The 72,089-nt window shown below is 37.0% G+C and overlaps 2 protein-coding genes and 1 non-coding gene across 3 annotated transcripts; 2 read left to right on the top strand and 1 right to left on the bottom strand.

The window, feature by feature from the left end:
- Window positions 1–14,096: 14,096 nt before the first annotated feature.
- LOC113182143 (equatorin-like) lies at window positions 14,097–28,427 on the top strand. Its single transcript, XM_026387919.1, has 7 exons — window positions 14,097–14,103; window positions 14,339–14,533; window positions 17,914–18,000; window positions 20,476–20,520; window positions 21,468–21,527; window positions 23,798–23,951; window positions 28,136–28,427. Exons 1-7 carry the CDS (start codon window positions 14,097–14,099, stop codon window positions 28,425–28,427), a joined length of 840 nt encoding a protein of 279 aa, XP_026243704.1.
- Window positions 28,428–61,680: 33,253 nt separating this feature from the next.
- On the top strand, window positions 61,681–71,723 carry LOC113182144 (equatorin-like). Its single transcript, XM_026387920.2, has 6 exons — window positions 61,681–61,774; window positions 63,285–63,371; window positions 66,578–66,622; window positions 67,582–67,641; window positions 70,400–70,553; window positions 71,462–71,723. Exons 1-6 carry the CDS (start codon window positions 61,681–61,683, stop codon window positions 71,721–71,723), a joined length of 702 nt encoding a protein of 233 aa, XP_026243705.2.
- LOC113182170 (U6 spliceosomal RNA) lies at window positions 62,988–63,094 on the bottom strand. The gene has a single exon (XR_003300685.1). It is a non-coding gene; the product is annotated as a U6 spliceosomal RNA (small nuclear RNA).
- Window positions 71,724–72,089: the final 366 nt, after the last annotated feature.

The following is a 72,089-nucleotide window of genomic DNA, read 5'->3' as shown; positions in this document are numbered from 1 at the left end:
TCAGGGAATAAGACTGGAAAGGCCTTGTTTATGGGCAGCAGTGTGTGTGAAGGATTGGCTCCCCTGTTCCATGAGGCTCAAGAGATTCAGACTTCTGACTGAGCTCAGCAACTGTCAGGCCCTGGGGCTATGTTGATCTCATCTCTCTGACACCATTCAACTAAGTCTCAAAGGCTGACTAGACCTAAACTCCAGCCACAGAACTCCTCTCACAGAACTCTGTAACAGCCCCACCCCGGGAGTGCATAGATCTGGTCTGCGCAGACAAAATTCCATCCTACCTCACCATCATCCCATCCTACCTCATACTGATGATAAAGGAAACTGAAACTTATTTCAACCACCTTCAGCCTTGGGCCACTACACTGGGCATCCTGGTGAGCAACACAAAAAGAAGTGGTTACCATTTCCCTAAACTGCCCCCACTCCTTAGTACATAGCCCAAGAGGAAATTGGGAAGAAAGACAATTGGACATAGATTATGACAATCTATTCTCCTGTACTATTTTTGACCACCTCGGTGGAAATGATTCCTTCATTCATTAAGAATCTTTTTCTCTCTCGGTGTGTGTGTGTGTGTGTGTGTGTGTGTGTGTGTATGTGTGTGTGTGTGTGTGTTTTCTTGCTGTGCTGATTGGTTCATGGATATATACATACTTTTCCTTTTTTCTCATGAATAGCATTTTTTAATGATGTTATTTTTCCTTGCCTTGTTGTTTGAGAGTTAGGGTTTTTAGTGTGTTTGTATTTTGGGTTGTTTGATTTGGTTTTTATTTATTTATTTCTCTTGTCTCACTCTCTTCTCCTGCCAATAGCCAGATTTCCTTGTTCTCTCTTTCTCTCTCCCTTTTCTTTGTTTTTCCTATTTTTTTCCTCCTTTCTTAAAACTATCACCTAATACCTCTCTCTTCTGCAGTCTCTGTACACTTTTTGAAATTATAAACTCCTATCACATTTTATTTTCTTTTAATTAACTGCATTTTTACCATCTTTTGGAACTGATGCATTTATATAACTCCTGCCCCCATCATTCATACTGCTGCAATTATTGCTGCTGTAGATGACAGCATTGACACCTGTTGTTGACTTTAATGTAGGATCCAGTTTATGGTTACTTATTATTTTTGCTGTTGGCAATTGTTGAACCTAAACTTCTGTTTTGTTTTTTTTTTTTTTTTTGTGGTAATTAGCATTGTAGATGCCATAGTAGGAGCCAGGTATTTACTTTAATACTATATATTGTTTGCATTGTTTGTTGCTATTGTTTGGTTCCCCCTACTATGAGGTCCCCTACAGAGACAGGACAAGTTCAAAGGGTACTGACTCTGTTGTTGAGCTCAACTTAACCAAAATATAGCATACCTTGCTCCACAAAGTAGTGACACTCAATCTTTAGCTATACTGTAATACAAAGAATAGAAAAGAGAAAAACACAAATTAACAACCGGGCCCCAAATAGAAATGGTTAGAGGTGGGGTCTCAGGTTCTACCCATGGCATCCACTGTTTTAGCAAAAACAGAGAGAATTAACACAAAGGGGATCTCAATCTAGATCACTCTAAGACATATTGGCAAATGAAGACTCTGCCCTAAACAGGCCCATACGTGAGTGGAAGAGAAATCCCTCTCCCAACAGATGCATGAAACTCAACACAGGGATACAAAACATGAAAAAAACAAGGTAACATGACACCTCCTAAAGTTCATAATTCACCAGCCACTGACCCAAAAGATGTTGAAGTGGATGAAATAACAGATAAATAATTCAAAAGAATGATTATAAAATTGACCAATGAATTTCCAATAGAACAGAAAAAAAAAAACAATTGAACGAATTAAGGAGTCACTACAGGATATGAATGAGAAATTCAATAAGGAGATAGAAATACTGAAAAAGAATCAAACAAAAATCATGGAAATTAAAGATAATAAATCAAATAAATATTTAGTTGAAAGTCTCTCTAATAGAGTACATCATGCTATAGACAGAATCTTAGAGCTAAAATACAAACTGGTCAGTCTTGAAAAGTCAGACTTTAAAGAAAACATGTAACCATGACAAGAATATAAAAGAACTCTGGGACAATATTAATAGACCAAATTTGACCAGCATTGCAGTTGAAGAGGGTTGGGAGAATCAGGTTAATGAAATCGATAACTTTCTCAGGGAAATATTATCAGAAAAACTTCCAAACTGTGAGAATGAGATGGATATCCAGATACAGGAAGCATTCAGAACACCATTGACAAAAACCTCTTTATGTCATATTATAATTAAAATGCAAACATACAAAACACAGTTAGAATTTTAGAAGTCTCAAGAGAAAAACATCAAGTCATAGTTAGAGGCAAGCTAATCAGAATCACTTCTAATTTCTTAGCACAAACTCTAAAAGTAAGGAGAGCTTAGAATGATGTGTTCCAAATCCTCAAAGGAAATAACTCAACCAACCATGCTATATCCTGCAATGATATTCTTAAAAATTGAATAAGAAATAAAAACCTTCCAAGATAAGCAGAAACCAAAATACTTCATGACTACTAAAACAGGACTACAGAACTTAAAGAAATACTCAACACAAAAGAAATAAAACAAATTCAAGAGCTCAGAAATGACAAATCTCATTTGACGAGGAGCTAAGAAAATGAGAAACGGGACCAAATTAAACATCAATAAATCAAAATGGCAGAAATTAATAAACATCTCTCTATAATAACATCTCATCTCTCCAATTAAAAGACATAAATTCTCAGGATGAATAAAAAAACAAGTCCCAACTATATGTCGTTTGCAAGAACTGTACCTTATAGGCAAAGGTCGCCAGAGGCTGAAACTGAAAGTATAGAAATTGATATACCACATGAATGGAGCTCTAAAACAAACAAAAGTAGCTACTCTCATATCTGACAAAGCACACTCAACTCATAATTTACCAGAAGAGACAAAGAATTTCACCTCATACTCATAAAGAGAACAATCCAATAAGAAGATAGAGCAATAACAAATATTTATGACCCAAATGTGGGTGTAACTAATTACATAAAAGAGATACTACTCAAGTGGAGTCTCAGGTAGACTCCAGTATTATAATAATACTGGGTGACTTCAACACAGTTCTCTTACCATTAGATAGGTCCTCCAGACATAAACTCAGTAAGACTCTTTGGATGGACCTGAAAAATTTGTAATTATAAATCGAATGGATTTAACAGACATCTATAGAATATTTCATTGAACTATAGCCAAATACACTTTTTTCTAAGTAGCTCATGAACCTTCTCCAAAACAGACCATGTTTTAGGCCGCAAAGCAACCTTAGCCAATACACACAAAAAAGGCATAATTCCTTGCATCTTATCAGATCACAATGGAATAAAATCAGAAATCAACACAACAAAACCCTACAGAAATTATATAAACATATGGAGATTAAACAATACACTTTTAAATGATTAGTGACAGAAGAAATCAATAGAGAAATTTAAAAATTCTTAGATTTAAATGAGGATAGTGATACAACATACAAGAACTTCTGGGACACTTTGAAGGCAGTTCCAAGAGGAAAGTTTAGAGGTATGAGTGCTTACATAAGGAAATCAGAAAGATCCCAAATAAATAACATGGTGATGAATTTCAAGGCCCTTGAAAGAGAAGAACAAACCAATTCAGTAGAAAGAAGGATATAATTAAGATCAGAGCCCAAATCAATGAGCTTGAGAATAAAAAACAATACAAAAAATTAATGACATGAAGACTTGTGTCTTTGAAAAGATAAATAAGATTGATAAGTTCTTGGCCAAACTAACCACAATACAAAAGATAGAATACACAAATTAATAAAATTAGATATGAAAAAAGAGAAATCCCTACAGACATCAAAGAAATTCAGTGGACCAATAGGGACTATTTTGAAAACTTACACTCTAATAAATTGGAAAACCTAGAAGAAATTGATACATTTCTATGAAAATACAGTCTTCAAACTGAATCAAGAAGACATAAAAAAATAGACCAATACTTGTAATGAGATAAAAGCAGTAACAGTCTTTCAACAAAGAAAAGGCCAGGAGTGGATGAATTCTCAGATGAATTCTATCAAACCTTTGAAAGAACTAATGCCAAAACTCTTCAAATTATTCTATGAAATAAAAATGGATGGAACATTTCCCAATTTGTTCTCTGAAGCCAGAATCACACAGCAAAACCAGAAAAGGACATCTCAAGGAAAGAAAACTACAGACCAATATTCCTGATGAGTAGATGCAAAAATATAAAATATCAGCAAATTGTTTTCAACCATATATTAAGAATAGTGTATATCACAATCAAGTTGGTTTTATTCCAAAAATGCAAGGATGGTTCAACATACACAAATCAATAAATGTGATTTATTACATAAACAGAATTAAAGACAAAAATCACTTAATCATCTAATACATGAAAGGAGGCCTTTGACAAAATTCAGCACCCAATCATGATAAAAACACTGAAGAGACTAGGGATAGAAAGAACCTACCTTAACATCATAAAGGCTATATGTGAAAAAACCCAAAGCCAATCTCATAGCAGATGGGGAAAAACTGAAAGCATTTACTTTAAAATCTGGAACAAGGCAAGGATGTCCACTTTTACCACTCTGTTGAATATAATGCTAGAAATTCTAGCTAGAGCAATTAGGCAAGAGAAGAAAATAAAAGTGTATGAAAATAGGGAAAGAAGAAGTCAAATTATACTATTTGTAGATGATATACCTATACCTAGAAAATCCAAAAAACTCCACCAAAAGATTGCTAGAACTTAGAAACAAACTTAGCAACGTAGCAGGTTATAAAATCAACATACAAAAATCAATACCTTTTCTATATACCAACAATGAATCTATTGAGAAAGAAATCAGGAAGACAATTCCATTCACAAGAGCCTAAAAAAAATAAAAACGAGGAATAATCTAACCAAGGAGGAGAAATATCTCTTATAATAAAAACAAACAATGAATCTGTTGAGAAGTAAATCAGGAAAACAATTCCATTCACAATAGCCTAAAAAATAAAAATAAAAACTGAATAATCTAATCAAAGAGGAGAAATGTCTCTTACAATAAAAACTATAGAACACTGAAGAAAAAAATTGAAGAACTCAGAAGATGAAAAGATCTCAGTAGAAAGAAGGATAGACAGAATTAATATTGTTCAAGAATAGGCAGAATTAATATTGTAAAAATGGCCATGCTACCAAAAGCAATATACATATTCAATTAAATCCCTATCAAAATAACAATGACATTCTTCACAGAACCAGAAGAAAATAGTCCTAAAATTCATCTGGAAGAATAAAAGATCAGAATAGCCACAGCAATTCCAAGCCCCCCAAAAAAGTGATGCTGGAAGTATCATAACACCTGACATCAAATTATACTAAAGAGCTACTGTAACAAAAAACTGCATGGTACAGCATAAAAACATACACATAGACCAATGGTGCAGAATAAAAAAAACAAACCCATATAACTACAGTCTGATCCTTGACAAAAATGCCAATGTACATTGGAGAAAACCAGCCTTTTAAACAAATGGTGCTGGGAATGTAAAAGAATTAAACTAGACCCTATTTGTCACCTTGCACAAAGATCAGACTAAAAATGGATCAAAGACCTAGGAATAAGACCAGAAACTATGCAACTTCTAGAAGAAAACATAGGGTCAACACTTCATTATATAGGCACAGGCAATGACTTTCTCAATAGGACCCATACAGCTCGGGAAATAATGCCAAAAGTTAATAAGTGGGATAGCATAAAATTAAGAAAGCTTCTGCACAGCAAAGGAAACAATCAGGAATGTGAAGAATGGGAGAAAATTTTTGCTAGCTACTTTTTATTAATATAAAAAAATAAAGAACTCAAAAAATCTTTAAACCCAAAATCTAATTAATAAATGGGCAAAAGAAGAAATACAAATGCCAACAAATGCATGAAAAAAAAGTTCAATATCATTAACAATTAGGGTAATGTAAATCAAAACTACAGTGAAACTTCATCTCACACCAGTCAGAATGATAGTCTTCAAGAATACAAATAATAATAAATGCTGGAGAGGATGTAGAGAAAATGAATTCTTTTACACTGTTGATGGGATTGTGAGTTAGTATAGCCAGTATGGAAAAAAATATGGCATTTCCTCAAAAGCCTAGGCAAGAAAGACAATGTGATGCAGCTAAATATTGATGCAGCTAAATATTTATCCTGCAGAATTAAAATCATCTTGGGGCTGGGGTTGTGGCTCAGCTGTGGAGCGCTCGCCTAGCACATATGAGGCCCTGGGTTCTATCCTCAGCACCACATAAAAATAAAATAAAGACATGTGTCCAACTACAACTGAAAAATAATAAATATTTGAAAAAAAATTTTAAAAAGAATCATCTTACTACAGGGATACATGTATATCCATGTTTATAGCAGCAAAATTCACAATAGCCAAACTAAGGAATCATCCTAGGTGTCCATGGATGATAAAGAAAATGTGATGTGATGTGTGTGTGTGTGTGTGTGTGTGTGTGTGTGTGTGTGTGTGTACACACTGGAGTTCTATTCAACAATAAAGAAAAATGAAATCATGCTATCTGCAGGAAAATGGATGAAACTTAAGATCATTATGTTAAGCAAAATAAGCCAAATTCAGAAGGCCAAAGGTCATATTTTTCTCTCTTATGTGAAAGTTAGAGACGAAAAAGGAAAAGAAAGTTGAGGGAGATGTGGGAATCTCAAAAAAATCAAAAGGAGACCAATAGAGGAAAGGGTCCAAGAAGTGGGAGGTGGGAGAACCAGGGGAAATTCTGGGGAGTGATATTGGTCAAATCATATTGTTATATTGTGTATATGTATTAATATGTCACAACAAATCCCAGCATTATGTACAACTATAATGTACCATTAAAAAATGTGGGGAAAAAAAAGAAGAAAGGACTTGGAACAGAGCAGATGAGTATGCTAAGTGCCTTATCAGGAATTAGAAAGGCATTTTAGGGGAAAGAAAGGCTCAGAATTTATTTACTGAGGATTAATTTGGTGCCAAGCACTGTGCTTGACTCTGGATGTATTATGTCTCATCCCATCTTTGTAACATTTATGGAGGGAAGTATTGGTGACAGTTCACTAGTCTGTGAAAGTAGAATCTGGGTACTGATTGCATCCTGGAACAGTGGTAGCTCACGCAGGGGAAATCCCTGTCCTCATGTAGAGCTATGCATCATGCATTTTATTTAGAGTATATAAACTAATTCTCGTCACAATCCTAGGAAGCAGGTCCTGTTACTATTTCCATTTTACAGGTGAGGATATTGAGGGTTCGGGGTAAGAGTCTTACCCAAGGTCATATAGCTGGTTAGTGGTGGAGCTGGGATACATACCCTAACAGTTTATCTCCAGAGCTTCTTAATCACTGTGTTATACATACATACATACATACACACACACACACACACACACACACACACACACACACACACAGATTATTCTTCCTTTCAGCTTGTTTGCTTGTTAAGCTGATGACACAGCTTCTTACACCATGAAGATCATAAAATAAATTACCCCTCAAAAGCCCACAAAGCTTGGGAAGCAAAGATGAGGAAATTTCACAAGGTGTAGTGAATCCCTCCTTCACAGTATAAAAAAAAAAGGTGAGCCTGATAAAAAAGTTACTGAAACTTAAAATCATTGAGGGAGAGGAACATGTGGGCTCATTGCTCCTGTTGCAGAGGTTGGTAACCAAGCAAGCCAGGAGGGAAGCTCAGCCCCTACACGCTCTATACAGTCAAGAGTCCAGGGGAGCTCTTGCCCCTTTGGTCCCTATCAGAAGGGTTCATGTCACCCAAGGGCCCCACAAAACAGTCTTGTTCCTAGCTAGACTATTGCCTTCCAGGGAAGACTATTAGATATTGAGGAGAGAAAGTAAAGATTTTTCTCCTCAGATCTGGTTGTGCAAATATTCAAAACTGGAAAACGTGGAAAAATCCAACCTGACTCAGTTAACATTTTCACCCCTGCTGTGGCTGAGGACTCTTCCAAGGCTCTTAGTCAGTTATAGTAATCTATCGGCAAATGCTAGAATTCCACAGGTTTCACAATTTTTATGGTCAAATAAGCTTGTAATATTTTTCGCAAAACATTAGGAAAAGATTTCCTACTAGAGAACTTTTGAAACTTTGGAGGCTCTCACATGCACCATTACTGTCTAATAGAAGCATACATGTCAAGAGAAGTGTTTTCCAAACTAGCTAATTGTGGAAGCTTTTTACTACAGTTGATGGAACACACTTTGGGAATACCATTGTTATGGTTTAAAGTAAGGTGTTCCCCAAAACTCATGTGTCAGACAATGCAACAGGGTTTAGAGGTAAAATTATTAGATTGTGACAGCCTTAACCTAATCAGTATATTGATCACTGATAGGGATTAACTAGGTGGTAGCTATAGGCAGGTAGGGTGTAGCTGTGGGTCATTGGGGGTGTGCCTTTAGAGTATATATTTTGTACCTGGCAAGTGGAGTCTCTCTCTCTGCTTCCTGGTGGCCATGTCCAGAGCCACTACCTTCCCCTGCCACACTTTCACCATGATATTCTGCCACACCTTTGACCCAGAGCAGTAGAGCCAGCCATCTGTGAACTGAGAAACTCTGAAAGCATGAGACCCAAAATGAACTTTTCCTCCTCTGAAATTGTTCTTATTAGGTCTTTTGGTCACAGCAGTACAAAGGCTGACTTAAATAATAATCTTCATTGGATTTCTGTAGAATCAGGAATAATGAATCTTACCCTCATGTATGGATGGATCCCAAATGATATTCTTTGTTTTTAAAAAATATTTGTTTATAAACAGTCAAATTCCATATAGTAACCATAATAATTATATGAATTTTTCTCAAGATGCAGTGAGAGGGCTGGCTACCTGTCTCAAAATCCCAGGGGTGCTAGTTAAAGAGGTAGGTTTTTGGAGGGAACGATAGCCAGCGTCTCTTTGCAGGATTCTTTCTTCCCATGGGAATCCAAGCCATCCCAAAACTTACAATCTCAGATAATTAGCAAATAACAAAGCACAAATACTCAAAAATATATTTACAGGAAATGAAGCCCCTTATATATCTAGTCCACATGGGTTCTGGAAGTAGACAAAAGGAAAATGGCTCTGGTGGTTTATTTAAGGGGGTCCATCAAAGACAGGGATAAGGTTTCAAGGAGGAGTCTTGCTTTATGATGTCTTGCAGTCAGCAGGTTGACTGACATCTTGGCAGATCATACCCATCTCAGGTGCAGTGTGGGATCTTTGGCAGACCTTGAAGGAGAAGTTCACCTGCATCAGGTGGTCAATCCCTGTGGGGGTTGCCACAGGAAGTTCCCAATGCCACTTATCCCCTCAGGAGGCTACTGTGACAGTCCACACACAGCCCACAGGTGGCTGGTGATAGCAGGTTGCTGGGCCTTGCTCAAGAATTACTAAATCAGAATCCAGAGAGTGAGATTTAGAAATTTGCATTTATTAGAGCACCTAATGCACTCCCTTGACTTTGACCACTGTAGGCCTTATTTATATCCATCTTTGAGTGCCACTGTATCAGTTCTGTATGGCTAAGTAATAAGTCATGATAGATTTATTGGCCTAAAACAATACAGATTTAGTATCTCATAGCTTTTGGAATTGAGGAATCTGGCCATGATGTAGGTGTACCCTGTTTCAGGATCTCTTACAGGGGCTACAATGAAGGTATCATCTGGGAAAGGATTCATTTCTAAACCCATGTAGCTGTTGGCAGGATTCCGAGGGCTATTGGACTGAGAGCCTCAGCTGCTTATTAGCTAATGGCTCTGGGGAACACTCTTTGTCTTGCCACATGGATCTGCCCAAATGGCAGTTTACTTGACCAAAGTCAGCAAAGGGGATAATCCATTTATAAAATGCAAGTTATGATCTGGTTTGATGCAGTCATAAAAGTGGCATCCCATCACTGTTGCCATGCTCTAGTGGTTAGAAGCAAGTTACATGTTTCACTCATGCTTACAAAGAGGAAATTATCACAAAAGCAAGAGTAACTAGGAGAGGATCATGAGGGGCCATCTTGGAATCTGTTTTTAGAGTCAGTGGATGGTTGCAGGGCTGTTAGCCGCTAAGTATCATCTCCAGGTGATTTAGGCAACATGAGAATGGTTTCAGAATGAGAGAAATACTGTTACTGCTTTGTATTCTAGTTTCAAGCAGGGATTCAATATTCTAATTTAGCATACATAATAAAAGATGAGAATCCAGAAGGCACTATAAATTCCTGACAATGCGACAAAGAAAGAAAAGAGATGACATTCTATTCAAAAGAGGCTCCTTGGATTTTACTAAAATATTTTTGGTCTTTGAAAATAAAATCCTGTATGATATGTAACTTGACCATTTTGATGAAACAGAGTTCATTAGTAGTTTTATAAAATTATAAGGTTGAAGCGCTAATCATTTATTTAGTCACTTATTCTATTTTATGCAGTGTGTGAACTTATTATTTGGATTTAAGGAAAATAATATTCAAAGTAATGTTTTAAGCAAGGCCTTGTGGTTTATGTTCATGGGCCACAACAACTAATTAAGATCTTGTAGAATTTATCTGCATTTAATGAACTTCGTTCAAGGTAAGGATGACTAAGTCAACATTCTTTGAAAATATGTTTTGAAGTATTCTGTAACATTGTTTTATTTCTGAAATTGTGTATGTCTTCAACTTCATTGCCTATTCTACTGACATGCTCTGCTTCTTAATAAAAGGGTATATAAGCTGAGTGTGATGGCACACACCTGTAATGTCTGCTACTATGGAGGCTGAGGCAGGAGGATTGCAACTTTAAGCTATCCTCAACAATTTAGTGAGAACCTGTCTCAAAACTCAAAACTTTTAAAACAGCTGGATATGTAGATCAGTGGTACAGCACCCCTGAATTCAATCCTCAGTATACATATATTTTTTAAAAAAGGATATGTGAAAATCTTACTACTCCTAATCATTACATACATGGAAAGTTTAGTAAGTAAATTCAACCCCAAAAAAATGAAAATCTGGCCACTCTTAGTCCATATGTACTTGGCAAATTCAGATAAGTTCAACCCAATAGATATTCAACCCAATAGATATTTAAAGAATCCACTTTCTGTGAAATTTAATTTTCCAAATTTCCAGTTTAGCAAATTCAGAGTCAGAGAAAATAATTAGTTCATGATCGTATGGATAAAAGTAATGGAGCTGAACTCAAATATAAGCCATCTTACTCTGAGCCCTATGATCTTGTAGAAGAAGATACAAAAATAAGAGGGGGTTTATAATACAGATGTGTTCAAGAAATAAGAAATCATACATAAAATAAATCAAGTCATAGGTAATATAATCCAATAACATTCTTGGCACTAACAATGCAGGCTTCTTAAGGTTTTTGTTAAAGAATTAAAATATTATTTAATATAAAGAAAATGAACACACTCCTGTAAAGGGAAGTTTCTAACATATTGACTATCTACTTTTATTGAAAAACTAATTACAGCCCAAAATTATAACCTTCAGGGAGGAAACATTCAATTTTTGTTTCCAAAATCTCTTCCCAGTAAGTAAATACATTTCTATATTGTATTAGTAGGTTAGAGCGGCCAGAGCAAAGTTCCACAAACTGAGTGTCTTAACCAGCACCAATGTATCATCTCATGGTTTGGGAGGCCTGAAGTCCTAGATCAAGTGTCTGCAGGTGGGTTTCTCCTGAAGACTGAGAGGCAGCACCTGTCCCAGGCCTCTCCCACCTTCTGGTGGCTTGCTGGCCATCTGGCTTTCCTTGGCTTCTGCTGCATCCCCTCGTCTCTGTCTTTATTTTATCTTCACATGACGTTCTCATTCTCTTTGTGTGTCCTTCTGTGCAAATCACACCCTGTTCATAAGAACACCACTTATGTTATTTTAGGGCCCCATACTACTGCAGGATGATCTCATCTTAACAAATTGTATCTGCAGCAACCACATCTCCAAGCATGGCCACATTTTGAAGTATGGGGGTTTGAGCTTCAACACAGGAATTTGGGAGCATACTATTGAGACATTTCAGAAGGAGGACGAATCAATGCACAGAGGAAAATTAGAATCCATATTCAAATTAACTGAAAGAGTTTCATGAAATCTAACATTATTTTTTTTTAGAGAGAGAGAGAGAGAAAGTGAGAGAGAGAGAGAGAATTTTTTAATATTTATTTTTTAGTTCTCGGTGGACACAACATCTTTGTTTTGTATGTGGTGCTGAGGATCAAACCCGGGCCGCACGCCTGCCAGGCGAGCGCGCTACCGCTCGAGCCATATCCCCAGCCCAAACGTTATTTTTAAAATAAGTCTAGCACAGTTGGGCTCTACCAAGGCAATTACCTGTGGAGAGCATTTGTCATATCAGCAAATAAAAATAACTGTCCTGGGACTAGAAGAGGACTCAGCAGAGAGAGGAATATATGGTGAAACGAGAAAATTCTCTTTTGTGTTCAAAAATGCAAAGCTGACTTTTGGCACTTGAGCGCTTCCTGAACTAAGCACTCATTGACCAAGCACTTGCACATCCTTGACAGATTTGGGGCACACAGTGGTTGACATGTCTCTGGCTAGCTCTGTCTCCTGGGTATCATCAGGTCCAGCTGGTGGTTCCATGAGATGCCACTCCTCCTCCTGTGAAATTCGGTGCTTTACCAGGCTTCCTCATGGCTGTGTCCTCCAAAGCCCTGTGGTGGTTTGTAGTCCCATGGGGTATGCTTGCTTTAGGTTTCTCTCTTATGTTGCAGACTGTTAGAAAGATACCAAAGGAAAGGCCTCCAAAGGTCTGCCAGCTCTTTATTCATTCACATTCTTTCCCCTCTCCCAGCTTTCACTTGACAATGAGCTAAAGGTTCCAAAAGAAAACCAGTGCTATACATGGATCCACTTGCCTTTGGTTGACTAAGGCTCCCGTGCTGAGGCTTGCTAGCCTGACATCTTTTCCCTTTGACAAGTCCTCTCTGCTTGTTCCTCGTCTTAGGCAATTGAACTCTGCTGAGTCCATTTCTCTAGGTCATGTTCAGGATAGAACCAAAGGTTGGACTTAATTTGTGAGCTTTCTCTGCACTGGAAAACTTTCAAGTCCTTTCACAGTCATCCTGCATTTTCCTGATGCTTGTGGTATTTTGATTATCACTGTCTCTTAGAGTTGAGAGGCTATGATGAACTATAGGTGAGCTTTTAATATCATGAAGAAAAATTGAGTTCATTTGCTTTCCTGTCTTTATGGCTTATTACTTGAGATAGTATATGAATAATCTATGGTAATATTATATCAATAATCCATGAAATATTACTATTTATTCCTGAGTACTCTTATGACCACTTAAATTTTATATTCATTTCTCAATCTGTATTGAGTCCAAGTAAAACATGGACTTTGTGAATAGAAATACATGAAACAAAACAAAGATATTTTATATAGGATCTAGGTTTAAGAATCCCCAAATGAGAGTTCCTTAAAATTTTCCCCAAGAATTATAGTTAAACAATCCGTAAACCAGAACTTGCAGGGCATTTGGATTGAATCTTGCTTTCTCTGACTAGTTTTTAGCACATATTTTGATTGCACTTACCCCAAAGAACATATTGTAATTGTATGAAAACCAAAATGGTCGCTTTTAGTTTTACTACATAGAATATCAATGATTCTTTAAAACCCAGAAACCAATAATTAACATTATTTCTTGAAACCATTATTTTATTAACTTTCAGAGAAACTCTCATAATGGTTTATTTGGAAAAAATATACTAAAACCCATTTTAGTGCCAAAGATGAAATAGTATGGAGATGGAGTCACAAAGCTCTGGGGAACGCTCCCCAGCATTCTGACTCCCACGGGCAGTGATATCATAATGTCCTACTTAGTCTTAAGACCTCCTGTGACACAGGAAGGAAGATCTGAGGAGAAGTCACAGATCGCTGGATAAATCACAACAATTTCCCAATGAGTTTTATATTTTTTATTTTTTTATCTGGGTTTTTTCCCTCAGGGATTAGCAACCTAAAATCGAACATGGAAGGTGAGTAGACCTTTCAAATATTACAGAATGGTAAATGTGAAGGATGACCCTTGACCATGGAACACTGGTATGTGGCAGCTTTGTACAGGATGGTGTAAAGTTTATTGGGGGACATGGCATTACTTAGATTTTAAATCACTTACTCAAATTGTTTATGAAACATTGAGGTGGAAAGCAGAAAGTTGCAAAGGAAAGCAACATATTTCTGATCCATGGCGTTTTGTATGTTTTTTAGAGCTTCCTGAAGTGAATTCTTCTGATGGAGATTATTATTATAAAGAAGATGAAAATATGGATAATAATATTTCCATAAGTGATGAAGGAAACAATGCTGAAAGTATTCCTTTTATACAACATGAAGAAGAAATACATATGGATACTACTCCTGCTAATGAGAAAACTGGCAATTATTACAAAGATATAAAACAATGTAAGACTTTTAAGTTAATAGCATTGTATAAAAAAAAGCTGCAACAACAATAGATTTTAACACCTTTGATTTACATTAACTCTCCTTTCTAAATGCCCATAATCTTTTGGTTGCCTACTTCTTAAATTCTGATTTACCATATAACTTTTCAGCATCTAAAATGAAATCCTTATTTTCCTACAGTTTATTTCCTGAGATGTTGAAACTTTAGCAGGGTTCTCCTGGAGATTATTCTAATGACTGTGGTTCATCACAGCATTGTGGCTACTTACCTCATTTGATGGTTAGTTAAGCAAAATGTATCCAAAGAGGTGTGTTGGTTCCATTAGGCTTGTAAAACAAAGTACCACAGTGAGTACTCATAGGCTCAAAACAGTGGAAATCTCTTCTCTCACAGTTCTGGAAGCTGGAAGTCCAAAATCCAAATATTAGTGGATCAAGTAAAGGCTCTCCCCAAAGCCATGAGGGGGAGGATCCTTCCTTTCTTCCAGCTTCTGCAGCCCAGGTGTGCCTTGGCTTGTGGCAGGAAGTCTCTCTTCAGTCTCTGCCTTACCCTCTTCACAGGGTGTTCTTCCTGTGCCTCTGTGTCCACACTTCCTCCTCCTTGTAAGGACATCAGCCACCTGAGTAAGAGCTCACGCCACTGCAGTTGTCTTCATCTTAATTACATCTGCAACAAAGCTGTTTCCAAATAAGGCCCCATTGTGAGGTACCAGGAGTTAAGACTTCAACATAAGCTTTTTTCGGAGGGGCTGGGAAGGGTGGACACAATTCAACCTATAAACAACATTACTCTAGATGTTTGAAAGTTCCATTGAAATTCAGTTTTATAACTCACTATTCCTTTATATGGATTTCCTTTCCGAAATTTGTTACAAGGTGTACTATTCTAAAAAGTAAAAAGTTCATAAGAAATTATTACTAAAACTAAAGACTAAGATCAAATTTAATTATTATGGGATCCTTATTAACATTAACCAAAGAACAACAGAAAAAATAATGAAAAGATATATATATGTGTGTGTGTGTGTGTGTGTGTGTGTGTGTGTGTGTATACATTCCAGTGCTTTCGAAATTATAATCAATAAGTTGTATTATTGTTTTCTCTTTTATTAATCAGTATCCCTCTTCTGTAGGTGAAAATACATCCCTAATCACAGAGGTGTGATAGCAGGAACAGAGGCAGGAGTAGTTCTAGGTGACCTCTGGAACACCTCTGCATATAGATATGCAGAACAGAAAAGTTCAAATACATCCTCTTCAGGATGTACCTCTTTCTGTACCAAACAGGATCTATAAATCAATTTGACAATTGGCAACTAATTGACAATTACTTTGATTTTAAAAACTCTGAAATTTTATACATAATATACACAAAACACAAATGAGCTTATACAAAGTACTTTTTTATTTTAATAAGTTTTGGCTCTTTTAACATCTACCTCATTATTTTTAATGGATACACAGTATTCAATAAAATGATGTTCATTAATATATCAATTATCTCATTAGAGAACACTTAGATTATGTTCAATTCCCCCTAATATTCTTGATTATATTTCTCTTTGGCTAAAAGCTATATACTGAAATTGTTGAATATAAATGTCTTATCTTTTAAAATATTGGTATTTATCCCAAATTGCTCTGCAAAAAATTATTCACCAGTTTACATCCCCCAAATTCTCCACAATGAATAGCAACAATTATAATATGTGAGTGTGACAAATATATTTTCTTTGCTTTTGTAATTTGCACTCTAATTATTTGTGTGATTGGTATTTTCCTTAATCCTTAGTGGGTATTTTTAATTTACACATCTGTGACTTAACCTGTTAGTATTTTGTCCATTTTTCTTAGTATCGATTTTCATTGATTTGCAAGGGCTTTTTCTATATATAGTATATTAATCTTGTTTCTATGATAAAAGTATTAACAATTTTCTCCCAGTCTACTGCTTATCTTCAAAATTGAGTATCATAGAGAAAATTTTGAGTTTTATAAAATCAATTCTGTTAATTCCCTTATAATTCCTGCATTTTCTGTCTTGCTTAGACAGGCTTTATCCAATCCAAGATGTTATATTTTCCTAACTTTTTATAATAATTTCCAACTTTTGTTTTTAACTTAAATCTAATGATTTTTTAATATGGCATAATATATGTTAAGACATACTTTTCAAAGAGAAGAGCTGATTATCTAACACTGATTCTCTCCTTATGTGAGTCTCATATTTAATATGATCCCATTGTCATGTGAAATTGGGTCCATTGTTGCTCTATTTATTGTTCTTTATCTGAATTCTCTGCACGAAAATACCAAAGTATTTCAATTTTTTAATTTTTCTAACTCATAATATGAATGTTGGCCTGTGATTTTTTCCCCATAGATCCACCTCAGAAATTTTATAACAAATTATGTATGTTAATGGTACTATCTTTTTCATGTTATGTGCTTAAAGAAATTAATACATTATGTAAATATTAAACATGCACATGTATTTATGTGCGCTCAAAATTTTCTGTCATCCATGATATTTTGGAAAGAAGAAACACATGTTTATATATGTTCAGTTTGCAATTTTGCCCTAAATTATTTTTACCCCTTGGTTGAGTGAATATGTTCATTAGCTTTGAACTGTAACCAACCTGACAATGACACTTAGGATAGCATTCTTTATGTTCATGGGTAAATGGAAGTATATGTGGGAGACCTTATTTGTTGTTGATCCACTTGGTTTTTAAGCTGAAGTGTTTCATAGTCTCACAGAAGATACAAATGAATGTTTCTTCCTTGTTTTTTGAAAAATCAGTACAAACAATGATTATATTGCACGTGTACAAATTTATTTTGGCATCTCTTCTGTACCAACATATTTTTTTCCAAGAATTTCCTCAATAATTGTTTCTTAAAGACATTCAGCTTAAGCATACTAGTTTGGCTTTTTTTCACATGAATTTTCTGTTTGACCCTGGCCCACTTTCATTTTGTTTTTGTTTTTTGCAATTCTTGGGATTGAACGCAGGGCCTTGTAAATGTGAAGCAGGTGCTCTATCACTGAGCTAATTTTCCATTCCTGTTTGATTTATGTTGAAACACGATCTCATTAAGTAGCACATGTTGACCTCAAAATGTAATTCTCACACCTCAGTCTCCCAAGTAGCTGGGATTCCTGCAGTGTATTACTGTGCCTTGTGTATTCCTCCCCTCATCCATCCTTCCTTCCTTTCTTACTATCTTTCTTGAAGATGAAAAATGACTCAAATATTTTATAATTTTTTAAAATTAGTGAATGTGTTTTAAAGAAAAAATTCCTGTGAGAAAAAATTTAATGAATAAGTGACTTATCTGTTTGCTGAAGACTTTTGATTTTATGTTTTCAGACGTGTTCACCACAAAAAATCCAAATGGTACAGAATCTGAAATAAATGTCACAGCAACAACCGGTCTGAGATTTGCTGTAAAGCACCGTAAGTCCTGAAAGGCACTGTTGAACATGTGAAAGCTCTTAAAGCACCACAAGACACTGGTGTGTAGGAAAGAAGTCTTTGTTCCTAAACAGACTAAAATTCTCCCTCTAAAGTAGATGCTATGATGCAGGGATCCAGTTCCTTCTGGGTTATCCTTTAGGTTTTTCTCATTCTTCCTCCCACTCTATATCCTTGAGGCTCAGGTCCATTGCCCTGAAAATTTCAAAAGGCAGAGATGCTCTTACAATTCTAAACCTCATATTTTGGGTCTGCAGGGAAAGGCAAATCAAATAAATGAATTGAGGATTCTAGGAAATGATGCAACTTTCTTCAACCTACATTTTTGCTCCTTTCTACTTTGTAGACCTTCAAAACCCTTCAACAGAGAGGAGAGAAGGATCCTGGCTATGGCAGTTTCAACACTGGGAAAACCCAGACTGAAAAATGCCCAATTATAATTAGGCATTGGCAATCATGGAATATTTCTGAGTAATTCCAAATTCTTTGTGAGACAGTGACATATCTGAGGCAAACATTAATTAGATACTCCCTTATAGGAATCTGGCTTGTGCATAGCAAACATCTTGAAGTATGTGGGATAAGAACCAGATACCCAGCTCTCAAGCAGTGCAGGTACCTCACAACTTCAGGATGTGTGCTACTGAGAGCCACAGGCAACAAGAAAAAGCTATCCAAAACTAAATTGTATCCCCACAATCCAGGCCCCCAAGGGACTGTCACAAAAGTTGGATAGGGATAAGGAATTCCTGCAGTGTTCAAGGGGATTGTGACAGAGGAGACACTCTGTCATGGGAGGGATGCCCTAGAGGAGAGTCCCTGGAGGCAATGGAGATCTCCCTGATAACTTTGAAGATCACTGGCTGAAATAGAGTCCCTAATGCTGGCAGAGAAAGGGAATGAGCTGGTGCCACCAGATGCTCCTCTCCCAAGAAGAAAATGATTGTCTAGCAGAGTTTAAAGATTCCTTACCATTCATTTGAGTCTCCCCTGAGTCAGCATCAACTCTAGTAATGGGTTTCCCTTTCCATCCTTCCTTGTCAGCAGGATACCTGAAAGGGGTTTGTGGGCTCAGTCTAGATTCATTCTGCCTCTCTGTTCAACTCCCCACTCCTGGGAAGGTCTGAACTCCATATGGAACTTGCACTGGCTCCTGCATTCAGCAGTTAACTAGGATTGCCAACTACATGGGGGAAATGGGCCTCCAGTCTCAATTGTTCCCACACCTGTCTCAGTGATGTACCTCCAGACAGACACATTATAGACTGAGATGGGTGCTGAATGAGGCCTGCCGATCCAATGTGCAATCCCAAATCCTTACATTCCAAACTGTTTCCAATTGACAAGGACACTCTTGGTGCCTCCTCTTCATGTCATCACATTGAACAACAACCAGGCTGCTCTGGACTGCAGCTGTTATTTTAAGGTTGTGCCTTGACCTTTGAAACCAAGTGTCTTAGCCAGTGATCTCCCAGACCTCCAGAGGAGCCTGGCCCCCTGTGCCTTGCTTTTTCTCTCTCTCAAGTTATAGGCATGTTAACCTCGCCTCAGACAGCCCATCATCCCCAAATCTTATTCTTCAGTGCCTGGTCCTTTCTCCTCTGTAAGTCATTTCAGGAAAACTTCATCTTTCTCTTCCATCTCTTCTCTCTCCTTGTCTGTGTTGTATTTTTCCTTCAAAATATGCTTAATATCGTAGTTGTTTATCCAATATTTTCATATATTGATAATTCTTTATCTCTCTTCCTAGGTAAAATTGCCAGGATAACAACTGAAGAAAAACACTTTCGTCGCAAAAGGCCAAGTATTAAAACTACTATATTGTATTCATATCTGGATCATGTCATATAATTTAAAATTATAATATTCACCACTCTGAGCATTATGTAAAGGAATAGCATGCTTAAAGAATTTATACTACTACATTTTAAAGTCACTATAAAATCTTTTAAGTGGTAAATGTCTTGAGTCAAATTTCAGATGTTTCTCGCAAGGAGTAGGTACTGGGATTTTTATAAATTTTATTTTCAAAAAGTGTTATGTTTGTATCTACATAAATTACATACTGCTAAATGAATGTATATTTATATTGTATAAAAGAAAACATTTACCAACTTAAAATATTTACATATATATCTGAGTTTTTATTTATATACATATCAATGTATTAGATATATTTAAATGTAACTTAATAATAATGTAAAAATCTACCTGCTTGAGGAATAATATATATATGATAGAGTCAATGATACAGGCTTCCTAAATTATTAAAGGAAAAGGGATTGTGAGTGAAAGTTTACAAAATCAACACCACCACTTTACTTTTCTGCCAAGATTATTGTTCCTTAAGAAATATTTGTAAAATCATAACAATACAGGATAGGTCTACTCTAAAGTCTTGAACTAGGTGTCTAATTTAAGACAATGTATTCTTACTTATCATTTTTTTCCCTACAGAAACAACTCCAAATGTTCCAGATTTTTGGACAATGTTAGCTAGAGGTAAATTCATATCATGGGCAGCTGGGAAAAAAGATTTGGTTCTCTAAAATCTTGTATAGGAAAGCCATGATTAGTCTAAATACGTACAGTGATAAGAATAAGTCAATGTTTGGTTACCATAGGTAATAGCAGATGCCAAACAAACCCAGAGAGAGGTGCTAAAGAGAGTTTTTAATCCACTCCCCCAAAGGCTTATTCTCATATAGATGTTAAAATCTAGTTATTCAATTTAATTCATGATTAAAACTTTTAAATAAGGTTCTTGCACAATATAGGTCCTCTAGTGTTTGCAACAGGGTGCACATAAACATACAGAGAAGCTTGTAAACATGTAAAATATTTATCAAGATATATACATGCACAAATTTATATGTATCATAAATATATATGCACACCTGTCCAAATCAGAATATGCATGTATAAATAAATGTATGTATGTGCACATGTAGTTATGTATATATACATGTACCACACAGATATACATGCATGCTAAATGTGAAATATATACAATATTCAGTCAATCCTCACTGTTTGTGCATTCTGTATTTATACTCTGTATCATCTACTCACCATGATACCTTTGTCACTCAAAATCAATGCTTTCAGAATCTTCAAGGCCATTTAGACATCAGCAGAACTTCATATATTTTTAATGTCCTGATAAGTACACTCAGTCATCCCTTCAGCTGGCCCCCAAGTGTGGTGTTAAACTAGCTGGTTAATTTTCTTTAATGCAAGAAGGCAGTGATGTGTCTAATGGAGAAAATGTATGTGGTGGGTAAGCTTTCTTCAAGCCAGAGTTATTCTGCTGTTTACTGTGCAGAACATAATTACCATGAATATTGAGAACAGGACCTACATCCTCTGTAAATACATGATCATACACATATATTAATTTTACCTAGAGAATGTTATTTGCCATGACCATCAATTTATTGTTTTAACAGCTATAAATGGAACAACAGTGAGCATGGATGATAGAGATCAATTATTTCAACCAATTCCAGGTAAGAAGAGTACTTCAGTTAATAGATACATAAATACTCACGTTTATTGTCCCTTGGTGATACTATTTTCCTAGTAAAGTGTAGTGCAGGCAGGAGGGTGTCCTGGTGGCCAACATCACATGAAAGAGGACATTTCCTGTTTTAGAAGAGTAATGATTCCTGAATATTCTTCTTCAGTTACAAATTTGCAGACGAATGCTTCATAGCTTCTATTCCTGACCCAGAGAAACAAAATAGAGTAGTAGGTGAGTGGAAATACAGAGAAGGCAGTCTTTAAAAAAAAAAAAAGAAGAAAAGAAAGAAAGAAAAAGAAAAGCTTTAATTGCAGAGGAATTTTAGGATTAGGGAAAAATTTAACTTAAAGTACATAGGGGTCCCACATCCTACGCCTCTTTATTTTCCCCTATTATTAACATCTTGCATGGGTGTGTCACATTTGTTTTAATTTATGAAATAAGAGTATGATTGGCTAAAGTCCATAGTTTACATTAAGGTTCACACTTTGTATTTTACAGTTCTTTGGGTTTTGAATAATGCATAATTTCATGTGCCCATCATCAAAATATAATACACACGTTAGCTTTGTAAGAAACTACCAAACTGTCCTCCAGAGTGGCTGTACTACGGCACAACTCTCACCAGTAATGAATGTGAGTTCCTGTTGCTGAATACACTTTACCTTAATGGAGTAATTGCATTTTTAAAACAACTCCTAATTTGAATGGACACTTTCATGAAAAAGCAATGTGTTAATTTTCCCCAAAATGCCTGTCCTACAAAAAATGATGGAAAAAGAAATATATCTGGTGATATATCCAAGACCTGTCACCCCAGTTCTGTACTGAATTATTTGAAGAATGTCGCCATTTGCCTTGTGGTACTTCAAGAAAATGGAGTGAGTCTTTTTTGTTTTGAAATGCTATCCACAGGGATCACTAATGCTGGGTCATTTTAGAAACGCTTTGTTGTTTCTTTAACTGAAGTGATTAAATGTGGCTTGATTGATTTTCTGTCACTTGCTGAGCACACAAAGGGTATTCTGGTGCTTTAGCTGCATTATTATGTCAATCCTCACAGCAACTCCATGAAGTTGGATTTATTTCCATTTTATAGAGAAAGAAACTGAGGCTAAGAGCAAAAACCTGCCCACACCTGTAACTGGCTATTTCAGTGATTAGGAATTCCAAACTCTTCTCTGGTTCTGACCATGACCTTGATAAATGCACTATGAACAAGCCTCTTTAGAATGACTCTTTAAGGAGGCAGAAAAGCAACTTAGGAGAATTTTCCATTTTAACAATTTGTTGGATTATTCTCCAAACAATTGGTCTCAGAGTCAGCTAACAGCCATTGACTGCTCTCTACATCTCCTTCCACAGGGAAGAAGATCACACTTTGACCATTTTAAGTTTTATCAGAGAGCTCAGACATGGGAATTTGTTATTGCTTATTAACTATTACATAAAAGAAAGATCTTTGGACCATTTGGAATGGAGGTGGGAGGAACTGTGAAAAAAGAAAGTGATAACCAAGTTTATTAAGTCAGATGAATATTCAGGAAAAGGTCAGATCTGTCAGTAAAGAGTCATTTTGTATTACTAGTTTTAATAACTTTCTTCATGTCTCTGGATCCAGGCATCACTTTTTGATTTAACTTATTTTTAAGAGTTAAAAAATGTTTGCAATTCTCGATGCAATGTCAAGTACACTAGATTTAGTCATCTCAGTAATTAAAGGCAAGCTTAGCCCTTTAACCTCATGGAGAGAGCCTGCACACACCATCCTTTTATTTCAAAGAACAACCAGTACATGTTGCAACAACAGAACATCACCCTTTTCTTCACACTAGTGCCTTGTGTGTATATTGATCATATTAATAGTCATCTCTACAGAGATGATCAATTACTTTAACTGGTTTCTAGGAAAGTCAGGGAGAAAGTCTGCTACATACACATTTTGACATCTGGTAACCTGGGTTTAAAGTCAGACTCTGCCACTTACTAGCTGTGTGCAAGGAGAAAATTCATGAACTGCTGAGATCCTGTAAAATGGAGCTAAGGACAGCTCCTCCAAGAGTGCTGTGAAGGGTAAAGAGGAAGGAGTGCTTGGCATGGGAAGTAGCCTTCTCTCTGCATTGCCTGTGGTAGGAGAATGAGCAGTGGACACTGAGGGTGGCATGGGGCTTCTCTGCATCTTCTACCAACCTCAATCTCCAGGAAAACATCAAGAATCCACTCTTCTCCATTGCCTTTTTTTTCCTTTCCTGTCAGAATCTGATGTCAACACTACAAAAATAAGCAAATCAGACGATCTAGAGGATATCAAGATCAAATTAATGCTGGGTATCTCATTGATGACCCTTTTCCTATTTGTCGCTCTCTTGGCATTCTGTAGTGCCACACTGTACAAACTGAAGCAGCTAAGGTAAGCCCACCAACCTCTGCAGTGTTTATAACCGATGCATGCTGTCAAGCTCAGTCCCTCCTGTCCTGGGTAAATTGATAGCATATTGTAATGCCTGAATAATGGAGCTGTCAGTCTTTCAGTGTGACTCCATTTCCTCTATTCCCAAGGAGCATGGGGCCATCTCAGGCATCATCCTGAACTTGAACTTTTCCCCAATATTTTAAATTGTCAGCCATAGGGATGAAAAGAAAGCAAGGAACTGAGAGATGGGCGAGCAAGAAATGAAAGACGGAGACCAGGCAGAGATACATAGGAGAATTTGTCAGAGCTGACAAATAAAGGCCATCTCTCCATAGATGGAGACAGGCAACACAGGCTTGAGTTCTGGGACTTTTATGGGGCACGTTCAGGGAGGAGAGCCAGGTGGGTCATAATATAGGAGGTTAAGGGTGGGGTTGATATGAAGGAGTGGTGAGCCTTTCTCAGCAAGTCCCTTTGGGTCGGAAAGAGAAATTTTTCTTAAAATAGCAGCTATCACTTAAAATGACCATCCAGAATCTAAGCAAGGAACTTACAAGGAATATATATTTTCCCTTAATAGCAGATCTTCTTAGGGCCTAACATTTTTCATCAAAGCAAGCCTTACCTGATACTCTTAGGAAAAGCAGATCCTCTGTCTCATTTATACTTTGAAGTTTATCCATTTGTTCTTTCTCATAAAAAAAAAAAATCAACTAAAACCTGGGGCTGGAGTTGTAGCTCAGTGGCAGAGCACTTGCCTTGAAAGCCTGGGGCACTGGGTTCGATCCTTAGCTCCACATAAAAATAAATAAATAAAGATGTTGTGTCCATCTATAACTAAAATTTAAAAAAAAATCAACTAAAACCTGAATAAGGGGCTTGTTTTTTAAATTTTCATTTATACAGTGTGACCGATTATTTTCAAAAATCCTAATAGAATTGCTTCATGTTCACAGTTAACAGTAATTCTTTTGATTGTTGTATTCTTAACAAATCATATTGAAAGACCTAAGCAACCTCATTTTACTTGGGACCTCATTTTGCTCTGAAACTTAACCCCTGACCTACTGCAGTCCTAAAGTCAGGAAATACCCACAGAAAGCTCTGTGCAAACAGTTCTCTCGAAAAAAAGCCACAGACAGTGATTGCCTAAGATAGGCCAAGATATCGAAATATCTGAAATTCCAGATGCCCCCCCCCCACCTAGGTGGGGTGACCAATATCTAAACCAGAAGCCCTTCAGCTTGGCATGTATCCCCTTGGGACACCCTCATGGTTTAAACCAATCATTTTTAAGAGCATCAACCCCTTGAACTAACCAATAATCCTTTCCAGCTTCTTTCCCGCCACTTGATAGGCTAATCATGTTTTAGAGTTGTTTTATCGTTTTCCTGCAGTGTGTGATGATTTGCTAAGAGATGCTATGATGTATGTGAAGTCCCTGCCTTCCCCAAAGAGTGTATAAAACTGCTGCAAACCCTGGGCTCAGGGCCTCTCAGCATCACCAGCTGTTGTGTGCACAGAGGACCTAGCTAGCTCGCAATAAACACCTCTTTGCTGCTTACATGGATCTTGGTCTCTGGTGGTCTTTTGGGGGGTCCAGAACTCAAGCATATCATTGGGGGCTCGTCCAGGATCCCCCTTATAAGCCTACCCAGAGGTCTCGATAGACAGGTGATGAAAACCCAGCCGGTAAATTAAGGCATTGCCGATGTGTAATTTTCTGTACTCTGGTTGCCTGCAGTTTGGGGTTCTGTATTTTCTGGTCGGCAAAAGGTCCTGGTGGACGCACTATAGGGCCGCTGACGGGGGATTGTGGGAGACGTCCCTAGCCCCTTCTGGGTTCTGAATGGATCGCCCTTTACTAAAGGCGTCTGTATTTTGTAGCTGACAGATCCTCCATCTGCCTCCGCTTTTAGTTTCAGTTTAGCAATCCACACAGCCCTGTGCATTCTGTGTTATCTGTGTTTCTATTGTCCTGTCTGCCTCCACCTTGACACCCTGGCAAGGGAACTAATCCCCCTCAGAATTCTTGCAGGTCGTAAGCCACCAGGGGAGTCCAGTGGAAGATCTACTCTGCCTTCTGAAATCCTCTTTGAAACACTATGCGAGGCATTTGCTGTCTGTCTGTCTGTTATAATCTTGATTTGAGGAATAGTTGTAGCTGTTTTTCTCTTTCCACTTAGACATGGGACAAACTCAGACTACTCCTTTGACCGTACTGACTGACCATTTCACAGAAGATAGGGAAAGAGGACATAATTTGGGAATAAAGATAAAGGAAAGAAAGCTAGTTACTTTGGGGTAGGGTGGCCACCAGAGGGGACCTTTGACAAAAGTGCAGTCCTTCGAGTGAAGAACATGATTTTTCGCCTGAGAGGGACATCCATAACAGAACCCTTACATCTTAGGGTGGATGGACTTACTCGAGGACCCCCCTAATTGGCTAACTCCCTTTTTACATGTGGCACATGAGGCCGACATTTTTGTGGCAAAAGAGGTTGATTCTAGGCCACGAACCCCGGTACCTACCCAACCGTCAGCCCCCCTGTATCCAGTCCTCCAAGGGGGCGACGACCTGCTTCTCTCGGAATCTGCGCCCCCTCCCTATGTGCCCCTCCAACCAGCCGGATGAGGGGGGTGCAGAGGGAGGAGCAGGAAGAGCAGAGCAGACGGGGCACTGGAAAGACCAGCAGTGGGAACTCCAGGGGGAGCCCAACGCACCCTGTCCCCTGCCCAAGATCCTGACACCACTGTAATCTTGCCCCTCAGGGAGATAGGGCCCCCTGACAAGACCGAGAACCCTAGACTTCAGTATTGGCCCTTCTCCACTAGTGATTTATACAATTGGAAGAATCAAAACCCCCCATTACTCTGACAGCCCAAAGAGTTTAATCTCTCTCCTGGATAGTGTTATGTTTACTCACCAGCCTACCTGGGATGATTGCCCAAAATTGCTCCGCATCCTCTTCGCCACGGAAGAAAGGGAAAGATGATATGCTCGAATTCAGGACCCCGAAAAGACCACCAGAGACCAAGATCCATGTAAGCAGCAAAGAGGTGTTTATTGCGAGCTAGCTCGGTCCTCTGTGCACACAACAGCTGGTGATGCTGAGAGGCCCCAAGCCCAGGGTTTGCAGCAGTTTTATACACTCTTTGGGAAAGGCAGGGACTTCACATACATCATAGCATCTCTTAGCAAATCATCACACACCGCCAGGAAAATCATAAAACAACTCTAAAACATGATTAGCATATCAAGTGGCAGGAAAGAAGCTGGAAAGGATTATTGGTTAGTTCAAGGGGTTGATGCTCTTAAAAATGATTGGTTTAAACCATGAGGGTGTCCCAAGGGGGGTACATGCCAAGCTGAAGGGCTTCTGGTTTAGATATTGGTCACCCCACCTAGGTGGGGGGGCATCTGGAATTTCAGATATTTCGATATCTTGGCCTATCTTAGGCAGTCACTGTCTGTGGCTTTTTTCGAGAGAACTGTTTGCACAGAGCTTTCTGTGGGTATTTCCTGACTTTAGGACTGCAGTAGCTCAGGGGTTAAGTTTCAGAGCAAAATGAGGTCCCAAGTAAAATGTGGTTGCTTAGGTCTTTCACATATATTTCTTTAGTCCATTAAAACTCTGATGCTAAGTATTTAGTCCCTCTAATTCCATGTAATTTTACATGTTTCTTATTACTCTTTAATTAAAAAAATTTTTTTTCTTTTATTTAGTTGTACTGGTAATTCAATCCAGGGGCACTTTACCACTGAGCCATACCCCAGCCATTTTTATTTTGTATTTTGAGACAGAGTCTTGCTAAGTTGCCCAGGCTGGCTCCAAACTTGTTATCCTCCTGCCTCAGCCTCCCAAATAGCTGGAATTGCAAGCATACAGCACCATTTCCATCTTATTAAACCTCATTGTTTCAGTAAATAGGTTTCTACATTCTAGTCTTAAGGTTTAAAAATGCTTCATCTACATAGGCTTTAAATATAATAATATTACTATTAAAGAAAAGCTATATCATTTACATACTGTTATTAATGATCTAGTACATTAGACAATTATATTACAATTAAATTATATTTTATTTCTTATAAATAAAATATAATTGAATTATATTGAATTAGTTACAAATGTGCACAGTTAAACACAATTTTTGTTATCTGTTCTTTTTTTTTTCAGTTATAAAACTTATGACAGTCAATACTCCATCAACCCAGAGCTGGCAACCCTATCTTACTTTCATCCGTCAGAAGGTGTATCAGATACATCTTTTTCTAAGAGTGCAGAAGACAGCAGCACATATTTGTATGCCACTTCTCCAGAGCTGAAACCATCAAAAACAAGGATATCAAAATCTAAAACCGTAACAGATGTGGTTTCCACATGCTCAAATGATGCAGGCTTAATTGAGGCATCATGTTTACTAATTAACCGTGAAGAGTTGTGTGAGGACAGCCATGAAGAGAAATAGATAACTTTAATTCTTTTGTCATAAAAAAAAAGATCTTTGTGTCTCACATTAATGTCATCATTTTGAAATTGCTGAGACATTTAATTTGTTTTTCCATTTTATCAGACTGAGATCTGGGCTGCTCACCACTTGAAAACCAATTTTTATTTGGTGAGAGTTGGTTGAAATGAATCAGGTTTACTAGATGTCCAGCACTTTGAAAGATGGATGGGGCCTACTGTCCTCAAAGCTCCATCTTAGGGGATCCAGGGAATAAAGTACTTTTATAGGAAAGAAAAGGCAGGCAGGGGCAGAAATGTTGAATGAGGTCCTTTTTAAAAAACTACTCTTAGTTGTAAATGGGCACAATACCTTTATTTATTTTTATGTGATGTTGAGGATCAAACCTTTTGCCTCACTTGTGCTAAGCAAGTGCTCTACCATAGAGTTACAACCCCAGCCTGAGTGAGGTCTTTATTATCCAGGGCATGTGTTCTCTTTTTCCTTCTTCTCTGAAACATTGCAATGGACCTCAAACTCCTAGAGGCTAATCCTTATAACTCTTTTTAGACAAATGTTTCTTTTATGCAAATTAGTCCTTATAACTGTGTATATATGCTTTGCTTTCGTTGATGCATAGAATTAAAAGAACCAGGAGTGGCATTGTATATTTTCCTATTATCTGAAGGTAACCAGATGTTCTGGTCTCTGTAAATCTAAAAAAAAGATTATATAGCAGTTAACATCTTAACCCCATTTAGTTGGAGTTATTATTTAGAATTTAGAATGCCAGGGGAAAAAGATGAGATGTCAAAAGAATTAAAGAGGGGAAGATACCTTGCAAAAAAAAAAAAAAATCAGAGAGAGTAAGCAAAAGTAACTGTCAAGGACAACTCCCAAAGGAGTGGTCACTGTTATGATTTCCCACTGTAGATCCTTCATTACATTTCTATGGAAAGTAGGCCTTTGACTCAGTTCTGGTTACTTTCTGCTGAATGCAGAAGAATGGAGATTTTTGGAATAGAAGGCTTTGACATGGTGAAATACATAATTTTTGATCTCATTTATTTTTCCTTAGGGAAAGGGTGGTTCTGTAAGAGGCATTCATTTGCATAGTTTTTGTAGTATAATACAATAAATCCTTATGTAAGCTCCCATTATTATTATTAGGGGTGTTAAACATTCTTCAAGGATGGATCTGTTCTCAGATGGCATCTAAGAAAATAAATTTGAAAACAAGTCTACTCCTTGTAGAAAAGGAGTTTCATATTCTAAAGTCTTTGGTAGTCAAGTAGCCTGTCATCTAATTTTATCAATGCTCATTTCTACTTAGGATGAAATATCAATGTGTAAGCAACAGAATGTATTCACAATTTTCCAGCATCCCTGTCCACAACTTTATCATTCTTTTACCAAGGAATCATCAGATTCCTTTAAGTTAGCAATATACTCATCATCACTTATCTTAGTTATATTGTTCTTTGAATATGTATTTTAAGATTCTCTGCCAAGGTGTAGTTCCAGGCAGGATATGGAGAAAAGGGGCAGATGTACTTTCCATTGGCAGAGCTCACTTGACTCTAGAGCCATGGACCCCAAGGCTTTACTCCTACAAGCTTGCCTCCAGGATGGAAGAGGCAGAATGGCTGATCCATCAGGTGGGCAAATCTTGAAAGAGCAAAGTGACATGAGGTCATTAATATCTGCCCCAGCCATCCTACGTATTGTTTAATCCCAGATTCATTTTCTAACTTAAAAGATGAGGCACCTATCATAAAGGTTAGAAAAGAACTTATATACAGAATTTTAAAGGGCTTAGTTTAGGCCCACATCAGTGTGCTGCCCTAATTTGGAGCAAAGAAATAGGTAAAACCTTATCCCATTTTAAATGAGTCTATTGATAAAGTTTAGACCAAGTCCTTTTTAAGGTACGATTCATCTTTTCTGTTTTTCTCTGTGGATTACAGTCTCCATAATGAATATTGTATCCAAGTTATTTGTAAACCTTTACTCACTTTTGGGGTGACTTTAGAGGCAAACGATGGTCCATTTTTACTTTGAATTAGCTTAGGAAGTCCAAACCTTGGAATGATTTACTTGAGCAAAAATTTAATCTCCTTAGTTGTCGTCTTAGTTTTAATAGGATATGCTTGTACCCTGCCTGAAAATGTATCCATAAATACTAATAAAATTTTTAAAAGACTCAAAGTCTATTTGCCTGCGTTCAAAGGGACATAACCCTTTATATCATATTCACTATTCCATCTACTTCTGATATGAGATGTGTTCAGTCTTTGGATTATTTTTAGCACATAAATGATATCCTTGCGTGACCTTATCAACTGTCTTGTGAAGATGTTGAAGAGAAAGTAAGGAACGAGACACAGATAAGCAAGAAATGAAAGATGGAGACCAGGCAGACATACAAACAAGAATTTATTTGTCAAAGGTGACAAATATGCGGGAGGCTCAGGAATCAAAGAGCAGGGCAAGTCCTAATGCCTGTGGTTAGGGGTTGGGTTATATGAGGGAGTGGTGAGCCTTTCTCAGAAATGCCCTTGGGTGGGAAAGTGAAACTTTTTCCTTAAAATGTCGGCTGTCACTTAAGATGGCCATCTAGATGCTAAGCAAGGACCTTATAGGTGTGGCCCTTTCAAATAAGGCCCTATTAAATCCATCAGTACATTTCTGCCATAATCTGTCCCTTCATGAAGGTGTTTTAAAATTGAATATGCCAGACCTTCAGGGACTAAATTGATCCTGTGGTTATTTTCCACAGTTAAGTGTGAATTCATATCAGTGAAGGCACATTCTTGGACTTTTAGCAGTTCTATCAGAATTCTGATTTTCTCTAGTCATGTGGGGATCACCATTTTGGTGTCGTGAGCAGTGCCTAATAGCCCATTGGGATGGGAAAGCAGTTGCCTCTATTAGGGCCAGAATTTCCATCAGATGTTTGATGTCCTTATTTGCTGAAGTTAATAACCTTTTCTCCTTCCGAGAAAAGGAAGTGTGTATACTATCATAAAGGCATATTTGGAGTCAGTATAGATGTGTACTTGTTTTCCTTGTGACAACTGTAAAGCTCTAGTGAATGCAATAATTTAGCTTTTTGTGTACATGTGCTGATCAGGAGAGCATGGACTTCTAGTGCTTTATGCAGTGTCACTACGGTATATTCAGCTCAGTATCATTCTTTTTCCACAAAGCCGCTCCCATCATTGTGATACCACCGGTTACCAGTGACGAATCCTGCTTCCCCACCTGTTGAAGTTTGAACATTAGAGAAGCACACCAAGGCAAGCATATGTAGCAGGGTTTACTTAAAAAGGGGTAACATAGACTTGTCCTGGGAGAGAAAAGGGAAGGGGGCCATAGCTGGTATCATGCTATCCCAAGAGGAGAGGTGTTCTGCCCTTTTTATATGTCCTAGGCTTCTTTTGTTCTCCTGCCTTTTCCCCCTTTCTCCTTCCTGCAAACGTGACTAGGCCCAGGAATGCTCGGTGGGATGGCCCAAAGCTGAGAAATAGGTGGGCTGAAAGGGGAAGGGCAGGGTAGAGTAGCCAAGGACACAATAACAACCTTATTGTTCCCTTTAGGGAGGCGAAATTACTGGGACAGGTTACAGAGCAGGAGCAGGTTCTTGATAAGATCCCTCAGGGGACAGTCTCCAACTTCCCAGACTCACTCAAAATTGGCCTCCTCAATCCGACCTGACTCGATTTACCTATTTACACTGACCACCTGTCTAATTCTGGCTTCAATTGTATAGTTCGCATTTATGAGATGACAGTGGTTGATTTGATAAATCCACTCTGCTGGAATAGACTACATCAAGAATTTTTAGACAGTTGTGTTTCCAAATCAGATTCAGTTTCTGTTATTTGGGAACAAGGTGGCTGGATTTAGGGCTGCAGTAGCTCTCAAGACAGCGTTTGTATTATTCAGTAAAATAGCCTAATCTTTGCTATTTGCCCTGCCTCCATGTTTAAGAAATTTCAACTGGCTGAATTTCTTCGAAAGCTTCCTTTTTGAGAGGGTACTGTTCCTTATGTGGTATAGTAGCTCCCTCTATTAAGTCATTATTTACCAGTTGTGAATGCATGGCTCAACCTGCGGACTCCTTCACCCACCGAGCTTCACTGAATTTCTCATAGACCTCAAGGGAAAATGACTTCTTGTCTCCTCCTCTGGGTGAGAGGAAGCAGCTGCTGTAAACCTAGAGCTTGTTCTGGCGAGAAGTGCTTTTTGAAGAGAAAATCACTTCAGTGTTTATTTTGCCAGCAAATTCTGTCCTAATAATGGAATTGAACATTCTGGCAATGCACCGAAAACTGTTTCAATCTAAAATTCCATCGCTGACATTCCATAGGTCAGAGGATAGGCTTTTGTTGCATTTTGCCTGCTATGCCTGCAATTAATACTGTCTTTTGACTATTCAGACTGTCTTCAGTATCTACTAGGATGTCAATCATTTGGTTCCCCACTGTCAGCTGTACCCAGGACTCCTGTGGGGAAATTACAGTCAGCTCTGAAAAATTGCAGGGAGCCTCTGGGCTTCCTCATTCATCATTCAAGTCTCAGTCCTGTCTCACCATCAGTTTGTGTGCTTTTTTTTTCTTTCCCTACTCCTTTAATTTCACACAATCACACTTTCAGTATCCTTCCTCTTTGGAACAAGCACATTGATCCCTTCCTGGGGTCTTTTTTTTTCATACTTCTCTGAAATCATTTTTCTTTTTTCTTTTTTTCTTCTCATGTTCAGTCCTGCAGTAGCAAAAAAAAAAAATCATAACCCACCTTGCAAAAATAAAACAATGCAGTCATTTTCTGAGGATCATCTTTATATGGTGGATTAGAGCCTTTCTTTGACAGTTTGGATGTGAGGTATCACTCAAAAGCTTCTGTTAATGCAGAAATAATCAGAGGTAAGTGATTAGATTATGAGCTATAACCTAATCAATTCATCCTAGTTTGAATGAGCTGACATGGTTCGAACTGTGGGTAGGTGGAGCATGATGGAGGAGGTGGGTCACTGGAGCATACGCTGGAAGAGTACCTCTTCCTTGTAGGTCCCCCCTCCACTTCTGCTTTGACCCCACCATGAGCTAAGCAGTTTTTCTCCACTGGGCCCTTCCCCATATGTGCTGCCTCATCTTGGGCCCAAAGGAATGGAGTCAACTGTCTATGAACTAAGATCTCTGAAGCTGTAAACCCGAATAAACTTTTGCTCCTGTAAGTTATTGTTCTTGGGTATTTTGGCCACAGTGATGTAAAACACTTTCAAATTTAACAAATCTCAAGGTGAGAATGGACTATAAGTCCAATAATAATATCCTGCTGGATGGCCATTAAGGTTAAACGATATTTTCTTGCTTGGAAATTAGATGTTCCCTGGCCAAACTGAGTGCCTTGTGGGTGTTAAAGGGAGAGACAGCTCCTGCCTCACTTTCATATTTTGGAGGAGGTATAGCTCCAGTGTCACTTCATCAATTGTTCATAGGAGAGGTGGTACCATGACACCTGCACCAACAGGGAACAGATTTAAAGCATTTAAAAGACCAATTTCTTTATCTTTCTCTTCCACCTGAGTTTCATAATTCAGGAAAGGAATAATGGCTTTTCCTGCTCTCTCAACCATCAACCTAGTTCCCTCTTTGTTAGAATCCTCATGTTGAATGAGCATGAAAGTTAGTATATAAGGGGTTTCACCCTATTTACTTGACCTTTGGAAGAACAATTCTGATTGTAAAATAGTATGGAAACTTGAAGATTTATTAAGTAGTCACCTTTCATCAGGATCAAACACATCCTGGCAACAGTTTATTGCAAAATAACACCAAATCCTGCTTAGTCGTAGAATCAGAGCTGAAAGCTATCCACTCAGTATGTAGCTCAGAGGACTCTTAGATGGTATTGAAACTGGGCCACTTATTCTAGACATAAAAGTAGTTAGAAGAGAAAAAGCCAAACCAAAGCAACAAAATACTGTCCATAAAAATAAATCCCCCCCCCAAAAAGCTGTGAATACTAGTCCTTAGAGTCTTATCTCACAATCACTAACAGGGGCCAAATGACCATTTAAATAACAAATGGAAGGATAGAGGATCACCAAAGTTTACTATGATATACCTTCCCTGGCATGGAGCCTGTCAAATCTCCAAAACAAGAAACATTTATTCCTTCTATATATTCAATGAAAAATTATCTCACTTTTGTACTGTGGGTATATAGTTCAGTAGTAGAGCAATTGACTTGGCTACATAGGACCCTGGTATGCATCCTAATAACACAAACACACACACACACACACATATGAACTTTTGGTTGTAAAAAGTAATTTAAAATGTAAAAATAATTTAGGGTATGGAAAACTCAATAAGTAAAAGCATCCTAGACAGAGACTTATGAAAGATATTCATTCTAAGCTGCTTCATTCATAAATAAGGAAATGGACCTATTTTCCTTTCCAGGGCAATCTGAGGATTTTCAGGATACATATCCCCACTTACTGAGTGCCTCCTTGATACTAGGCATTTTAGTGCGTTGTATCACATTGAATTCTACTATCCTATGAAATGTGAGTTTATTTTACCAATTAAGAAATGAAAACTCGGGGCTGGGGTTGTGGCTCAGTGGTAAAGCACTTGCCTGACATGTGTGAGGCACTGTGTTCAATCCTCAGCACTGCAAATACATAGATAAATATCCATCAACAAGACTAATAAAATATTTTTTAAAAAAGAAATGAAAACTCAAATAAGCTAGATATGTTACTGGAGGCCTTGTGCTTAAGAGGGGCAAAGCTACAATCTGCTTCCCAACTAAGTTTCTCTCCATAATTCAGGAAAGTGAATATTCAAAATTAGAACACAAGTCAAAGGATGTTGGGAAGGATGTAAGCCCTCTAACCCAGAGGACTGGGGTTCCTTAACTCAGGTGTTCTTTCAGCCCCACCCTCCAGGAAGAGGCTTCCCTATCTTTGGCTTACTTAGGTCTCTTTGATCCTCCTTCCCCATGCAGAACAGACACATACTACCCTTGTTTGCCTCTTCTCTTACTTTCTACTCTGGAGACCTTCCGTTTCCATTTTCTCCTCAGTCTCACTCACCATTGGTTGAGAAGAAGATGAAGCTCCACCCAAGTAGACATGGACTATTTAAGACCCAACTCTAGAAGAAAAAGAGGGAGAAGGACAGGGGCTGGCTTTTGCCTGATCTCTGCCTGTTAACAGTTGGCAGTGTCTGAGGCAGCCGGGTGGCCTTCAGCAGCAGCCCATGCTACCCTCTGCTGGTTACTTTTGCCATTTTCTATGCTCTTTGGACAGCCCAGGGTTGGGTGCCAGGGTCTATACTGCCAGTTCAGGCACCCGGAGCTGTGGTGGAGACCCAGTGTGGCAGGTGGTTGCAGCTGCTTGGAGGTGCTCCAGATGCAAAGCAGCCCTGCTGAGTCCACAGGTGGGAAAGGGCTTGTAGGAAGAATGTCAGGTGGGCTTGGGCAGGGGTTGACTGCCAGCAATTCCCATCTTTTCCCTCTAACCATCTGTCCACCATCCTGAAGAGGCACTAAGAACTTTTTTAGGTTGGAAATAGGTGTAAGGGTCTCTATTTCTACAGTAGCCCTGTGGAGAAAGATAGTCAATGAGAATAGTCCCTCTATTCCTAGAATTGTATTCTGCTGCTCTGTATTTCCCTCTATGGCACTTAGGGGTCATTTTCTCTAGATTGGCTGGGGTGGGTGAGGAAACACAAGTACTTGCCTTAGAAGTAGGAATCAAGCTCTCTCAGAATCCCCAAGAGTCATCCTCCCTAGCACTATACACCTGGACCAGGAACCTTAATTGCAGGCCGTATTTTCTCTCTTTGTTCCTCCTGCTCAAGTCCTAACCTGTGCTGAACAGTGAAGGTGCTGATGTGGAGGTCCCATTTGGGGAGTTTCCCATGGGCCTTTTGGGGGGTCACACAGTTCTTGAGACCCTGGGAAGAGGTCCCCTTGATGGGAAAGACAGCTGGTGTGGGCTGGCAGTTCCAGCACATCCCTTCTTCCCTGGGAGGAGCTGGCACCACCACCCAATAAGGAGAAAAGAACTTAAGAACGCCTTGCACCTGAGAGATCCCATAGGATTGCAGGCACCACCCACATTCCAGGCCAGTTGGAGATCTGGGACCAGGAAGCACTCGGAGCTAAGTGGTGTATGCTTAGGTAGAGCACATGGCTACTCCTGGGAGAACTGGACCCCAGAGGGCTCTCAAAATATCATGTGCGGTATTTGCAGGTTGTCGTGTGCACGTGAGTGGTCTTACAGGGTCCTACCCTTCCTCCCTTCACCATTCCCAATGTGGGATCATTGTAAGGGGTGTTCTGTGCTCTGTGAAAGGACCTTGGTAGAGAGAAGGACACCCCTGATGAAGGGGGAGGAACAGTCAGCTCAGCCTTTGCTACATGTGACAGGAGCACAGAGTCATTACCTTCCGAATCCAGCTGTTCTGAACCACCTATGCCTGAGCAAAGATTCTAAGTGTGCCTTCAAGCTTCAAAATTAACTCTCCAAATCAAGCTGCTGGTGAGGTAGGAAAGCTAAAACTACTTGTGTTCATGAAATATAACCACTGTTTTTTGGGTTTTGTTTTGCTGTTTTCTTTCATAGTGACAGCCACCACTGTTTACCAGCCCTTCTGAATCACCAGGGCTTAGTAGGATCTGGCTTCAGCATCCAAGGGCATCTCTGTCTGTTTATCCAGAGGTTTCCGCTCATTCCAATTTATTGAAGAAAATTTAAACCCAAGCATTTATATTTGGATCCTGGGATCAGTCTCATTCTCCTCCTTGGTCCTCCCCTCCCTCCTCCATGCAAAGGTTACCTTCCCTGGTGCATTGTTTGGGATTTCAATGGAGTTAATTTCTTCATAGAAAAGGAATGGTAATTTGAAAGGCTCTCAACCAAGAGAATTTTTGTTGCCCAAGGAGGATGCATTTGTGTGTTATGTAAAAAAAAAAAAACTGAATTTTAAGAAACATATTTTGACCACATCTCAGATCTGCAATCTCTTGTTTGGGAGAAGGGAAAATGTTTAAATTATCCTAAAACTGGTATAGGAAAGTGGTCTTGTAAAGAGGGAAGAGGATCTGATTCTCATAGTATCAATTCAGGAAGGGCTGCCAGGATGTTGGGAACAGATGCTCCTTCAAGCCTTGTGTCTTGTCTGGCCCTCTCCTGTGAACCCCACAGAATTTTCTGGAATTTTCTCTTGATGATTTTTAGGTATTTATGGATATTGGGAGTGGTGTTTGGTGTTTGAAACATTGTGTGGACTCAGGAGCCTTAGAATGTTGAGACCCACTAAAAGATAGAAAGACTATTGCTTTTAATAACCATTTCTTGTGTTCAGAGGAGATGTTTTGGTGCCAAAGACAGTATGCATTTACCAGTAAGTGGCACCCCTTTTCTATTGACAGTGATAGGTGCAGGTATGGAAGTATGGGAAAGAAGCAACAAAAACACTGAGTCCATCAAGACTGAGGTTAAGAAAAAGGAGAAGCAACTGTCCACTGGTGTACACTGACATTGAACTCACAGTCTTCTGGCCTCCCCAGCTGACACAAGTGAGGCAAGATTTTCCTGAGGATGGTCTGTTCCCAAAGGGAAAATGTCCTGAATCATCTAAGAATGAAGACAGTCCACCTAGAAAGTAGGTGATTGCCCCCAAATATCCAGCACATGATTGATTGTACGTACCAGGGACTGAACCCAGGGTGCTTAACCACTGAACCACATCCCCTGCTCTTTTTATTTTTTTATTTTGATACAGGACCTCACAATATTGCTTAGGACCTCACTAAAGTGCTGAAGCTGGCTTTGAAATTGTGATCTTCTTGCTTCAACCTCCTGAACACTGGGATTACAGGCCTGTGCCACCATGCCCCACTCAGCACATGATCTTGAATGTGACTCTTGGCTCAATTATTCTGCCAAACTGCCTGGGGTATCAAAAGCCAAGGGTATGAGACCCATCAGGAGCATTTCTGCTACTTGAATACTCTATGGGTAGAAATCCGCACAAACTGGAGACCCAAAGACTTTATGTTTCTACCCATGAGAATTACAGTCAATCTTCATGAAGCTGATGAAGATGATCTTATAATAGAGTTACCTCGAGTCATGACTCCTCAAAATATTCAGTGACTTCAGACACCAGAATGTGGATGAAAGGATACATATCACTCGCCCTGGGGGGGACATTTTCAAATTGGTGGCACAGAAGAGGAAAACATAGGTAAAACTACCACACAATAAATGACGACAGTAACAAATCAGAAACACTTTAAATCTCTCAGGAAACTCCACTAAATGTTAAGTAATGTGAGTTTATGGAGTTGTTGAAACCCATGTGTATAAGATGGGAGGACTTGGTGAGGAGAAAAGGTGTGGCTGTTATTTCAGAAGGTCTATCCTGTGCACCTGGCAGTGAGAAAGTCCTAAAGAAAGTCGTCCAAAGAACCAAAGGCGTGTAAGAACCATTCATGATACTTCAGGGAAAGAAAGTGGATGTTGGTGCTCTCCGAGCCAGTGTCCCGTCCCGTCCCGTCCCCCACCCCTTCTCTGATGCAGATGAGCTTGCCAAAGACAGTGTGCTGGGAGTGTGAGAGGGGAGTGAAGATTTCCCTAGCTTTGAAAACAGAAAATTAGTGGAAAATGGTTCTGCTTAGGGTCTTCCTGAGAGTGACACCTGATCTGATTCTGATGGCACATTGTAGGAAGGTCTTGAAGTTTTCAGTGAGTTCACAGAAAATGAAGCTCAGAAGGGAAAGAATACTAAGCAGGTTGGTGAATTTTTTCCCTCCTTTGTCCTTTTTTTCTTCATCTACTTATTTTTCTTAAATATAAATTATATATGTATCTTTATGAAATATATATATGTATATATATATATATATATATATATATATATATAGTAATTTGATGACTAATATTTTGGAATGAAAAGGAAAAAGATCTGATCATTGACCAGCCATACTATCTTGCAGAGTTAACATTTGCCAGAATTCATAATCAGTAACTCATAGTCAATTTTTACAAATTAGAGGTTTCTTTTTTTTTACAGGAATCTATTATGCAGGTGAAATTACCCAAATTCAGTGCTTTTATACATTTTTATCCTAATATCTAGGACTGTCTTTTGTAAGCATAGAACCATGTGGATTTTCAAGAAATGTGCTAAATTTATTGTGCTTTCACTATTCTAAAATTGTTTGATCCTTTTCCCCACAAGATCTCAAAATCACTTCTGAAGCAAAAGAGAGAATTGTACACCCTGATGAATTCGACACGAGTCATTTACTTCTTTACCTCCACCTGGCAGAAAACTTCAACACAACTACCTTGTAAACTCTAAAGTTATTTCAATGCTTGGTATCTTCCTTTCACCAGGGGGCACAAGTGGGCAGTCAGTAAATTGATTCCTACTTGTGAGGATTTTCCAAGTGTTAGGTTTCCCCATTATCTGCCATTTTCATTAAAAGTAAGTGTATTGTCTTCACATAGCCTTTTAACCATAAATGTCTGTCCTCATTATTTGCAGATTCAGAATTTAGGAAGAGAGTGGCAAAGGGAAGCTGTTTACATGATGACCAGAAGCAGATATCAGAAAGGCACATCCCCAATGACCCATCTCCTCCGAATATCCCCTACCCACCTTTAGTTATCATTCAATTAATACCATCAGGGATTAGTTCACCAATTGGGTTAAATCTCTTGTAACCCTAATATTTCACCTATGAATGCTCTTGCATTGTCTTACACATGAGCTTTTGGGAGACACCTAATATGATACCCACCTAATCATGATACCCATCAAAGACGGTACAGATAAAGGCTACTATTAAGGGCAGACAGGCTTTCGTAGCAGCCACTTCAAAGCAGATGAAAGTGTTTACATGTTCAACCTCTCAGATCCAAAGGAAAGGTATAGGAAAATCTTTTATTTTCCACTCATCAAAGTGAGATTTTTCTTGTTCAAATACTTCTCCTAAAATCCATGTATTGCAAACTACAGTCAATGACACAGAGCTTTATATGAAAAGTTTGACATGATTCTTGAATATTTTATTGTTTATCCCTAACTATAACCTTACATGTTATAGTATTTTAAGTATTGTTTATGAAACAAATTGCATTATAAATTATCTAAGTTTTTTTAAATATGTACTGGGGTTATATTTTGGGATTTTTTGTGTGTGTTTGAATTATTCAAGAACATTATGCATATTTCTAAATTGCAAAGGAAGTGTTATAACTTTTATTACTTATTAAAATAAACCCTAAACATTTAGGACCAATGTCATTAAAATATAACTTTTTTTTATTTACTGAAATTTCTAGAAAATTCACTCATACAGTTTTCATCTGAATGTGGTTGTGTCAAGTTTTACTTTACATTTATTGGGGACATTTTGTTGGGGAATTTTATTTGTAGCTAGAGAAAGTTCACCAACAAAATGAAGCATTTCAGACATTCCTGTGGAAACCATTCTTTCTGTCCTGTAAAGGTAACGTAAACCAAGTATGAACGCAAGAATTGCATCTCATCACATCTGGCTTCATATTCAGCCTCTGGAGGTGAGGCTGTATTTTTCTTTCTGATCCCTAATTCAGAAAATGCCTGATCTGTTGAAAAGAAATATCAACATATTTAAGTTACTATTAAATATGGTTATTTTCATTTTATGATATGATCTGTGCTTGTGCCATTTTTAGATGTTTGGCCTATTGTATCCTTGGAAATTTTAGGTATTTTCTTACATCTAAACATCTATGGGTATGATTAATTTAGGTCTTTTCAAATTTTTCAAAGGAAATTTTCACATTGGAATGTACAGAGAGCAGTGTGTATGTATGTGTATGCATATGAGAATGAGAAGTTCAAATCTCTGCTTTGGGAACCTGACTGTAGCAACATCAGTACAGTGAAACCAGTGACCACCACGTGGAAAACATGCAGAGAGTAGGGTACACTCAGCAGTCTCACTTCACCTCTTTGTGAATCTATAGACAATTCCATATCCTGTATTTTATTCTGCATTTAAACAATGGGTAACTTGAAATTATTTTTCAATTTGAATTTTACTTATTTCTACATATTTTTTTTTTGCAGTTCTTTCATACTGTTTCATAAGAGCAGTGTTAAATCAGACAAGTGCTCCTCAAACCCCCAAATGGTTTCTCTGTTGTATTAGTAGGTTAGAGCTACCAGAACAAAGTTCCACAAACTGAGTGGTTAACCAGTACCAATGTATCATCTCATGGTTTTGGAGGCCTTAAGCCCTACATCAAGTGTCTGCAGATGGGTTTCTTCTGAAGACTGAGAGGCAGTACCTGTCCCAGGCCTCTCCCACCTTCTGGTGGCTTGCTGGCCATCTGGCTTTCCTTGGCTTCTGCTGCATCCCCTTGTCTCTGCCTTTATCTTCACATGATGTTCTCATTCTGTGTCCCTCTGTGCAAATCACACCGTTCATAAGAACACCACTTATGTTGTTTTAGGGCCCCATACTACTGCAGGATGATCTCATCTTAACAAATTGTTATCTGCAGCAACCACATCTCCAAGCAAGGCCACATTTTGAAACCTGGAGGTTGGAGCTTCAACATAGGAATCTGGAAGCATACAGTTCAACTAATAACATCTATTGAGACATTTCAGAAGGAGGATGAATCATGGCACAGAGGAAAATTAGAATCAATATTCAAACTAACTGAAATAGTTTCATGAAATCTAACGTTATTTTTAAAATAAGTCTAGCACAGTTGGGCTCTACCAAGGCAATTACCTGTGGAGAGTATTTGTCATATCAGCAAATAAAAATAACTGTCCTGGGGCTAGAAGAGGACTCATCAGAGAGGAATATATGGTGTTCAAAAATGCAAAGCTGACTTTTAGCACGTGAACTAAGCACTCATTGACCAAGCACACTTGCATACCCTGGGCAGATTTGAGGCACCCAGTGATATGTCTTTGGATGGTTCTGTCTCCTGGGTATCACCAGGTCCAGCTAATGGTTCCATGAGATGCCGCTCCTCCTCCTGTGAAATTCGGTGCTTTGCCAAGCTTCCTCATGGCTGTGTCCTCCAAAGCCCTTGGTGGGTTGCAGCCTATTAGACACCAAAGGAAAGGCCTCCAAAGGTCTGCCAGCTTTTTATTCATTCACATTCTTTCCCCTCTCCCAGCTTTCACTTGACAATGAGCTAAAGGGTCTAAAAGAAAACCAGTGCTATATATGGGTTGACTTGCCTTTGGTTGACTAAGGTTCCCATGCTGAGGCTTGCTAGCCTGACATCTTTTCCCTTTGACAAGTCCTCTCTGCTTGTTCCTCGCCTTAGGCAATTGAACTCTGCTGAGTCCATTTTTCAGGTCATGTTCAGGATAGAACCGAAGGTTGGATTTAATTTGTGAGCTTTCTCTGTACTGGAAAACTTTTCACAGTCATCCTGCATTTTCCTGATGCTTGTGGTATTTTGATTATCACTGTCTCTGTGTTGAGAGGCTATGATGAACTATAGCTAAAACTGAGATGGGAAAATAGGTGAGCCTTTAATATCATGAAGAAAAATTGAGTCCATTTGCTTTCCTGTCTTTATGGCTTATTACTTGAGATAGTATATATGAATAATCTATGGTAATATATCAATAATCCATGAAGATATTACTATTTATTCCTAAGTCCTATTCTGACCACTGAAATTTTATATTCCTTTCTCAATCTGAATGTGAAGTAAAACATGGACTTTGTTAATAGAAATATATGAAACAAAACAATTTTATATAGGATCTAGGTTTTAGAATCCCAATGAATTGTAAACAATTCATGAACCAGAACTTGCAGGTCATTTGGATTGAATCTTGCTTTCTCTGACTAGTTTTTAGCACGTAGTTTGATTGCAGCTTACCCAAAAGAACATATTGTAATTGTATTAAAATCAAAATGGTTGCTTTTCATTTTGCTCACAGAATATCAATGATTCTTTAAAACCCAGGAACCAATAATTAACATTCTTTCTTGAAAACATATTAACTTACAGAGAAACTCTTATAATGGTTTATTTAAAAATAACCCAAACCAATGTTAGTATCAATGTTAAATCAGACAAGTGCTCCTCAATCCCCCAAATGGTTTCTCTGTTGTATTTGTAGGTTAGAGCTGCCAGAACAAAGTTCCACAAACTGAGTGGCTTAACCAGCAGCAATGTATCATGGTTTGGGAGGCCGTAAGCCTTACATCAAGTGTCTGCAGATGGGTTTCTTCTGAAGACTGAGAGGCAGCACCTGTAGCAGGCCTCTCCCACCTTCTGGTGGCTTGCTGGCCATCTGGCTTTCCTTGTCTCTGCCTTTATCTTATCTTCACATGATGTTCTCATTTTCTCTATGTGCAAAAGATGAAAGTGTGGAGATCGAGTCCCAAAGCTCTGATGAATGCTCTCCAGCATTCTGACTCCCACAAGCAGTGATGTCATAATGTCCTAGTTAGTCATAGGACCTCCTGTGACACAGATACGAGGCTCTGAGGAGAAGTCACAAATCACTGGATAAATCACATCAATTTCCCCATGAGTTTTATATTTTTAATTTTTTTATCTGGGGTTTTCCCCTCAGGAATTAACAACTTGAAACCCAACATGGAAGGTGAGTAGACATTTCAAATATCACAGAATGGTAGATGTGAAGGATGACTCTTAACCGTGGAACACTGGTATGTGGCAGCTTTGTACAGGATGGTGTAAAGTTTATTGGGGGACATGCCATAACTTAGATTTTAAATTGCTTTCTCAAATTGTTTGTAAAACACTGCAGTGAAAAATAGAAAGTTGCAAAGGAAAACAACATATTTCTGATCCATGATGTTATACTTTTTTTTTAGAGTTACCCAATGTGACATCTTTCAAAGATGAACACACGACTACAATTGGTCATGCACACGGAGAAGGAACTACAATTGATCATGCACACGGAGACGGAACTACAATTGATCATGCACACGGAGAGGGAACTACAATTAATCATGCACACAAAGAAGAAACTCATATAAGTTTTACTCCTCATCCAAGTACAGTACTTCATGGGGAAACTACTCCTGCTAATGAACTTCATGGGGAAACTACTTCTGCTAATGAACTTCATGGGGAAACTACTCCTGCTAATGAGAAAACTGGAAATTATTACAGAGATATAAAACAATGTAAGACTTTTAAGTTAATAACAATGTGTAAAAAAAACCCTGCAACAACAATAGATTTTTACAGCTTTGATTTACTTGAACTCTCCCTTCTAAATGCCCATATCTTTTGGTTTCCTATTTCTTAAATTCTGATTTGCCATATACACTTTTCAGCATCTAAAATGAAATCCTTATTTTCCTACAGTTAATTTCCTGAGATGTTGGAAGTTTAGCAGGGTTCTCCTGGAGATTATTCTAACTACTGTAGTTCATCACAGCATTGTGGCTACTTACCTCACATTAGTAAGAAATTACCTCAGTTGATGGTTAGTTAAGCAAAATATATCCAGAGGTATTGGGTTGGTTCCCTAAGGCTTGTAAAACAAAGTACCATAGTGAGTACTCAGAGGCTCAAAACAGTGGAAATCTCTTCTCCCACAGTAATGGAGGCTGCAAGTCCAAATTCCAAATGTTAGTGGATCAAATAAAGGCTCTCCCCAAAGCCATGAGGGGAGGATCCCTCCTTGCCTCTTCCAGTTTCTTCAGCCCCAGGTGTGCCTTGGTTTGTGGCAGGACCTCTCTCTTCAGTCTCTGCCTTACCCTCTTCACAGGGTGTTCTTCCTGTGCCTCTGTGTCCACACTGCCTCCTCCTTGTAAGGACATCAGCCATCTGATTAAAAGCCCACCCTACTGCAGTCTGACTTCATCATAATTACATCTGCAACAAACCTGTTTCCAAATAAGGCCACATTGTGAGGTACCAGGAGTTAAGGCTTCAACACAGCCTTTTGGGGGGAGGGGGCTCCGGGAGGGGTGGATACAGTTCAACCTATAACAACATTACTTCTAGATGGTTGGAAGGTCCATTGACATTCAGTTTATAACTCTCCATTCCTTTATACGGGTTTCCTTTTCACGTTTTGTTATAAGGTGTACTACTCTAAAAATTGAAAAGTTCATAAGAAATTATTGTTAAAGACTCAGATTATATTTAATTACCCTGGGATCTTTATTAACATTAACTGAAGAAAAATTTAAAAAGTAGAAAAACAATGAAGATATATATATATATATATATATATATATATATATATATATATATATATGCCATATATATATGGATTATATATATATGCCATATATATATGGATTATATATATATATATATGGCATGTATATATACATATATAATTCTAGGGCCATGAAAATTATAAGCAATAAGTTGTACTGCTCTTTTCTCTTAGATGAATCAGTATCTCTCTTCTATAGGTAAAAAACATCTCTTATGTTCACAGAGGTGTAGTTAGCAGGAATAGAGACAGGAGTGGTGTCTAGATGACCTCTGTGCTGAATGGAGCAGCTGAAATAGTTCCTCTTTAGGATATGTGCCTCTTTTTGAACCAAACAGGATCAATAAATCAAGTGCTTGACAATTACTTTGATAGAAAAACTTAAAAGCTCTCCAAATTTTTGCAGTACACAGACACATGGGATTGTACTAAGGACTTTTATTGAGAAGACTGGAGGTCTTCGCTAGCCTAGCATACTCACCTAGCGTGCATGAGGCACTGGGTTCGATCCTCAGCACCACATAAAAATAAAACATATGTGTCCACCCATCACTAAAAAATAAATATTAAAAAAATACCGGAGCTCTTTTTACATCAACCTCACTATTTTTAATGGACATCCAATATTCCACCAAATGATGTTACTTAATATATCAATTGTCTCTTTTTAGAATGCTTAGATTGTGGGCAATTTTCCCATATGCATTTATTCTTCTTAGACATGCACTTGGGTGTATCTCTCTTTGGCTAGAAATCAAGTACTGAAATTGTTGAATAAAAGGAAAAATCTTTTGAAATATTGATATACAGCACCAAACTGTCACCCAAAAATTGTTCCCCAATTTACACCCCTCATGCATGCTCTAGTACTTCACCCAATATGAATGTCTACAAAAAAAAAAAAAATCATACTATTCTGTGAGGGTTTTTTTTTTTTTTGGTACTGGAAATTAAACCCAGGAACACTTAACCACTAAGCCACATCCCCAGCCCTTTTTTTAGATCTTATTTAGAGACAGGTTCTGGCTAAATTGCTTATGGCTTTGCTAAATTGCTGAGGCTGTCTTTGAACTCTCAATTCTCCTGCCTCAGCCTTCCAAGCCACTGGGATTACAGGTGTATGCCGTCGGTCGTGGCTGGTTCCTATTTTGTGATTTTTCTAAGTGTGAAATATATTTTCAGTGCTTTTGTCATTTGCACTATAATTACTTGTGAAGTTAATCATATTTCATTGTATTTATTGAATATTTTTTTACTTTTGTGACTCTTTTATTTATATTCTTACCTGTTTTTATCAGATTTTATTTTTGTTGATTTGTAAGGACTTCTCTTAAATGTAGGAACCTCTATACTGATTTCCATAGTGGTTGTACCAATTTACATTCCCATCAGCAGTATGTAAGTGTTCCTTTTCCTACATATCCTCACCAACATTTATTGTTAATTGCATTCTTGATGATTGCCAATTTGACTGGAGTGAGATGGAATCTCAGTGTAGTTTTGATTTGTATATCCCTGATGGCTAAAGATTTGAAAGATTTGAATGTCTTTTCATATTATTGATTTTTTTGAGTTTTTTTTTTTAGTTCTTTATAAATTATGTTGGAAGAGTAGCTGCCAAAATTTTTCCCTGGAAATTTCAACAAAATAGAGGAAAGATGAGTAGAATAGGTAAAGAAGATTGAGGAGAAGGAAGAAAGGACAGGAAAAGGAAAGAACGGTAGCATGAATCTGACCAAACTTTTGTATGTGCATGTATGAATGTGGCTCCATGGATCCTGGCATAAGGGATATCCATAGGTCACTAATTTAAAAAATAAAACTAAATAAATTGAACAGAGATCAGTGGAGTGGAGGGAGGAGAGCGGTAGGGTGGGGATCAGGGCAGGGTGGGGTACTGGAGATTGAATTGGAGTGGGTTCAGTTCCTGACCTTTGTGATAATATGAAGGGTGTATCCTGATATTGTATATATAACTAAAAACAGTAAGTTTAAAATTTTTTTCTTCCATTCTATAGAATCATTTTCATTCTCTTAATAGTTTTATTTTCTGAGCAGAAGATTTTTAATTTGATGCAATCCATTTATTGATTCTTGGTTTTACTTCCTGAGCTATAGGGGTCCTATTCAGGGAGTCTTTGCCTGTGCCTATGTGCTGAAGTATTTCCCCTATTTTTATTCTAACAGTTGCCAAGTTTTTGGTCTAATTCCTAGATCTTTGATCCATTTTGTGTTCACTTATACAGGGTAAGATGCAGGGAATCTAGTTTGTTTTCTGCAACTGGATATTCAGTTTTCCTAGCATCAGTTTTTAAAAGACTGTCTTTTCTCCATTGTATATTTTGGGCATCTTTATCAAGAGTCAGGTGATAATAACTGTGTGGATTTCTCTCTTGTCTTCTTTTTTGCTCCATTGTTCTACTTGTTTGTTTTTTGCCAGTACTTTGTTGCTTTTGTTATTATGGCTCTGTAGTCTAATTTGAAATCAAGTATTGTGTTGCCTCCAGCATTGCTATTTTTGCTCGGGATTACTCTTGCTATTACGGGTGCTTTGTTCTGTCACAAATTTTAGGATTTTTTTTTTTGAAGTTCTGTCAAGACTATCGTTGGTATTTTGATGGTAATTGCATTGAATCTTTTGATTGCTTTTGGTAATATGGCTATTTAACAATGTTAATCATGCCTGTCCATGAAAACGGACAATCTTTCTCTCTTCTAGCACTTTATTCAATTTCTTTTTTCAGTATTCTGTAGTTTGGATTGTAGAAGTGCTTCATCTCCTTCATTAGGTTTATTCCTAAGTATTTTTTTAAAAAGTTATTGTGAATAAAATTGTTTTCCTGAGATTTTTTTTGCAGTAGATTCATTATTGGTATATAGATTTTTTGTATGCTGAGTTGTATCCTGCTACTTTGCTGAATTTGTTTATCAGTTCTAGCAGTCTTCTGGTGGAACCTTTAAGGTGTTCTAAGTATAGGATCATATCATCTGCAAATCCGGATAATTTGACTTCCTCCTTTCCTCTTTATATTCCTTTTCTTTCTTTCTCTCTCCTAATTGCTTTGGCTAAAATTTAAAGTACTATATTGAATAGCAGTGATAAAAGTGGGTATCTTTTTCTTGTTCCTACTTTGGGGGGAAATGCTTTTAGATTTTCCCCACTCAGTATTATGTTGGCTTGGTTTTATAATATATAGTCTTTATGATGTTGAAGTAAGTTTCTTTCATCCCTAGTTTTCAGGGGTTTTATCATGAAGGGGTGCTGAATTTTGCTGAAGGCTTTTTCTGCACCTATTGAGATGATCATATGATTTTTGTCCTTGTTTTTATTTATGTGATATATTACATTTATTGATTTGTATCTGTTGAACCATGCTTGCATCCTTGAGATGAAACCAACTTGATTTTGGTATATAGTGTTTTTAATGTGTCCTTGAATTTGATTTGTTCATATTTTATTGAGGATTTTTGCATCTACGGTCATCAATAATGTTGGTCTATAATTATCTTTCCTTGAAATATCCTTATCCAGTTTTGGTATCAGGGTGAAACAGACTTCATAGAATGAGTTTAGAAGCATTCTCTCCCTTTCAATTTCATGGGATAACTTGAGGAGTATTGACGTTAGATTTTTTTATTTATATATAATAGCAGAATGCATTACAATTCTTATTACATATGTAGAGCACAATTTTTCATATTTCTGGTTGTATACATAGTATATTCAAATCAATTCATGTCTTCATACATGTACCTTGGATAATAATGATCATCACATTCCACCATCATTAATTACCCCATTCCCCCTCCCATCCCCTCCCACCCCTCTGCCCCATCTAGAGTTTGTCTATTCCTCCCATGCTCCCTCTCCCTATCCCACTATGAATCAGCCTCCTTATATCAAAGAAAACATTTGGCATTTGTTTTTTTGGTGTTGGCTAATTAACTTAGCATTATCTTCTCTAACTCCATCCATTTACCTGCAAATGCCATTATTACTCAGTAATAAAAGAGAATAAAATCTTGTCATTAGTTCTTTAAAGATCTGGTAAAATTCAACTGTGAATCTGTCCAGTTCTGGGATTATTTTTTATCCAGTGGGAGACTTTTAATTACCATTTCAATCTTATTGTTTGTTAGTGGTCTGTTTAGGTTTTCTGTATCCTCCTGGTTCAGTTAGGTCTATGTGTCTAAAAATTTCTCCATTTCTTCCATATTTTCCAATTTGTTGTAATATAAGTTTTCAAAATATTTCCTTATGATCCTCTGGATTTCAGTTTTACTGTTGTAATACACGTTTGTCTCTTATTTGTTTTATTTTATATTTAAATTTGTTCTAATTAGTTATATATGACAGCAGAATGAATTTTGACACATTGTACACAAATGGAACACAATTCTCCTTCTTCTGACTGAACATGGTACAGAGTCACATCAGTAGTGTAATCATACATGAATATAGGGTAATAATGTCCATCTCATTCCACCATCCTTTCCATCCCCACACCTTTTCCCCTCCCCTCACTCCCTTTACACAACCCAAAGTTCCTTCATTCTTCCCAACCCCTATTATGGATTAGCATCTTCAGAGAAAACATTCAGACTTTGTTTTTTTGTGTTTGGCTTATTTCGCTTAGCATGATATTCTCCAGTTCCATCTATTTACCTGCAAATGCCATAATTTCAATCTTATTTAAGGCTGAGTAATATTTGATTGTGTATATGTACCATATTTTATCCATTCATATGTTGAATATCCATATGATATCCGTGTAGCTAGGTCCCATAGTTTAGCTATTGTGAATTGAGCTGCTATAAACATTGACATGGCTGCATCTCAGTAGTATGCTGATTTTAATAAGCTTATGCTTATTTGGGGTATAAGTGAAGAGTGGGATAACTGGGTCAAATTTTTTCCATTCCAAGTTTTTTTTTAAATTTTTATTATTAGTTGTTCAAAACATTACATAGTTCTTGACATATCATATTTCATACATTTAATTCAAGTGTGTTATAAACTCCCATTTTTACCCCGTATACAGATTGCAGAATCACATCGGTTACACATCCACGTTTTTACATAGTGCCATACTAGTGTCTGTTGTATTCTGTTGCCTTTCCTATCCTCTACTATTCCCCCTCCCCTCCCATCTTCTCTCTCTACCTCATCTACTGTAATTCATTTCTCCCCCTTGTTTTTTCCCTTTCCCCTCACTTCCTCTTATATGTAATTTTGTATAACAATGAGGGTCTCCTTCCATTTCCCTGTAATTTCCCTTCTTTCCCTCCATACTGCATTCCATAATGCACCAATTTGCAGTCCCACCAGTAATGTATGAGTATACCTTTTTCCCCACATTTTTGCCAACACTTATTGTTGCTTGTATTCTTGATAACTGCTATCCTAACCGAAGTGAGATGAAATCTTAGAGAAGTTTTGATTTGCATTTAACTAATTACTAGAGATATTGATCATTTCTTCATATATGCCTAACTCTTTGATCCACTTGAGTTGATTTTTGTGCAGGGTTAGAGATAGTTTAATTTATTTTGTACATATGGAGTTCCAGTTTTCCCAGCACCATTTGTTTAAGAGGCCATCTTTCTCCAATATATGTTTTTGGCTCCTATGTCTAGTATGAGATAACCATATTTATGTGGGTTTATCTCTATGTACCATTGGTCTGCATGTCTATTTTGGTCTATATGCCAATACCATGTGGTTTTTGTTACTATTGCTCTGTAGTGTAGTGTAAGGTCGGTATTGTGTTGCCTCCTCCTTCACTTTTCTTGCTAAGGATTGCTTTGGCTATTCTGGGTCTCTTATTTTTCCAAATGAATTTAATGATTGCTTTTTTCTATTTATATGAAGAATGTCATTAGTATTTTAATAGGAATTGCATTAAATCTATGCAATGGTCTTGGTAGTATGGCCATTTTGACAGTGTTAATTGTCAAAATATAAGAGCATGGGGGATCTTTCCATCTTCTAAGGTCTTCTTCAATTTCCTTCTTTAGTGTTCTTTAGAGGTCTTTCATCTCTCTCTCTTTCTTTTTTTTTTTACCTTTATTTTTTTTATGTGGTGCTGAGGATCTAACCCAGGGCCCCACATGCTAGGCAAGTGCTCTAGTGCTGAGCCACAGCCCCATCTTTCATCTCTTTTGTTAGATTGATTCCAAAATATTTTTTGAGGCTATTATGAATAGGGTAGTTTTCCTAATTTCTCTTGCAGTGGATTCATCACTTATGTATAGAAATGCATTTGATTTATGGATATTGATTTTATATCCTGCTGCTTTGCTGAATTCATTTTCAGTTCTAGAAGTTTTCTGATGGAATTTTTTTATCTTCTAAATATAGAATCATGTCTTTGGCAAATAAAGATAGTTTGAGTTCTTCTTTTCCTATTTGTATCCTTTTAATTTCTTTTGTCTGTCTGATGGCTTGGCTAGAGTTTCAAGAACTTTGTTGAATAAAAGCGGTGAAAGAGGGCATCCCTGTCTTACTCCAGTTTTTAGGGGGAATGCTTTCAATCTTTCTCCATTTAGAATGATGTTGACCTTGGACTTAGCATAGATAACTTTTACGATGTTGAGGTATGTTCTACTATCCCTGGTTTTTCTAGTGTTATGAACATGAATAGGTGCTATATAATGTCAAATACTTTTTCTGCACTTATTGAGATGATTATATGATTTTTATCTCTGAGTCTATTGATGTGATGAATTACATTTATTGATTTCCATATTTTGAACCAACCCTGCATCCCTGGGATGAAACCCACTTGATTGTGGTGCACTATCTTTTAAATATGTTTTGGTATGTGATTTGCCAGAATTTTATTGAGAAGTTGTACATATATGTTCATCAGGGATATAAGTCTGAAGTTTTCTTTCTTTGATGTGTCTTTGTTTGATTTTGGTATCAGTGTGATACTAGCTTCATAGAATCAGTTTGGAAGGGTTCCCTCCTTTTTATTTCATGGATAATTTAAGGATTATTGGTGTTAATTTTTCTTTAAAGGTCTTATAGAACTCAGCTGAGAATCTATCTAGTCCTGGGCTTTTCTTGGTTGGTAGGCTTTTGATAACATCTTCTATTTCATTGTTTAAAAATTGATGTGTATGTCCTCCTGATTCAGTTTGTGTAGGTCATATGTCTCTAGAAATTTGTTATGTCATCAAGATTTTCTATTTTTATTGGAGTATAAATTTTCAAAATAGTTTCTAGTTATCTTCTGCATTTTAGTAGAGTCTATCATGATATTTCCTGTTTCATCACGAATTTTAGTAATTTGAGTTTTCTCTCTTTTTCTTTATTACTATAGCCAAGGGCTTATCAATTCATTTTTTCAAAGAACTAACTTTATGTTTTGCAAATTTTATGAATTGTTGCAATTTCATTGATTTCAGTTCTGATTTTAATTTTTTTCTGTCTTCTACTGCTTTTGGTGTTGATTTGTTCTTTTTTTTTTCTAGGGCTTTGAGATATGTTAGATCATTTATTTGTTGACTTTTTGTTCTTTTAATGAATGAGATCAATGCAATGAACTTTCTTCTTAGCTCTGGCTTCATAGTGTTCCAGAGATTTTGATATGTTGGTGTTCTCATATACCTCTAAGTATTTTTTTATTTCCTCCATAATTTCTTCTGCAATCCATTTGTCATTCAATAGCATGCTATTTAGTCTCCAGATATTGGAGTAGCTTCTATTTTTTTATATTATCATTCATTTCTGTTTCATTCTGTTATGTTCTGATAGAATGCAGGGTATTATCTCTATATTTTTGTATTTACTCAGAGTTGCTTTGTGGCATAAGATATGGTCTGAAAGGATCTGTGTGCTACTGAGAAAGTGTATTTGCCTGATGATAGATGAAATACTCTATGTCCATTAAGTCTAAATTATTCACTGTATTATTTAGTTCTATAGTTTCTTGTTTAGTTTTTGTTTGAAAGATCTATCTCGTGGTGAGAGAGATGTGTTAAAGTCACCCAGTAATTATTGTGTTGTTGGGAAGGGTTTGTTTGATGTACACAGATGCTTCATTGTTTGTGGTCATATATATTTATAATTGTTATGTCTTGTTGATGTATGATTCCTTTAAGCGGTATGAAATGTCCTTTTTTATCACCTCTAACTTTTGTTTGAAGTCCATTTATCTGATATGAGGATGGAAACCCCTGCTTGTTTAAGCAGTTCATGTGAGTGATATGTTTTTTTCCCAACATTTCACCTTCCTTCAGTCTTTTCCTAGGAGTTGAGTCTCTTGATGACAGCATATTCTGGGTCTTTTTTTTTTTTTAAATCCAATCTGTCCATCTATGTCTTTTGATTGATGAGTTTAGGCCATTAACATTTAGGGTTATTATTAAGATATGATTTGTATTCCCAGTCATTTTGGTTTATTTTTGGTTTTTAACTTGACTTAGTTTCTCCTTTGATTGACCTTCCCTTTAGTGTAGTTCCTCCCTTTGCTGGTTTTCTTTCTTTCTTTCTTTCTTTCTTTCTTTCTTTCTTTCTTTCTTTTTTTTCATTTACTCCTTGTGAAATATTTGCTGAGAATGTTCTGCAGTGCAGGTTTTCTAATTGTGAGTTCTTTTAACTTTTGTTTATCATTGAAAGTTTTTATTTCATCTTCAAATCTGAAGCTTAGTTTTGCTGGATATAAGGTTCTTGGTTGGCATCCATTTTCTTTTGGAGCTTAATATATTTCATTCCAGGACTTCCTGGCTTTGACATTCTGGGTTGAGAAATCAGCTGAGATCTGAATTGGTTTCTCCCCATATGTAATTTGATTTTTTTCTCTTGCTGCCTATAAAATTCTATCCATACTCTGTATGTTAGTCATGCTCATTATAATGTGCTTTGGTGTGGGTCTGTAGTAATTTTGCACATTTAGGGTCCTGTAAGCCTCCTGTATTTTATTTTCCATTTCATTTTTTAGATTTGGGAAATTTTCTGATATTATGTCATTGAAAATATTGTGCATTCCTTTGGTTTTATCTCCACACCTTTGTCTGTTCTTTTTTTTTACTTAGCAATTTACTTTTTTTTCTTTTTCCTTATATATGACAGCAGAATACATTATAATTCTTATTACACATACAGAGCACAATTTTTCATATCTCTGGTTGTATACAAAATATATTCACACCAATTTGTGTCTTCATACCTGTACTTCATACCTGTATAATGATCATCACATTCCACTATTATTAATAACCTCAGGCCCCTCTTTTTCCCTCCAACCCTATCTAGAGTTTGTCTATTCCTCCCATGCTCCCTCTCCCTGTCCCACTATGAATCAGCCTCCTTATATAAAAAAAAAAAAAATCAGGCATTTGTTTTTTGGGGGATTGGCTAACTTCACTTAGCATTATCTTCTCTAACTCCATCCATTTACCTGAAAATGCCATGATTTTATTCTCTTCTAATGCTGAGTTATATTCCATTGTGTATATATACCACTGTTTCTTTATCCATTCATCTATTGAAGGGCATCTAGGTTGGTTCCACAGTTTAGCTATTGTGAATTGAATTGCTATAAATGGTAGTTCCATTCCAAGTTTTCTAAGGAATCTCCATACTGCTTTCCAGATTGGTAGCACCAATTTGAAGTGCCACCAGCAATGTATGAGTGTCCCTTTTCCCCCACATCTTCACCAACACTTGTTGTTTGTCTTAATAACAGCTGTCATTTTGACTGGAGTGAGATGAAATCTTAGAGTGGTTTTGATTTGCATTTCTCTAATTTCTAGTGATGATAAACATTTTTTCATATATTTTATTGATTGTATATTAACTTCTGAGAAGTGTCAATTCAGGTCCTTGGCCCATTTATTAATTGTGTTATTTGTTTTTTGGTGGCTTAGCTTTTTGAGTTCTTTATATACTCTAGAGATTAGTGCTCTATCTGATGTGTGAGGGATGATAAAGATTTGCTCCCAAGTTGTTAGCTCTCTATTCACCTCACAGATTGATTCTTTTGCTGAGAAGAAGCTTTTTAGTTTGAGTCCATCCCATTTATTGATTCTTGATTTTAATCCTTGTGCCACAGATGTCTTATTAAGGAAGTTGAGGCTTAATCCCACATGATGATTAGGTCCTATTTTTTTTCTTCTATTAGACTCAGAGTCTCTGGTTTTATTCCTAAGTCCTTGATCCATTTTGATTTGCGTTTTGTTTGAGATAGAGGCTTAATTTCATTTTGTTGCATATAGATTTCCTGTTTTCCCAGCACCATTTGTTGAAGAGGCTATCTTTTCTCCAATGCATGCACCTTTGTCTAATATAATTGTAGTTTTTGTGAATTAGTCTCTGTGTCCTCTGTTCTGTACCATTGGTCTACCCATCTGTTTTTGTGCCAATATCATGCTGTTTTTGTTTCTATTGCTTTGTAGTATAGTTTAAGGTCTGGTATAGTGGTGCCACCTGCTTCACTCTTCCTGCTAAAGATTGCTTTAGCTATTCTGGGTCTCTTATTTTTCCAGATGAATTTCATGATTGCTTTTTCTATTTCTATGAGGAATGCCATTGAGATTTTGATCAGTATAGTGCTTTTGGAAGTATGGTCATTTTGATAATTCTGCCTATCCAAGAGCAAGGTAGATCTTTCCATCTTTTAAGGTCTTCTTTGATTTCTTTCTTTAGGATTCTGTAATTTTCATTATATAGATCTTTCACCTCTTTTGTTGATTCCCAAGTATTTTTTTTTTTGAGACTATTGATATGGCGTAGTTTTCCTCATTTTCCTTCTGAGGATTTGTCACTGATATACAGAAATGCCTTTGATTTATGGGTGTTGATTTTATATCCTGATTTTTATATCCTGATTGTTGATTCATTTACCAGTTCTAGAAGTTTTCTGGTGGAACTTTTAGAGCCTTCTAGGTATCGAATCATATCATCAGCAAATAGTGCAAATTTGAGTTCTTCTTTTCCTATGTGTATCCCTTTAATTTCTTTTGTCTATATAACTTCTCTGACCAGTGTTTCAAGAACTATGTTAAATAGAAGTGGTGAAAGAGGGCATCCCTGTCTTGTTACCACTTTTATAGGGAATGCCTTCAATTTTTTTTCATTTAGAATGATGTTGGCCTGGGGCTTAGCATAATTAGCTTTTAAGATGTTGAGATATGTTTCTAGTTTTTATAGTGTTTTGAACATAAAGGTGTACTGTATTTGTCAAATGCTTTTTCTACATCTATTGAAATGATCATATGATTCATATCTTTAAGTCTATTGATGTGATGAATTACATTTATTGATTTCCATATGTTGAACCAACTTTACATCCTTGGGATGAATCCCACTTGATCATGGTGCACAATCTTTTTGATATGTTTTTGTATTTGATTTGCCAGAATTTTATTGAGAATTTTTGCATCTATGTTCATTAGAGATATTGGTCCAAAGTTTTCTTTTTTTGATGTGTCTTTGCCTGGTTTTGGAATCAGAGTGATATTGGCCTCATAAAATGAGTTTGGAAGTGCTGCCTCTTTTTCTATTTCCTGAAATAAACTGAAGGGTATTGGTATTAGTTCTTCTTTAAAGGTCTTGTAGAACTCAGCTGTGTATCTATCCAGTCCTGGGCTTTTCTTGGTTGGTAGACTTTTGATGGTGTCTTCTATTTTGTCACTTGAAATTGATCTGTTTAAATTGTGTATATCATCCTGATTCAATTTGGGCAATTTATATGACTCTAGAAATTTGTTGATGCCTTCAATATTTCCTATTTTATTGGAGTATAAGTTTTCAAAATAATTTCTAATTATCTTCTGTATTTCTGTAGTGTCTGTTGTGATATTTCCTTTTTCATAATATATGTTTGTGTTTGAGTTTTCTCTCTCCTCTTCATTAGCATGGCTAAAGGTCTGTCAATTTTATTTTTTTCAAAGAACCAACTTATTGTTCTGTTAATTTTTTCAATTGTTTCAATTTCATTTATTTCAGCTCTGATTTTAATTATTTCCTGTCTTCTGCTGCTTTTGGTGTTGATTTGTTCTTTTTCTAGGGCTTTGAGATATAATGTTAAGTCATTTATTTGTTGACTTTTTCTTCTTTTAAAGAATGAACTTTATACAATGAACTTTCCTCTTAGAACTGCTTTCATAGTGTCCCAGAGATTTTGATATGTTGTATGTGTTCTCATTTACCTCTATATTTTATTAAATCTCCTCCTTGATGTCTTCTGTGACATTATTCATTAAGTAGCATATTATTTAGTCTCTAGGTGTTGAAGTGGATTTTATTTCTTACTTTATCATTGATTTTTAAGTTCATTCCATTATGATCTGATAGAATGCAGGGTAGTATCTCTACTTTTTTTATATTTACTAAGAATTGCTTTGTGGCATAGAATATGGTCAATTTTAGAGAAGGATCCATGTGCTGCTGAGAAGAAAGTGTATTCTCTCATTGCAGGATGAAATATTCTATATAATGTCAGTAAAGTCTAAGTTATTGATTTTATTATTGAGTTCTATAGTTTTTTTTTTTTGTTCAGCCTTTGTTTGGAAGATCTATCTAGTGATGAAAAAGGTGTGTTAAAGTCACCCAAAATTATTGTGTTGTGGTCTATTTGACTCTTGAACTTGAGCAGAGTTTGTTTGATGAATGTAGATGCTCCATTGTTTGGGGCACATATATTTATAATTGTTAAGTCTTATTGGTGTATGGTTCCCTTGAGCAGTCTGTAGTGTCCTTCTTTATCTTTTTTGATTGACTTTAGTTTGAAGTCTACTTTATTTGATATGATGATGGAAACCCCTGCTTGCTTCCACAGTCCATGTGAATGGAATGATTTTTCCCAATCCTTCACCTTCAGTTTGTGGATGTCTTTTTCTATGAGATGAGTCTCTTAGAGGCAGCATATTGAGTCCTTTTTTTAAAAATCCAATCTGCTAGTCTATGTCTTTTGATTGGTGAGTTTAGGCCATTAACATTCAGGGTTGAGATATGATTTGTATTCCAAGCCATTTTTGTTTAATTTGGTATTTAACGTGACTTGGTTTCTCCTCTGATTAGATTTTCCTTTAGTGTAATCCCCCCCTCTGCTGATTTTCCTCATTGTTTTTCATTTCCTCTTCTTGGAATATTTTGCTGAAGATGTTCTGTAGTGCAGGCTTTCTAGTTGTAAATTCTTTTAACTTTTGTTTATCACAGAAGGTTTTTATTTCATCACCAAATATAAAGTTTAGTTTTGCTGGATATAAGGTTCTTGGTTGGCATCCATTTTCTTTCAGAGCTTGGTATATGTTGTTCCACAATCTCCTGGCTTTGAGGGTCTGGGTTGAAAAATCTGCTAAGATACAAATTGATCTCCCCCGATATGTGATCTGATTCCTCTCTCTTGCAACTTTTAAGATTCTATCCTTATTCTGTATGGTAGGTATTTTCATTATAATGTGCCTTGGTGTAGATCTGTTGTAATTTTGTACATTTGATGTCCTGTAAGCCTCTTGTATTTGGTTTTCCAATTTGTTCTTCATGCTTGGGAAATTTTCTGATATTATCTCATTGACGAGATTATTCATTCCTTTGGTTTGCACCTCTGTGCCTTCCTCTATCCCAATAACTCTTAGATTTGGTCTTTTGATGCTGTCCCATAACTCTTGGATGTTCTGTTCATGTTTTCTAACTATCTTCACTGTGTGATCAAATTTATTTTCCAGGTTGTATACTTTATCTCATTATCTGATGTTCTTTATTCCAAGTGATCTAGTCTGTTGGCTATACTTTCTATTGAGTTTTTTATTTTTTATTTGATTTATTTCAAGGATTCATTTCAAGGATTTCTGACTTTGTTTTTTCAGAGTCTCTCTCTCTTGAAGTAATCTTTTGCTACCCGTATTTGCTCTCTTATCTCACTTTGGAGTGATCAATTTTTGCCTGTATTTGCTCTTTTAGGCCATTCTTTAATTCAGAGATCATTTTAATTATGAACCTTCTGAACTCCTATTCTGACATTTCATCAACTTCACTGTCTGTGGCTTCTGTTATTTTAGTGTCCTGGTTTGTGTGGGGGAACTTTCCTCCCTTGTATTTTTATATTGTCTATGTGTCTTCCTTTCTTGTAGTGTGGATCTGAGATATTACAGTTTATTCCCTATATTCTTATAGTACCACTATAAGAATATTGAGGTGTTGTCTGTACCTCACCTTGATGTTGGGCTTCCAGATCCTGTTGTTGTCCCTCAATGAATGCTACTGCATCCTGGATCTGGGTTCTGCACAAGTTGGTGTGGGTGGATCTGGACCACAGGGCTTGACCTCCCTTGGTAGTTTGCTGGTTGGAAGGGCCTGATAAGTCTTAAAATTTTTTTATGTTATCTCATATTTCTTGGAAGTTCTTTTTGTGGATTCTTACCATCTTCTCTATACAGTCAACTTTATTTTCAAGAATGTATATTTTGTCTTCATTGCCTGAGGTTCTGTCTTCCAAGTGGTCTAGTCAGTTGGTGATACTTTCCATTGAATTTTTAATTTGGTTTATTGTTTCCTTCATTTCAAGGATTTCTGCTTGATTCCTTATTATAGTCTCTGCCTCTTTATTGAAGTGATATTTTCACTTCCTATATTTTCACTAGGATACCACCCTTTATTTTGAAGTTCAGTCTAACTATATACCTTCTAAAGTCCTTCTCTGACATTTCTTCTATTGTTTTATCTATGGATTATATTGTAGGAATATCTTGGTTTATTTGAGGTGCTTTGTTCCCTTGGTTTTCATGTTGTTTGTGTGTCTTCCCATCTAGGTATGGATTTGAGGCAGTATAGTTTCTACCTTGTAGTCTTATAATGTCCCTGAAGTCTTCTAGTACCTCACCTTTAAGGGGGAGATCAATATTAACAGCACCCAATGCAAACAATATACAACCTTAAACCAAACAACTCCTACTAAGGCAGCTACAGTTTTGTCACAATAAACAGAAATGATAGGTTCAATTATTATCTATGAATAAACAGTAAGTTTGCTAAAAGGGTTTGCCACTTCAAATGATGGACAAAGAGGGAATAGAAGTAGCATAGGATGTGATCTTTATGAAGGAGAAGGAGAGAAGATAGAGGTGAACATTTTTAGTAAGAGCAAAGGAGGAATTAATAAAGGCTTGCTGTTAGCATGAGAGAAGTGAGAAAGAGAATCTAGGGAGACAGATAAGAGAAAAAAATACATACATATTAAAAAACAGTAATAATATAAAATATAAGAATACACACAAAAACCCCTATAGTATACTATTCAGACATCCCATTCCTCAATAAATTGATGCATGAAAAATATTGGGATTCAAAGATGGTAGAGGTGTGAGAGAGGGGTGAAATATAATAAGTCTCTATGGAAATTTGAATGATTGCTTCCATTGGTTTTCAAAAATTTTCTCAGCTTCCTTTCTCTGCCAATAGGTGGAAGTTTGATGGTAGCTCCAGTCTGCTGGGTGCCAAACTGGTTAGCTGGGCAAGCTGATGGCAAGATGCCCTCACATCCTCTTCAAGTCTTCCCACCCATTGTTGCCAGCCCCTTCCATCCCCGAGCACTTCAGGACTCACTGGGAGGGAGAGAGCCCATTCTCTTTAGTTTTGACAACCTGTGCTCCTCCCAAGGAACTGCCCCCATTCTCTAGCTTTCCACAGGATTTCCAGGCCCAGACTAGCCCACGCAGACCCACATGCAATCTGACAGACCAGGGCTTCCCCAGGCTCTGCCTTGCTGCAGTCCCAACATCTCAACGCCATTCCAACTTGCAGAGAGACCATAGAGATGCACTCACACAAAGAGTAAATCTGCAAAGAGGCAGCCAGATGGTGGCTACTAGCACACCTGGCAGGAAGACCTCAGGTGCAACCAGACCTGCAGGTCCTCCAACAATAGACCTCCAGGGCCTTCCCAGTGTCTCCAGATTTAGGCAGCTGCACCCTGAGATGGTGCCAATGGCAGTAGCAAACCTGCAGGCCCCTTGGCCCTTGACTCCCAGCCCCTGGCTTGTGTCCCAAGATGGCAGCAGCTGCATGTGACCAAACCTGTGGGTACCCTGACAATGGACTTCCAGGCCACAATGGGCAGCAGGTGCTCCTTGGGTGGTCTGTGGGTAAATGGCGAGCACTTGGTGGGTAGGTTGCATGCAATGGGCAGGCTAAAGGTGGGAAAACAGGCAATTGGCATGTGGTCATAAGTGGTCAGCAAGCAATCTGCACTCAAAAGGCATATAATTTTATTAATTTGATTTTTCTCTTTCTCTCTCTTTTGGTTAGCTTGGCTAGGGATTTATAAAACTTGTTTATTAATTAATTATTATTTGTTCCATTGACCTTTTATATTGTTCTTATAGTTTCTATTTCATTAATTTCAGCCATAATCTTTGTTATTTCTCCTATTGATTTTAAGATTGATTTCCTCTTGTTTTTCTAAGACTTTAAGATGTGTCACTAGGTTATTTATTTGAAATCTCTCTTTTTGAAATAGAAGTACTCAAAGATGTAAGCTTTCCTCTTAGAACTGCCTTCACTGCATCCCAGAGACACTGGTATGTTGTGTCTCCATTTTTGTATGATTCTAAGAATTTTGAAGTTTCCCCCTTAATTTATGTAGTGAGCTACTTATCAATCAAAAGTGTATTGTTGAATATCCATGTATTTGTATAGCTTCTAGTTTTTTCCTATTGATTTCTTATTCCATTGTATTCCGAGAAGAGTCAAGAGATTATTTCAAAGTTTGTATTTGATAAGACTTGCTTTATATACTAATATGTTGTCAGTTTTGGAGAATGTACCATGAGTGGCTCAAATGAAAATATATACAGCTGCTGTTGTATAAAGTAGTTGGGTAAAGTATTCTGTGTATTTCTGTTAAGTCCAACAGATCTATCATAAACTTTAAATTTGATAAGTCTATGATTTTCTATCTGGAATGATCTGTCTCAGAGTGGTAGATTGAAAAACCCTCACTATTATGTTGAAGCCTGCCAATACCGTTATATCAAATGTTTGTTTTATAAAATTAGGTGTACCAATATTATATCTTCTTGGTGGACTGTTCTGTTCACCGATATACAATGATTTCTTTTGTCACTTCTAGTTTTGGCTTGAAGTCTGCTTTGTCTGATATTAAAGTGATTACTTCTGCTTGCTCTGATTCCATTTGCATGAAATATCATTACCCCATTCACTTTAAGTATGTGAATGCCTTTGCATATGAGATGTGTTTCTTTGAGACAGCATTCAATGGGTGTTGTTTTTTAAACCAATGTGCCATACTATATCTTTTATAGAAGAATAAAACCATTTATATTCAGAAAAAAAGAGAAAAACAAGGGCCACTTCATCAATTTGCCTGACATTTTTGTGCAGAGGCCATGTTTATTTTCTCTATAAAATTCCAGTTTTAATATACATATTACGGGACTGAGCAATCCTCATGAATTTTCAGTTTGACTCTTGCCCCACTTTCTTATTTTGAAAATTAAAAAATACTCATATTTCTTATAACCTCTTTGGTGGTTTAGAATTAGTGCATATGTTTTAAGGAAAAAATTATATGAAGAAAAATGAAAAAGAAGTGACTTAGCTGGTTGCTGAAGACTTGATTTTTTTTGTTTACAGATGTGTACACCACAAGAGTTCCACCTGGTACAGAATCTGAAATAACTGTCACAGCAACAACCGATCTGAGATTTGCTGTAAAGCACCGTAAGTCCTGAAAGGCACTGTTAAACATGTGAAGGCCCTTAAAGCACCACAAAACACTGCTGTGTAGGAAAGAAGTCTTTGTTCCTAAACAGACTAAAATTCTCCCTCTAAAGTAGATGCTATGATGCAGGGATCCAGCTACTTCTGGGTTATCCTTTAGGTTTTTCTCATTCTTCCTCCCACTCTATACCCTTGAGGCTCAGGTCCATTGCCCTGAAAATTTCAAAAGGCAGAGATGCTCTTACAATTCTAAACCTCATATTTTGGGTCTGCAGGGAAAGGAAAATCAAATAACTGAATTGAAGATTCTAGGAAATGATGCAACTTTCTTCAACCTACATTTTTGCTCCTTTCTGCTTTGTAGACCTTCAAAAGCCTTCAACAGAGAGGAAAGAAGGATCCTGGCTATAGCAGTTTCAACACTGGGAAAACCCAGACTGGAAAATGCCCAATTATAATTAGGCATTGGCAATCATGGAATATTTCTGAGCAATTCCAAATTCTTTGTGAGACAGTTACATTTCTGAGGCAAACATTAATTAGATACTCCCTCATAGAAATCTGACTTGTGCATAGCAAACATCTTGAAGTATGTGGGATAAGAACCAGATACCCAGCTCTCAAGCAGTGCAGGTACCTCACAACCCCTCAGGATGTGTGCTATTGAGAGCCACAGGCAACAAGAAAAAGCTATCCAAAACTAAATTGTATCCCCACAATCCAGGCCCCCAAGGGACTGTCACAAAAGTTGGATAGGGATAAGGAATTCCTGCAGTGTTCAAGGGGATTGTGACAGAGGAGACACTCTGTCATGGGAGGGATGCCCTAGAGGAGAGTCCCTGGAGGCAATGGAGATCTCCCTGATAACTCTGAAGATCACTGGCTGAAATAGAGTCCCCAATGCTGGCAGAGAAAGGGAATGAGCTGGTGCCACCAGATGCTCCTCTCCCAAGAAGAAGAAAATGATTGTCTAGCAGAGTTTAAAGATTCCTTACCATTCATTTGAGTCTCCCCTGAGTCAGCATCAACTCTAGTAATGGGTTTCCCTTTCCATCCTTCTTTGTCAGCAGGATACCTGAAAGGGGTTTGTGGGCTCAGTCTGGATTCCTTCTGCCTCTCTGTTCAACTCCCCACTCCTGGGAAGGTCTGAACTCCATATGGAACTTGCACTGGCTCCTGCATTCAGCAGTTAACTAGGATTGCCAACTACATGGGGGAAATGGGCCTCCAGTCTCAATGGTTCCCACACCTGTCTCAGTGATGTACCTCCAGACAGACACATTATAGACCGAGATGGGTGCTGAATGAGGCCTGCCGATCCAATGTGCAATCCCAAATCCTTACATTCCAAACTGTTTCCAATTGACAAGGACACTCTTGGTGCCTCCTCTTCATGTCATCACATTGAACAACAACCAGGCTGCTCTGGACTGCAGCTGTCATTTTAAGGTTGTGCCTTGACCTTTGAAACCAAGTGTCTTACCAGTGATCTCCCAGACCTCCAGAGGAGCCTGGCCCCCTGTGCCTTGCTTTTTCTCTCTCTCAAGTTATAGGCATGTTAACCTCGCCTCAGACAGCCCATCATCCCCAAATCTTATTGCTTGGTCCTTTCCCCTCTGTAAGTTATTTTCAGGAAAACTTTCTCTCTTCTATCTCTTCTCTCTCCTTGTCTGTATTGCATTTTTCTTCAAAATATGCTTAGTCATAGATGTTTATTCGATATTTTCATATACTGATAATTTTGTATCCCTTTTCCTAGATACAACGGTCACCACGACTAGACCACAAACTGAAGAAACACCCTTTCATAAATATGTGAAAAGTATTAAAACTACTATATTGTCTTCATACCTGGATCATGTCAAATAATTTAAAATTATTAAGTTTCACTACTCTGAGCATTATGTAAAGGAATAGCATGCTTAAAGAATTCATACTACTACATTTTAAAGTCACTATAAAATCTTTTAAGTGGTAAATGTCTTGAGTCAAAATTTAGATCTACCTGACAATGGATAGAAACTGAGAATTTTTATGAATTTTAATACAATATTTTATATGTATAAATATATATGTATGAATGAACATATAAAATATAGATACATGAACATATATTTATAAATATATGAAGTACATACATATTTATGTGGATTAATATATTTACATAGATTTTAAAATATTTAATATATTTTAAATGTAATTTAAATTTTGAGGAATATGAAAATTTCTACCCTCTTGGGGAATGAATGTATTTCTGGTTAGTCACTGATGAGTGTTTCCTAAGGTTTTTCAGGGGAGTGGGAAGCTATAAAATTAAAATCACTTTTTAATTTTCTGCCAATAATATTGTTCCTCGTAAAATATTTGTGAAGACATAGGAACCCATGGCTCTTCTCTAAGGACTTGAATGAATGGTCTTGTTGAAGATAATTAATTCTTACCTGTCATTACATGAAACCCTAATTCTTCAGGTCAGGAAATTCAAGTATGATTCTAATATAATCACTCTCAAATAGGTTGGATTTTAATGATGCTAAAAAAAGAAAGAAGATAAAAACTCTGATCTACTTTTTTTATTGTGTTTAAAGATGAAAAAGTAGATTGTCCTGGTATCCCCATTCTTAAGTATCCTTAATAATTTCTGCTAATGATGGGGGGCTATTTCTAAGTTCTTAATCAAGCATTCAAGTCTGAAATGATCTGGCAACTATGAAAACTTCCTAGTCTCCTCTCTGGTCATATTCCCCCAACCATATTCTTTGCTCCAGAGTATCTGAAGCTCCAAGAGCTTATTTGAACCTGCCCATCACTCTGCCATAACTCATGCTCACAGCAAGAATGATCTTTCTCTCACCTCCTTTGCTCGAGGAGTGATTACTAGAACTTTAAATCAAAACTGGGGCATCACATGCCTTTGGGGGTGTTTCTAGACCCCACAGGTGATGATGAATTAGGCCCTGTGTATAGTACATGTCTATTTGTATAATTATCCTGCAACAAACCAAAAATTATTCTTCTCTGCCTTCAAAGTTAGGTATGGGTACCTTGAGCATAAAACCCAGGTCATGTTCACTCCTGTACCTTTAGTTGAAACCACAGGGTGTGACATATGGTAGAAGTATTCGATATGAATGTTAAATCACTAAACAAATAAATGTTATTAAATCCAAATTACCTTATTATGTTATTCTTTTTTAAAAAAACAGAAACGACCCCAAATGTGCCTGCGTTTTGGACAATGTTAGCTAGAGGTAAATTCATATAGTAAAGTAGCTGGGGAGATGTTTTGGGTTTCTAAAATTTTGTATTCAAAAGCCAAGATCAATCTAAATACTTACAGTGCTAAGAACTAATAAGTCAATGTTTTATTGCCATATGTAATAGCAAATGCCATACAAATCCAGAGAAGTGATAAAGTCACACAGTTTCTTATTCTACTATGCAAAATGTTTTATTCTCCTGAAGAGGTTAAAATTGAATAATTCAATTTAATTCATGACTAAAGTTATTAAATAAGTTTCTTGCACAATATAGTCCTTCTCTGTGTTTGCAACAGGGTGCACATAAACAGAGATGCTTATGTACATTCAAAGTATCTACCAAGATATATGCATGCACAAAGTAATATGTATCATAAATATATAGGCACACTGTACAAATTAGCCTATGCATCCATGTATAAGTAAATGTATATGCATTTAGATGTACTTATGTATGAATGAGTGAACGAGCGTGATGTACTGCACAGATAGATGCATGCTAAATGTAAAATATATACCATATGCAGTCAATCCTTACTGTTTGCACATTCTGTATTTATACTCTGTATCATCTACTCACCATGATACCTTTGTCACTCAAAATCAATGCTTTCAGCATCTTAGAGGCCATTTGGACAACAGCAGAACTTCAAATATTTTTAATGTTCTGATAAGTACACTCAATCATCCCTTCAGCTGGCCCCCACATGTAGTGTTAAACTAGCTGGTTAATTTTCCCAAATGCAAGAAGGTAGTGATGTGCCTCATGGAGAAACTATATGTGTTAGGTAAGCTTTCTTCAAATATCTGTTTGTTTACTGTGCAGAATATAACTACCATGCATACTGAGAACAGGCCCTACATCCCATGTAAACACATTATCATACACATATATTAATTTTACCTAGAGAATGTTATTTGCCATAACCACCAATGTATTGTTTTAACAGCTATAAATGGAACAACAGAGGTCATGGATGATAGAGATCAATTATTTCAACCAATTCCAGGTAAGAAGAGTACTTCAGTTAATAGATACATTGTTAATAGATACATAATAGATACATTAATAGATACATTAATAGATACAGTTAATAGATACATAATAGATACATTAATACTCACATGTTTTACTGCCCCTTGGTGATACCATTTTCCTAGTAAAGAGTAGTGAAGGCAGGAGGGTGTCCTGGTGGCCAGCATCACAAAAAAGAGGACATTTCCTGTTTTAGGAGTGTTACAGTTCCTGAATATTCTTCTTCAGTTACCAATTTGCCGATGAGTGCTTCATAGCTTCTATTCCTGACCCAGAGAAACAAAATAGAGTAGTAGGTGAGTGGAAATACAGAGAAGGCAGTCTTTTTTTTTTTTAAGACGCTTTAATTGCAGAGGAATTTTAGGCTTAAGGAAAAATTTAGCTTAAAGTACATAGGGGTCCCACATCCTACCCCCCTTTACTTTTCCCTATTATTAACATCCTACATGGGTGTGTTACATTTGTTAAAATTTATGATTAATACAGTATGATTAAATAAAGTCCATAGTTTACATTAGGGTTTACACTTGTACTGTACAGTTCTTTGGGTTTTAATAAATGTGTAATGTCATGTGCCTACAATCACAGTATATTATACAAGTTTCACTATCCCAAAGTCCTCTCTGCTCTCCACAACAATTCACCCACCCATTCATATCCTCTGAACCTTGGCAACCACTGATCTTTTCCCTGCCTCTTTAGTATTCTTTTTTTTTCCAGAATGTCATATAGTTGAAATTATACAGCATATAATCTTTTTCAGAGGGTTCATGTTCACCCGGCAGCATGCATTTTAAATTTTCCATATATTTTTGTGACTCATTTCTTTTATCATTAATATCCCATCATATAGATGTACCCACTTTATACTCCCATTGAAAGACATTTAGGCAATTATGAATAAAGTTACTATACATTTGTGTGCAGGTTTTGTGCAGATGTAAGTTTTCAACTATATTTGAGTAAATACCTAAGAGCACAATTGCTGGAGCATTTAGTAAGACTATGTTTAACTTCCTAAGAAACTACGAAATTGTTCTCCAAAGTGGCTGTACTATGGCATATTCTCACGAGTAATGAACGTGAGTTTCTGTTGCTGAGTGAACTTTATATTAATGGAGTAATTGCATTTTTAAAACAATTGATAGTTCATATGGACAGTTTTTATGAAAAAACAATGTGTTAATTTTTCCCAAAATGCCTGTCCTACAAAAAAATGTTGGAAACAGAAATTAACTGGTGATATATCCAAGATCTGTCACCTCAATTCTGTACTGAATTGTTTGAAGACTGTCACTGTTTACCTTGTGGTGCTTCAAGAAAATGGAGTGAGTCTTTTATGTTTAGAAATGTTATACATAGGGATCACTAATGCTGGGTCATTTTAGAAACACTTTATTGTTTCTTTAACTGAAGTGATTAAATGTGGCTTGATTGATTTTCTGTCATTTGCTGAGCACACAAAGGGAATTCTGGTGCTTTAGCTTCATTACTATGTCAGTCCTCACAGCCACTCCATGAAGTTGGATTTATCTCCATTTTATAGAGAAAGAAACTGAGGCTAAGAGCAAAAACCTGCCCACACCTGTAACTGGCTATTTCAGTGATTAGGAATTCCAAACTCTTCTCTGGTTCTGACCATGACCTTGATAAATGCACTATGAACAAGCCTCTTTAGAATGACTCTTTAAGGAGGCAGAAAAGCAACTTAGGAGAATTTTCCATTTTAACAATTTGTTGGATTATTCTCCAAACAATTGGTCTCAGAGTCAGCTAACAACCATTGACTGCTCTATATATCTCCTTCCACAGTGAAGAAGATCACACTTTGACCATTTTAAGTTTTAAAATCAGAGAGCTTGGATATGAGAATTTGTTATAACTATTACATACAAGGAAGATCTTTGGACCATTTGGAATGGAGGTGGGAGGAACTGTGAAAAGGGGAAGAAGTGACAACCTGGTCATCTAAAGTCATTGTTCAATAAAGTTTATTAAGTCAGATGAATATTCAGGATAAGGTCAGATCTAGTAGTAAAGAGGCATTTTTATTACTAGTTTTAATAACTTTCTTCATGTCTCTGAATCCAGACATCACTTTTTGATTTAACTTATTTTAGAAAGTTAAAAAAAAATGTTTGCAATTCTCGATGCAATGTCAAGTACACTAGATTTAGTCATCTCAGTAATTAAAGGCAAGCTTAGCCCTTAAACCTCATGGAGAGAGCCTGCACACACCATCCTTTTATTTCAAAGAACAACCAGTACATGTTGCAACAACAGAACATCACCCTTCTCTTCTGAAACACTGGTGCCTTGTGTGTACATTGATCATATTAATAGTCACCTCTACAGAGATGATCAATTACTTTAACTGGTTTCTAGGAAAGTCAGGGAGAAAGTCTGCTACATACAGATTTTGACATCTGGTAACCTGGGTTTAAAGTCAGACTCTGCCACTTACTAGTTGTGTGCAAGGGGAAAATTCATGAACTGATGAGATCCTGTAAAATGGAGCTAAGGACAGCTCCTCCAAGAGTGCTGTGAAGGGTAAAGAGGAAGGAGTGCTTGGCGTGGGAAGTAGCCTTCTCTCTGCATTGCCTGTGGTAGGAGAATGAGCAGTGGACACTGAGGGTGGCGTGGGGCTTCTCTGCATCTTCTACCATCCTCAATATCCAGGAAAACATCAAGAATCCACTCTTCTCCTTTGCATTTTCTTTCTTTCCTTTCAGGTTTGGATGTGAACACTACAGAGGAAGACACACAATCACTGCTAGATGATCTCAAGCTCAAAATAATGCTGGGCATCTCATTGATGACCCTTGTCCTTTTTGTCACTCTGTTGGCATTCTGTAGTGCCACACTGTACAAACTGAAGCAGCTAAGGTAAGCCCACCAACCTCTGCAGTGTTTATAACCGATGCATGCTGTCAAGCTCAGTCCCTCCTGTCCTAGGTAAATTGTTAGCATATTGTAATGTCTGAATAATGGAGCTGTCAGTCTTTCAGTGTGACTCCATTTCCTCTATTCCCAAGTAGAATGGGGCCATCTCAGGCAGTATCCTTCCATGATCTTTTTTTCCAATATTTTAAATAGTAATGTACATATAGAAATAATCTTAGTCAATTGGAAAGTAAACAGAGTATGTTGACAATGCTTTATATGTTGATAAAACCTTGGAACAAAAATTACTGTGCTTCTAACTACCACATTTGCTTAGGGTCTTACATTTTTCATTCAAGCAAGACAATAAAAAAACTGCAAATTTGTTTCATTTCTATATTCTATATTCTATATTTGTTCTTATGGAAATATTAAATTCAACTCAAACCTGAATAAGAGGATTGCTTATTTAAATTTTTCACAAAATATAACACATTATTTGTAGAAATCCTAATGATTGCTTAATGTTCAAAGTTATTAATAATTATTTTGATCATGATATTTTTATGCATGGTGTATTTCTCTGTTTCATTAAAATTTGTATCCGAGTCATTTATTCTTCCTAATTCCATCTCATTTACATATGTAATGAAAGTTAAACTTTCATTATAGTAATCTTTACTGTTTTAGTAAATTGGTTTTTAAATTCTAGTCTTGAGGTTTGAATCATGCTTTTCATTCACACAAGCATTAGCTATAACACAATTACCATTTAAGAAAAACTATATCATTTATATAATGTTATTAAATAACTAGTACATTGGAAAAATTATATTTTAGCAATTCCAAATACTTTTTAAAGTTGATGTAGAAAGTCACCCTATTGAAAACATGCTTTTATTCTTTTTCAGCTACAATAGTCAGTACAATCAATACTCCACCAACCAACAGATGACAAACACATCTTACTCACCACGATCAGACGATATATCAGATACATCTTATTCTGGGGGCAGCAGCACATATTGGCCTACCACATCCTCAGATGCGAGAAGATCAGGCTCAAGAATGTCAAAATATAGAAACATGACAGATTGGACTTCCACAGGCTCAGATGAGACATTCTTAAATGAGTCAGATATTCCCATGAGCGAGGAACCTAGTGATGACTAGATAACTTTAATTCTTTTATCACACACACATAAAGACCTTTCGGTCTCACGTTGCTGTCATCATTTGGAACTGGTGACATTCCACTTTCTGGTGTCTTAAGAGAAGGCTGTATGCAATAAAAATTATCCCGGTTATGTAAATTAAAGGGAAACGTTGAAGGAAATAATTTAAGGTGTGGAAAAACCATCAACTAAAACAGTCCTGGACAGTGATTTACAAAATGTATTCAGTGTGAGTGCATTCATTTCTAAATAAAGATTCTGATATATTTACCTTATGGGAGCATTTTGAGATTTTTTTAGGAGACTCATGACTGCCTATGCCTCAACACTAACGTCACCATCAAGGGGAACAACACACTTAGCT

Source organism: Urocitellus parryii, chromosome 4 (genome assembly GCF_045843805.1).
Source record: "Urocitellus parryii isolate mUroPar1 chromosome 4, mUroPar1.hap1, whole genome shotgun sequence".
NCBI classification, from domain to species: domain Eukaryota; kingdom Metazoa; phylum Chordata; class Mammalia; order Rodentia; family Sciuridae; genus Urocitellus; species Urocitellus parryii.
This window is presented reverse-complemented; position numbering and strand designations above follow the sequence as displayed.

Bases quoted from the DNA above. Each gene is read 5' to 3' on its own strand.
- LOC113182143 (XM_026387919.1), top strand. The intron at 20,521-21,467 runs GTAAATTCATAT...TTGTTTTAACAG, and splicing joins TTGGACAATGTTAGCTAGAG to CTATAAATGGAACAACAGTG. The intron at 23,952-28,135 runs GTAAGCCCACCA...TTTTTTTTTCAG, and splicing joins TACAAACTGAAGCAGCTAAG to TTATAAAACTTATGACAGTC.
- LOC113182144 (XM_026387920.2), top strand. From the start codon at position 61,681: ATGGCAGCAGCTGCATGTGACCAAACCTGTGGGTACCCTGACAATGGA. The intron at 63,372-66,577 runs GTAAGTCCTGAA...TTAAAAAAACAG, and splicing joins GAGATTTGCTGTAAAGCACC to AAACGACCCCAAATGTGCCT. The intron at 67,642-70,399 runs GTAAGAAGAGTA...CTTTCCTTTCAG, and splicing joins ATTATTTCAACCAATTCCAG to GTTTGGATGTGAACACTACA.